The sequence below is a fragment of the Triticum urartu genome, chromosome 4 (assembly GCF_003073215.2).
Source record: "Triticum urartu cultivar G1812 chromosome 4, Tu2.1, whole genome shotgun sequence".
NCBI lineage: Eukaryota > Viridiplantae > Streptophyta > Magnoliopsida > Poales > Poaceae > Triticum > Triticum urartu.
In genome coordinates, this window is record NC_053025.1 from 555,372,273 (window position 1) to 555,444,361 (window position 72,089).

The following is a 72,089-nucleotide window of genomic DNA, read 5'->3' on the forward strand; positions in this document are numbered from 1 at the left end:
CCCTTGACCGCTCGGCTGCCCACCGGCATTGATCGCCGGCACCCCCGCCCCACCCACCACTACGCCCTATAAAAAGCGCCTCGCGCCCTGCGTCGGCTCGCACACCGCCCTCGCCTCGCCTCTCCTTCTCCCCTTGTCGCCGGCGTCCTCCTCTTGCGCCCTTCACCTCCTCGCGCGCCATGCCTCTCCCTCTCGCCGACGATGACCCGCCCCAACTTGACGATGGAGGAGGCGGAGGAGCTCGCCCACTTCGGCATCCCCTGTTGGGGAACGTTGCAGAAAACAAAAAAATTCCTACGGTTTCACCAAGATCCATCTATGAGTTCATCTAGCAACGAGTGATCGGATTGCATCTACATACCTTTGTAGATCACGCGCGGAAAACGTGGATGAGGAAGTCGTACTCGACATGATCCAAATCACCGGAGATCCTAGCGCCGAACGGACGGCACCTCCGTGTTCAACACACGTACGGTCAGCGTAACGTCTCCTCCTTCTTGATCCAGCAAGGGAGGAAGGAGAGGTTGATGAAGATCCAGCAGCACGACGGCGTGGTGGTGGATGCAGCAGTCACCGCAGCAGGGCTTCGCCGTTCTTCTGCGAGAGGGAGAGGTGTAGCAGGGGAGAGGGAGGCGCCAAGAGTCAAGGGTGCGGCTGCACCTCCCTCCCCCCTTTATATAGGCTCCCCAAGGGGGGGCGCCGGCCCTAGGAGATGGGATCTCCTAGGGGGGCGGCAGCCAAGGGTGGAGTGGCCCCCAAGGCAAGTGGGGCGCCCCCCCACCCTAGGGTTTCCAACCCTAGGCGCAGGGGGTGGGCCAAGGGGGGCGCACCAGCCCACTATGGGCTGGTTCCCCTCCCCACTTCAGCCCATGGGGCCCTCCGGGATGGGTGGTCCCACCCGGTGGACCCCCGGGACCCATCCGGTGGTCCCGGCACAATACCGGTGACCCCCGAAACTCTCCCGATGGCCGAAACTGCACTTCCTATATATAATTCTTCACCTCCGGACCATTCCGGAACTCCTTGTGATGTCCGGGATCTCATCCGGGACTCCGAACAACTTTCGGGTTACTGCATATTCATATCTCTACAACCCTAGCGTCACCGAACCTTAAGTGTGTAGACCCTACGGGTTCGGGAGACATGTAGACATGACCGAGATGGATCTCCGGTCAATAACCAACAGCGGGATCTGGATACCCATGTTGGCTCCCACATGCTCCTCGATGATCTCATCGAATGAACCACGATGTCGAGGATTCAAGCAACCCCGTATACAATTCCCTTTGTCAATCGGTACGTTACTTGCCCGAGATTCGATCGTCGGTATCCCAATACCTCGTTCAATCTCGTTACCGGCAAGTCACTTTACTCATACCGTAATGCATGATCCCGTGACCAGACACTTGGTCACTTTGAGCTCATTATGATGATGCATTACCGAGTGGGCCCAGAGATACCTCTCCGTCATATGGAGTGACAAATCCCAGTCTTGATCCGTGTCAACCCATCAGACACTTTCGGAGATACCCGTAGTATACCTTTATAGTCACCCAGTTACGTTGTGACGTTTGGTACACCCAAAGCACTCCTACGGTATCCGGGAGTTACACGATCTCATGGTCTAAGGAAAAGATACTTGACATTGGAAAAACTCTAGCAAACGAACTATACGATCTTGTGCTATGTTTAGGATTGGGTCTTGTCCATCACATCATTCTCCTAATGATGTGATCTCGTTATCAATGACATCCAATGTCCATAGTCAGGAAACCATGACTATCTGTTGATCAACGAGCTAGTCAACTAGAGGCTTACTAGGGACATGTTGGTGTCTATGTATTCACACATGTATTACGATTTCCGGATATCACAATTATAGCATGAATAAAAGACAATTATCATGAACAAGGAAATATAATAATAACGCTTTTATTATTGCCTCTAGGGCATATTTCCAACAGTCTCCCACTTGCACTAGAGTCAATAATCTAGTTACATTGTGATGAATCGAACACCCATGGAATTCTGGTGTTGATCATGTTTTGCTCTAGGGAGAGGTTTAGTCAATGGATCTGCTACATTCAGGTCCGTATGTACTTTACAAATATCTATGTCTCTATCTTGAACATTTTCACGAATGGAGTTGAAGCGACGCTTGATGTGCCTGGTCTTCTTGTGAAACCTGGGCTCCTTGGCAAGTGCAATAGCTCAAGTGTTGTCACAGAAGAGTTTGATCGGCCCCGACGCATTGGGTATGACTCTTAGGTCGGTGATGAACTCCTTCACCCAAATTGCTTCATGCGCTGCCTCCGAGGCTGCCATGTACTCCGCTTCACATGTAGATCCCGCCACGACGCTCTGCTTGCAACTGCACCAGCTTACTGCCCCACCATTCAAAATATACACGTATCCGGTTTGTGACTTAGAGTCATCCAGATCTGTGTCGAAGCTAGCGTCGACGTAACCCTTTACGACGAGCTCTTCGTCACCTCCATAAACGAGAAACATTTCCTTAGTCCTTTTCAGGTACTTCAGGATATTCTTGACCGTTGTCCAGTGTTCCTTGCCGGGATTACTTTGGTACCTACCTACCAAACTTACGGCAAGGTTTACATCAGGTCTGGTACACAGCATGGCATACATAATAGAACCTATGGCTGAGGCATAGGGGACGACACTCATCTCTTCTATATCTTCTGCCGTGGTCGGACATTGAGCTGAGCTCAATTTAACACCTTACAACACAGGCAAGAACCCCTTCTTAGACTGATCCATATTGAACTTCTTCAATATCTTATCAAGGTATGTGCTTTGTGAAAGACCTATGAGGCGTCTTGATCTATCTCTATAGATCTTGATGCCTAATATATAAGCAGCTTCTCCAAGGTCCTTCATTGAAAAACTCTTATTCAAGTAGGCCTTAATGCTGTCCGAAAGCTCTATATCATTTCCCATCAAAAGTATGTCATCCACATATAATATGAGAAATGATACAGAGCTCCCACTCACTTTCTTGTAAACGCAGGCTTCTCCATAAGTCTGCATAAACCAAACGCTTTGATCATCTCATCAAAGCGAATGTTCCAACTCCGAGATGCTTGCACCAGCCCATAAATCGAGCGTTGGAGCTTGCACACCTTGTCAGCATTCTTAGGATCGACAAAACCTTCCGGCTACATCATATACAATTCTTCCTTAAGGAAACCATTAAGGAATGCCGTTTTGACGTCCATTTGCCATATCTCATAATCGTAGAATGCGGCAATTGCTAACATGATTCGGACGGACTTCAGCTTCGCTACCGGTGAGAAAGTCTCATCGTAGTCAACCCCTTGAACCTGTCGATAACCCTTAGCGACAAGCCGAGCTTTATAGATGGTCACATTACCATCCGCGTCTGTCTTCTTCTTAAAGATCCATTTATTTTCTATGGCTCGCCGCTCAACAGGCAAGTCAGTCAAAGTCCATACTTCTTTTCATACATGGATCCTATCGCGGATTTCATGGCTTCCAGCCATTTGTCGGAATCCGGGCCCGCCATCGCTTCTTCATAGTTCGAAGGTTCACCGTTGTCTAACAACATGATTTCCAAGACAGGGTTGCCGTACCACTCTGGTGCGGAACGTGTCCTTGTGGACCTACGAAGTTCAGTAGCAACTTGATCTGAAGTTTCATGATCATCATCATTAACTTCCTCTCTAGTCGGTGCAGGCACCTCAGGGACATTTTCTTGAGTTGCGCCATTTTCCGGTTCAAGAGGTAATACTTCATCAAGTTCTACTTTCCTCCCACTTACTTCTTTCGAGAGAAACTCCTTCTCTAGAAAGGATCCATTCTTGGCAACAAAGATCTTGCCTTCGGATCTGAGGTAGAAGGTATACCCAATAGTTTCTTTAGGGTATCCTATGAAGACGCATTTTCCCGACTTGGGTTCGATCTTTTCAGGTTGAAGTTTCTTGACATAAGCATCGCATCCCCAAACTTTTAGAAATGACAGCTTAGGTTTCTTCCCAAACCATAATTCATACGGTGTCGTCTCAACGGATTTTGACGGATCCCTATTTAAAGTGAATGCGGCAGTCTCTAAAGCATAGCCCCAAAATGATAGTGGTAAATCGGTAAGAGACATCATAGATCGCACCATATCTAATAGAGTGCGATTACGACATTCGGACACACCATTACGCTGAGGTGTTCCAGGCGGCGTGAGTTGTGAAACTATTCCACTTTTTCTTAAGTGTGTGCCAAATTCGTGACTCAAGTATTCTCCTCCACGATCTGATCGCAAGAACTTGATTTTCCTGTCACGTTGATTCTCAACCTCACTCTGAAATTCCTTGAACCTTTCAAAGGTCTCAGACTTGTGTTTCATTAAGTAGACATACCCATATCTACTCAAGTCATCGGTGAGGGTGAGAACATAACGATAACCACCGCGAGCCTCAACACTCATTGGACCGCACACATCAGTATGTATGATTTCCAATAAGTTGGTTGCTCGCTCCATTGTTCCTTAGGACGGAGTCTTGGTCATTTTACCCATGAGGCATGGTTCGCACGTGTCAAATGATTCATAATCAAGAGACTCTAAAAGTCCATCTGCATGGAGCTTCTTCATGCGTTTGACACCTATGTGACCAAGGCGGCAGTGCCACAAGTATGTGGGACTATCATTATCAACCTTACATCTTTTGGTACTCACACTATGAATATGTGTAGCATTACGCTCGAGATTCATTAAGAATAAACCATTCACCATCGGAGCATGACCATAAAACATATCTCTCATATAAATAGAACAACCATTATTCTCGGATTTAAATGAGTAGCCATCTCGTATTAAACGAGATCCTGATACAATGTTCATGCTCAAACTTGGCACTAGATAACAATTATTGAGGTTCAAAACTAATCCCGTAGGTAAATGCAGAGGTAGCGTGCCGACGGCGATCACATCGACCTTGGAACCATTCCCGACGCGCATCGTCACCTCGTCCTTCGCGAGTCTCCGCTTATTCCGCAGCTCTTGCTTTGAGTTACAAATGTGAGCAACTGCACCGGTATCAAATACCCAGGAGCTACTACGAGTACTGGTAAGGTACACATCAATTACATGTATATCACATATACCTTTCATTTTTCTGGCCTTCTTGTCCGCTAAGTATTTGGGGCAGTTTCGCTTCCAGTGACCACTTTCCTTGCAATAGAAGCACTCAGTCTCAGGCTTGGGTCCATTCTTTGGCTTCTTCCCAGCAGCTTGCTTGCCGGGCGCGGCAACTCCCTTGCCGTCCTTCTTGAAGTTCTTCTTACCCTTGCCTTTCTTGAACTTAGTTGTTTTATTCACCATCAACACTTGATGTTCCTTTTTGACTTCTACCTCTGCTGATTTCAGCATTGCAAATACTTTAGGAATGGTCTTTTCCATCCCTTGCATATTGAAGTTCATCACAAAGCTCTTGTAGCTTGGTGGAAGCGACTGAAGGATTCTGTCAATGACCGCATCATCCGGGAGATTAACTCCCAGCTGAGTCAAGCGGTTATGTAACCCTGACATAGTGAGTATGTGCTCACTGACAGAACTATTTTCGTCCATCTTACAGTTGAAGAACTTGTCGGAGACTTCATATCTCTCGACCCGGGCATGAGCTTGAAAAACCATTTTCAGCTCTTCGAACATCTCATATGCTCCGTGTCTCTCAAAACACTTTTGGAGCCCCGGTTTTAAGCTGTAAAGCATGCCGCACTGAACGAGGGAGTAATCATCAGCACGTCTCTACCAAGCATTCATAACGTCTTGTTCCGCAGGGAGAACAGGTGCGTCACCTAGCGGTGCTTCTAGGACATAATCTTTCTTTGCAGCCATGAGGATGATCCTCAGGTTCCGGACCCAATCCATATAATTGCTGCCATCGTCTTTCAGCTTGGTTTTCTCTAGGAACGCGTTGAAGTTGAGGACAACGTTGGCCATTTGATCTACAGGACATATTGTAAATATTTTAGACTAAGTTCATAATAATTAAGTTCATCTATTTAATGAACTCCCACTCAGATAGACATCCCTCCAGTCATCTAAGTATAACATGATCCGAGTTAACTAGGCCGTGTCCGATCATCACGTGAGACGGACTAGTCAACATCGGTGAACATCTTCATGTTGATCGTATCTTCTATACGACTCATGCTCGACCTTTCGGTCTTCTGTGTTCCGAGGCCATGTCTGTACATGCTAGGCTCGTCAAGTCAACCTAAGTGTTTGCATGTGTAAATCTGTCTTACACCCGTTGTATGTGAACGTTGGAATCTATCACACCCGATCATCACGTGGTGCTTCGAAACAATGAACTGTCGCAATGGCGCACAGTTAGGGGGAACACTTTCTTGAAATTATTATGAGGGATCATCTTATTTACTACCGTTGTTCTAAGTAAACAAGATGCAAAAACATGATAAACATCACATGCAATCAAATAATAATAGTGACATGATATGGCCAATATCACATAGCTCCTTTGATCTCCATCTTGGGGCTCCATGATCATCTTGTCACCGGCATGACACCATGATCTCCATCATCGTGTCTCCATGAAGTTGCTCGCCAACTATTAATTCTACTACTATGGCTAACACGTTTAGCAATAAAGTAAAGTAATTTACATGGCGTTTCTTAATGACACGCAGGTCATACAAAAAATAAAGACAACTCCTATGGCTCCTGCCGGTTGTCATACTCATCGACATGCAAGTCGTGATTCCTATTACAATAGCATGAACATCTCATACATCACATATATATCATTCATCATTCATCACAACTTTGGCCATATCACATCACAAAACACTTGCTGCAAAAACAAGTTAGACGTCCTCTAATTGTTGTTGCAAGTTTTACGTGGCTGCAATAGGGTTCTAGCAAGAACGTTTTCTTACCTACGTGAAAGCCACAACATGATTTGTCAACTTCTACTTACCCTTCATAAGGACCCTTTTCATTGAATCCGCTCCAACTAAAGTGGGAGAGACAGACACCCGCTAGCCACCTTATGCAACTAGTGCATGTCAGTCGGTGGAACCGATCTCACATAAGCGTACGTGTAAGGTTGGTCTGGGCCGCTTCATCCCACAATACTGCTGAAGCAAAATAAGACTACTAGCGGCAAGAAAGTTGACAACATCTACGCCCACAACAAATTGTGTTCTACTCGTGCAAAGAGAACTATGCATAAACCTGGCTCTGATATCACTGTTGGGGAACGTTGCAGAAAACAAAAATTTTCCTACGGTTTCACCAAGATCCATCTATGAGTTCATCTAGCAACGAGTGATCGGATTGCATCTACATACCTTTGTAGATCACGCGCGGAAGCGTTCAAAGAACGGGGATGAGGAAGTCGTACTCGACGTGATCCAAATCACCGGAGATCCTAGCGTCGAACGGACTGCACCTCCGTGTTCAACACATGTACGGTCAGCATAACGTCTCCTCCTTCTTGATCCAGCAAGGGGGGGAGGAGAGGTTGATGAAGATCCAGCAGCACGACGGCGTGGTGGTGGATGCAGCAGTCACCGCAGCAGGGCTTCGCCGTTCTTCTGCGAGAAGGAGAGGTGTAGCAGGGGAGAGGGAGGCGCCAAGAGTCAAGGGTGCGTCTGCCCCTCCCTCCCCCCTTTATATAGGCTCCCCAACGGGGGGCGCCGTCCCTAGGAGATGGGATCTCCTAGGGGGGCGGCGGCCAAGGGTGGAGTGGCCCCCAAGGCAAGTGGTGCGCCGCCCCCACCCTAGGGTTTCCAACCCTCGGCGCAGGGGGTGGGCCAAGGGGGGCGCACCAGCCCACTATGGGCTGGTTCCCCTCCCCACTTCAGGCCATGGGGCCCTCCGGGATGGGTGGTCCCACCCGGTGGACCCCCGGGACCCATCCGGTGGTCCCGGCACAATACCGGTGACCCCCGAAACTCTCCCGATGGCCGAAATTGCACTTCCTATATATAATTCTTCACCTACGTACCATTCCGGAACTCCTCATGACGTCCGGGATCTCATCCGGGACTCCGAACAACTTTCGGGTTACTGCATATTCATATCTCTACAACCCTAGCGTCACCGAACCTTAAGTGTGTAGACCCTATGGGTTCGGGAGACATGTAGACATGACCGAGATGGCTCTCCGGTCAATAACCAATAGCGGGATCTGGATACCCATGTTGGCTCCCACATGCTCCTCGATGATATCATCGGATGAACCACGATGTCGAGGATTCAAGCAACCCCGTATACAATTCCCTTTGTCAATCAGTACGTTACTTGCCCGAGATTCGATCGTCGGTATCCCAATACCTCGTTCAATCTCGTTACCGGCAAGTCACTTTACTCGTACCGTAATGCATGATCCCGTGACCAGACACTTGGTCACTTTAAGTTCATTATGATGATGCATTACTGAGTGGGCCCAGAGATACCTCTCCGTCATACGGAGTGACAAATCCCAGTCTTGATCTGTGTCAACCCAACAGACACTTTCGGAGATACCCGTAGTATACCTTTATAGTCACCCAGTTACGTTGTGACGTTTGGTACACCCAAAGCACTCCTACGGTATCCGGGAGTTACACGATCACATGGTCTAAGGAAAAGATACTTGACATTGGAAAAACTCTAGCAAACGAACTATACGATGTCGTGCTATGTTTAGGATTGGGTCTTGTCCATCACATCATTCTCCTAATGATGTGATCTCGTTATCAATGACATCCAATGTCCATAGTCAGGAAACCATGACTATTTGTTGATCAACGAGCTAGTCAACTAGAGGCTTACTAGGGACATTTTGATGTCTATGTATTCACACATGTATTACGATTTCCGGATAACACAATTATAGCATGAATAAAAGACAATTATCATGAACAAGGAAATATAATAATAATCCTTTTATTATTGCCTCTAGGGCATATTTCCAACATCCCCGCCGTGCCCGACGTGCGCCTGCCGGCGAGGTGGCGCCTGAGCGTCGACGGCGTCCCCGTTGCGCCGGTGCCCGAGGTCGGCACCCACCTCTTCGCCCGCGCCGTCGGCCTGTACAGGGCTCGCCTGTCGCCGGAGGAGCTCGCCGACCCCCAGTACGCCCCCAACAACCCTGGCTGGGCGGACCGCCTCGCCGACGATCAGCTGCGGCGTCTCCACGCCTACGCCAGCCCGCGCCCGCCCATGAATCACAACCGCGCGCGGCGGCATCAGCTCTGGGACGGCCGCACCTTCGAGGAGGTGGTCGCGTCGTACCGCGCGCAGGCGGTCGCCGACGTCGTGCCTGCTCCGCCGGGGGACGGCTTTCAGCTGTACCGCCGCGGCGAGGCGCGCTCGACCCGCGCCTGCCACGACTTCGGCGCCATGCACCCGCCCCCGCCCTGCGGAGGCCCAGGCGGTGACCGCGGCGCTGTCCGCCTCGGCCCCGGCGATCGCAGGAACGGCGCCGAGTCCAGCCATACCACGGGCAGGGACGACGCAGGGTCCAGCCGCGCCCCTCCGCCCGAGCCGCGGCAGCCAGAGTCGGCATTGGTGGCGGAGTACTGGCGGCTGGCGACGGAGGCCGGCGACCCGGCCGACATGCCGGGCTACCTGACGGCGCTCCGGGAGTCGGAGAACATGCCGCAGCCGCCGCCGCTCGTTCAGGAGTACCTTCAGGTCGCCCCGGGCGCCGTCCACCCGGAGGACCCGGAGGACTTTCCCGGGTACCACGCCGCGCTCGAGGACTCGATGGCTGCGCCAGCCGTGCCCGTGGTGCCCCTCGACGACAGCAGCAGCAGCAGCGACGACAGCGATAACGGCGACGGCCTATATGACAAGGCAGACTTCGGCGGTGTGGAGGACGAGTAGTTTAGGGTTTATTTGAAAATGTCGTTTAGTAATGTTTAATTATTTTCGTAATGTTCTTTAGTTAAGTTTTATTTCTAGTACTATGTAAAATATCTATGAAAACTCTAATGAAATATCGAGTGTTTGAATGGATGGTTTTTAAATGTTGTTGAACAATCAAGTGTTGAAATCGATACTGTTATTTTTAGTTTTAAAAATAGTTGTATTGTAAAAAAAATGAGAAAAGAATTAAACTAGAAAATTAAATATAAAACCAAACAATAAAAAATTGACATAATATTTGCAAAACAAGTTAGAAGATTTTTTAAAAAAACTATTGTATTGTAAAAAAATAAAATTCAGAAAAAATTAAACTTGAATTGAAAAAAACCTATGTAAACTAGAAAAGTAAATATAAAACCATAAAATAAAAAATTGACATAATATTTGCAAAACAAGTTAGAAGATGTTTTTAAAAAAACTATTGTATTGTAAAAAATAAAATTCAGAAAAAAAGTAAACTTCAATTGAAAAAATCTGTGTAAACTAGAAAAGTAAATATAAAACCAAAAATAAAAAATTGACATAATACTCGGAAAACAAATTAGAAGATATATTTTTTAAAAAAATTGTATTGTAAAGATAAAATATAAAATAAAAATTAAACTTGAATTGAAAAAAACCTATTTAAACTGGTGCGGGCGAGCTCCGGCAGGCGAGGTGCGAGCGGCCTGCCGCGGCGCTGCGCGTTGACTAGCGAGGTGGGCCGATTAAGGCGCGCGTGCGAGCGGCCTGCCGCGGCGCTGCGCGTTGACTGGTGAGGTGGGCCGATTTCAGTAGGCCTAGTGGGCCGCTGGAAGGCGCGCCTGCGAGCGGTCGAGGGCGCAGGGGCGGGTGGATGGTTTCGTTTAGTCCCACCTCGCCCGCCGAAGGACGCCTAGACCGGCTTATATAGGCGGATTCATGCACCCTATCAGATAAGATAGATAGTAATAATGTGATTTGAGTTTGCATTGCCCGGGCAGCTCTGTCGCAGCTGCCCGGACAGTGTTACACTGTTCGGGCAGCTGCGGTAGTGCTGCTAGTGCATTGTAATTCAGATCACATCATTATTATGTATCTTATTTTTGATAGTTTAGCATTTTATGCAAAGTCTACGGAGAAGAAGGTTAATTTTTTGACATCTTCAGAATGGCCTGAAATTTTGCATGTGAGTTAGTATGCCCACTCCCACACATAATCTAAAAAGTTATGGTATTTCGATACGAAGAGCATGTTGCGTCACGTCCGGTCAGCATTTAAAGTGGTTCGACCGAAAAAATTACAGAAAATTCATAAAATGGCAAAAAGCCACGAAACTTGCCATGCATCCTATTCATGATGGTACAAGACTGTGGAAAAAAAATTGGGTTCATTTGAAGGATGTCGAAAAATAACTCGTTTACGGACAGGGCCTTTGCTCCTACCCGAACGGTCTACGGAAAAGAAGGTCAATTTTTTGACATCTTCAGAATGGCCTGAAATTTTGCATGTGAGTTAGTATGCCCACTCCCACACATAATCCAAAAATTTATGGTATTTCAATACGAAGAGCACGTTGCGTCACGTCCGGTCAGCATTTAAAGTGGTTCGACCAAAAAAATTATAGAAAAATCATAAAATGGCAAAAAGCCACGAAACTTGCCATGCATCCTATTAATGATGGTACAAGACTGTGGAAAAAATTTTGGTTCATTTGAAGGATGTCAAAAAATAACTCGTTTTCGGACAGGGCCTTTGCTCCTTCCCAAACGGTCTACGGAGAAGAAGGTCAATTTTTTGACATCTTCAGAATGGCCGGAAATTTTGCATGTGAGTTAGTATGCCCACTCCCACACATAATCTAAAAAGTTATGGTATTTCGATACGAAGAGCATGTTGCGTCACGTCCGGTCAGCATTTAAAGTGGTTCGACCGAAAAAATTACAGAAAATTCATAAAATGGCAAAAAGCCACGAAACTTGCCATGCATCCTATTCATGATGGTACAAGACTGTGGAAAAAAATTGGGTTCATTTGAAGGATGTCGAAAAATAACTCGTTTACGGACAGGGCCTTTGCTCCTACCCGAACGTTCTACGGAAAAGAAGGTCAATTTTTTGACATCTTCAGAATGGCCTGAAATTTTGCATGTGAGTTAGTATGCCCACTCCCACACATAATCCAAAAATTTATGGTATTTCAATACGAAGAGCACGTTGCGTCACGTCCGGTCAGCATTTAAAGTGTTTCGACCGAAAAATTATAGAAAATTCATAAAATGGCAAAAAGCCACGAAACTTACCATGCATCCTATTCATGATGGTACAAGACTGTGGAAAAAAATTGGGTTCATTTGAAGGACGTCGAAAAATAAATCGTTTTCGGACAGGGCCTTTGCTCCTACCCGAACGGTCTACGGAGAAGAAGGTCAATTTTTTGACATCTTCAGAATGGCCTGAAATTTTGCATGTGAATTAGTATGCCCACTCCCACACATAATCCAAAAATTTATGGTATTTCAATACGAAGAGCACGTTGCGTCACGTCCGGTCAGCATTTATAGTGTTTCGACCGAAAAAATTATAGAAAATTCATAAAATGGCAAAAAGCCACGAAACTTGCCATGCATCCTATTCATGATGGTACAAGACTGTGGAAAAAAATTGGGTTCATTTGAAGGATGTCGAAAAATAACTCGTCTTCGGACAGGGCCTTTGCTCCTACCCGAACGGTCTACGGAGAAGAAGGTCAATTTTTTGACATCTTTAGAATGGCCTGAAATTTTGCATGTGAGTTAGTATGCCCACTCCCACACATAATCCAAAAATTTATGGTATTTCAATACGAAGAGCACGTTGCGCCATGTCCGGTCAGCATTTAAAGTGTTTCGACCGAAAAAATTGTAGAAAATTCATAAAATGGCAAAAAGCCACGAAACTTGCCATGCATCCTATTCATGATGGTACAAGACTGTGGAAAAAATTGGGTTCATTTGAAGGATGTCGAAAAATAACTCGTTTTCGGACAGGGCCTTTGCTCCTACCCAAACGGTCTACGGAGAAGGTCAATTTTTGACATCTTCAGAATGGCCTGAAATTTTGCATGTGAGTTAGTATGCCCACTCCCACACATAATCTAAAAATTTATGGTATTTCGATACGAAGAGCACGTTGCGTCACATCCGGTCAGCATTTAAAGTGGTTCGACCGAAAAAATTATAGAAAATTCATAAAATGGCAAAAAGCCACGAAACTTGCCATGCATCCTATTCATGATGGTACAAGACTGTGGAAAAAAATTGGGTTCATTTGAAGGACGTCGAAAAATAACTCGTTTTCGGACACGGCCTTTACTCCTACCCGAACAGTCTACGGAGAAGAAGGTCAATTTTTTGACATCTTCAGAATGGCCTGAAATTTTGCATGTGAGTTAGTATGCCCACTCCCACACATAATCCAAAAATTTATGGTATTTCAATACGAAGAGCACGTTGCGTCACGTCCGGTCAGCATTTAAAGTGTTTCGACCGAAAAAATTGTAGAAAATTCATAAAATGGCAAAAAGCCACGAAACTTGCCATGCATCCTATTCATGATGGTCAAGACTGTGGAAAAAAATTGGGTTCATTTGAAGGATGTCGAAAAATAACTCGTTTTCGGACAGGGCCTTTGCTCCTACCCAAACGGTCTACGGAGAAGAAGGTCAATTTTTTGACATCCTCAGAATGGCCTGAAATTTTGCATGTGAGTTAGTATGCCCACTCCCACACATAATCCAAAAAGTTATGGTATTTCGATACGAAGAGCACGTTGCGTCACGTCCGGTCAGCATTTAAAGTGGTTCGACCGAAAAAATTATAGAAAATTCATAAAATGGCAAAAGGCCACGAAACTTGCCATGCATCCTATTAATGATGGTACAAGACTGTGGAAAAAAATTTGGTTCATTTGAAGGATGTCGAAAAATAACTCGTCTTCGGACAGGGCCTTTGCTCCTACCCGAACGGTCTATGGAGAAAAAGGTCAATTTTTTGACATCTTCAGAATAGCCTGAAATTTTGCATGTGAGTTAGTATGCCCACTCCCACACATAATCCAAAAATTTATGGTATTTCAATACGAAGAGCACGTTGTGTCACGTCCGGTCAGCATTTAAAGTGTTTCGACCGAAAAAATTATAGAAAATTCATAAAATGGCAAAAAGCCATGAAACTTGCCATGCATCCTATTCATGATGGTACAAGACTGTGGAAAAAAATTGGGTTCATTTGAAGGATGTTGAAAAATACCTGTAGTGTTGACGTATTTACCATATAAGATTAAGTAATTATATTGAAAAGAGCACTTAATACAGAATTTATTTCGTATTTAAATTATATATAAGAAAACTTTAGTATTGTTATTTCTGCGCGAATTGACTAAGTCATATTAAAAAATAAGATAGTAATAATGTCGGTTGACTTTAGTTGAAGTCATATGACATTATTACTATCTTATCTAGTAAATAGCTCAAAGGTGGCTATATAAGCCGGTCATGGCGTCCCTCAACGCGCGAGGTGGGACTAAAAAGTGCCGCTTCCACCTCTCCCGCGCCGTGAATCATAGAAGCCAAACAAATGATTAAAACAATAAGCCCGCCTGTGCTGACAGGACTCAAAGTGCGCCTAATCGGTCCGGCCCGATCAAGCCGGGTGGCGAAAGGGCCGGCCTTTCGGCCCAGCAATGGCGGCCAGCACAGGCCAACAGGGCAGCGGCGGGACGGGGCGGGGATCAGAGGAGTTCTGAAAGGGCGGTGCGAGCTAGGCATATAAGGCGATCGCGGCGTGGTTCGACGGGCGAGGTGGGACTAAACTTTAGTCCTCACCGCCGACCCTGCCCCCGCACCGTGCGCACACTCTGGGCCGGCCATCGCGCGGCGTCTTTCGGCGGGCCAGGTGGGATTATTTGTTTTATTTATTTATTGTTTAAAAATGTTCATTTTTATTTCTTATAAATGTTTTATAATTTATTTAATGTTCATTATTTATTTGTTGTTTGTTTTGCATTAATGGCTATAGTTGTTTTCATAATAGTAAAGTGTTATTTGTTATAATTTATAATTAATAATAATTTGGAAAATACTCATACATAAAAAAAGTACTTGATATGAAATTTATTAATTAGTTATGTTAAGAACAAAACTTAATGTAGAATTTAGTATGTAAATACATTTAAAAACTAGTTAATATAGAAAATGGCACCTCAATTTTATTATTTACTTTATAAGTAAGAATAATAAGTTGTTTATTATAAATTATAAGTACTAATAATCAATTTGTTGAAAATAATTGATTATGACTTTCTGGTTACTGCCTAACATTTTTGAGTTTATTAAAAAAATTATAATCAGCTAGTTGCTATGAGTACATGCGCGTGTGAGTGACCCCCACGGTCTCGCACGTCAGATTACGACGGAATCGGAGTACGAAAGGAAGTCGCGTCATGTCGGGAGACGTTTTCTGGGTATTTTCATGGAGAAATCATAGTAAATGCATCGAGTGTCGAAACACACCCAAATTTTGCAGGCGTGCTTGTGTGCCACACTGTAGCGTGTCAAAAAAATTCCTGACATTTCATGGCTTTGCGAAAGAGAACACATACTGAATGCATGTCACACCCCAGATCGACACCTCAGGTTTGTACTGTGAGTACATGTCAACATGGACGAAACACATCCAACTTTTGCATGCGCGTGTGAGTGACCCCCACGGTCTCGCACGTCAGATTACGATGGAATCGGAGTACGAACGGAAGTTGCGTCACGTCGGGAGACGTTTTCTGGGTATTTTCACAGAGAAAATCGTAGTAAATGCATCGAGTGTCGAAACACACCCAAATTTTGCAGGCGTGCTTGTGTGCCACACTGTAGCGTGTCAAAAAAAATCCCGACGTTTCATGGCTTTGCGAAAGAGAACACATACTGAATGCATGTCACACCCCATACCGACACCTCAGGTTTGTACTGTGAGTACATGTCAACATGGATGAAACACACCCAACTTTTGCATGCGCGTGTGAGTGACCCCCACGGTCTCGCACGTCAGATTACGACGGAATCGGAGTACGAACGGAAGTCGCATCACGTCGGGAGACGTTTTCTAGGTATTTTCACGGAGAAAATCATAGTAAATGCATCGAGTGTCGAAACACACCCAAATTTTGCAGGCGTGCTTGTGTGCCACACTGTAGCGTGTCAAAAAAAATTGCGGCGTGTGGAAAAAATAATACAAAATAAACAAAAAAAGTCCCATATTGCGGACGGACTCACTTAAGAAGATTAAAGTGAATTATTGCTCTGACACTCCATGATTATGGAGTGCCAGAGCATAATTTACGTTAACCTCCTTAAATGATACCGCCACACTAGAGGACTTGACATTGCAAGCAGACTACGGTATTTAAACAGGTGAATTAGCATGACGAGAAGCAATGTGGGACTAAACATTAGCATGTTCGGCGGTGGCCGCCGTCGCTATAGGTTGGGCGCTATAGGTTCGGCGGTATCGGGCCTGGGCCCAGACGGCGAACAAATATTTTTTTACCTTTACAGCGCCGTATACCGCCACGCACGGCGGAACCCTATCCACACCATTCGCCCCCCCCCCCCCCCCCCCCCCCCGTACGCCGCCCCGTGCCCCAGTCGCCCCTACCACGATCGCCCTACCACGATCGCCCTCAGGCGTGCAACAATCTCACCGCACGTGCGGCGCCGTCCATCGTCGTCCATAGTTAACGGCGCTCGTTGGCATAGACTGCCCCACGCCCGCAGGCGCAGATCGCCGACGCTGGGCAGTCTGCTTTCGGCTCCGCCACAGCCGTTGTTCGGCGGCTGTCGCCTGGATTAAGGTCACGTTTCCCACCTCGAACAATTTCTGTCGATGCTATTGTGTAATCATATGTATTAATAGGAAAAAATTAACATGCAGTATGGACATCGATGGTGTGATTCCATGTTCCATAGACAAGTGGATAAGTCTCGTTGAAAGATTTACCACCGCTCAGCGATTTAGGTTCTACGAAACAGGCTTGGAAGAGATGTTGATCATTCCGTCAGTACAAATGAGAGATTTTTTGCTGCATTTTATGTTGTTAGGTTATAACCCAAACAGCAAAAAATTCATGATACAAGAAAATAGTGGAAGTAAAGGCCTAATTTCACATAGACCGGACGATGTGTTTTCAATATTTGGGTTTAAGAATGAAGGTGAGGATGTTTTTGGCATTCTTGCGACGGAAGGGAAAGAGTTAATAAAGAAAATTCCTATTCAGTACGTTCACAAAAAAATGGTCACATAATGATAGATGACTTGATTCAAAAAATTGTGAGGAATACCGCCGACGATGAATTTCTTCGGATGGCTGTTCTTGTTTTGCTAGGGACCATTATTGCACCCATGTCGGCTGTCTCCATACCAAAGGAGTACTACGCGTTGGTGCATGACGTGAAGCGGATAAGCACGTTGAATTTTAACGTGTTCACTTTGCGAACTTGTTTGACGGAGATTGGTAAACTCAAGCAGGACGGCCGTGTGAGGCAATGGCCATGTGGCAACCTAGCCCTACTCCAGGTATGCTATTAATTAATGTTACTTCATATTCCTTTAATTTATGTGTTCGTAACTTATTTTGTCTTTTGTTTTGTAGTACTTATATTGGGAGAAGGTGCAGCCAACCACCGGCCCGAAAAATGACCCGTTGTCGTTGCAAGTTCCCCTAATGAAAAATTGGACTGAATCTAAAGCGGAGAAACGAGACAAGTACGACCTGGAAAATGGTCGTGGCCATGGATTGGTAATATTACAATGCTTATTTATTTGTACATTGATTATGCATTGAGAATGTTATGTACTCATGTTGTCATTGCATACTCACTTTGCAGATTGATGACTGCATTACGAAGGAGTATAGAATGAAAAAACTTGCAGATGAACAAGCTGAAAGCAGTAAGAAACATAGTAGCCGAAAGTCATCCGTTACAGGAAAGAAAAAAGTGGACAACGTGTCCGAGGTCCCTGCTAATCTAATGCCTTTTATGGACCGGGTTATGAATGATATGAAGGAAATTTGTAAGAAATTGTTTCGTATGCCGGAGTTATGCGCACAGGTAAAAATGTAACAACTCTGCTATGCACTTTATTAAACTCGATAAATTAATAAAAAGATATAACATGTGAATGAGCTTACTTTTGCAGAGAGTGTTAGAGAAAATGAATAAAACAGGTGTACGGTACAAACCGGGCACAATGGCAGAGGAGAAAGAAAATCTGTATGGACAGAATAGTGAGTCCAGGTATGAAAACAAGTATCCTCAAAAAGAATTTCAGTATGATGACAAACACACACCTAATGGCCGAAATGGCAGTGGGCATTATGATTTGGATTCTAAAGAAGGGGATTCGTTCAAATTCAGTACTGGTCACTTGAATAGCTTTAAAGATGAGAAGGAGGATCCTATAGAGGTCCCGGAGCAGTCAGAAAAAAAGGAAGCATCACCTCTAAAAACCGATGAAATAGAAGCTACAGATGGCAAGTCCCTCAAAATGAGCAAGAAGTGTCACAGGCCTTGTCAGATGGTAATAGCGAGGTAGAAGAGAAGAAGGTGGTGATTCCAGCGAAGCGAAAGCGGTGTGGGTCAAAGTACACGAAATCTCCTTATGTTAAAAAGACTCCGAGAAAACGTGCGAAACGTTCCGCGAAAACGAGTAAGTTAAACATGCTATGAATATATTATTAGAAATTTGTAGTATAAATTTGTACTTTAACTTTATTGACTTGTGTTGTCGAACTGTTTAATGAAACAACCCCTCAATTTGATCATTCTGTGGATGATATGGTGCGTGCCGCTGTGCAGTAAGTGAAAGCGTACGAGCACTCACAAAAACATAAGAATCATGAAATATTCAACAACGGTAAAGATGAAGGACTTTCTGCGGACCAAGTTTGCCAGATACTTAACCATGCATGGATATCCGGTGATGTATGTATTTTTATTGTCATGCTTATGTCATGCGTTAAGTATGTTGCATCCATCTAAAATTTACTCATTTATTTCAGGTAATTGACGCTTATGCGATGTACATATCGGATTCAAGTCTCGTCAAAGACAGGTATATTGTACACACATATAGATCTTACTGGTTATTGAACACTCGGTCAAAGTCAGTAAGACGAGGGAAATCAGTAGACGATCCAGAAGGTTTAGCACATGCAAATGAACCTCTCAACAGATGCATGACAGAATATTTTGCAAAACCGAAGGTACCGTTTGTATTGCAGAATTGTATTTTCATTACTATCTTATGTGAAAGCCGAGCTTACTAACAATATTTAAGTTATGAAATAGGCTTATTTTGCGTTAAATAAGGATAAAAACCATTGGATTACATGTGTTTTGCACACTAGAAAGAAAGAGTTCCAAATTCTTGATTCTTTGAGGGGGGAAGTAAATATCTCTGAAGCTACCAGCATATTCGTTGAAAATTTTGTAAGTTGCGTATTCATGTGTGTACAATTAACCATATAATTTGTTTACCGTATGTAGTCAACGTGTTCATATTTTTTTGTCAGAGAGAGCAACTTGCAGGAGATATTGAAGATGCAAATGACAGTGCTATTATGTCGTTCCCGGATGTGTCCGCATGGCCTATAGTCCCCTACGACATGCCTCAACAAGAAGATGGGTGAGTTACATGTACCATGTGCTTTTGAAATATATTAATTGGTCAAGTGCTATCTTACTTAACGTGCTTTCAAAATTGAATTTATGTTTTTTTAACACAGGAACTCGTGTGGACTGTTCATTCTTCGCTGTTTTCAATACTGGGATGGAGAAAAATTTATTACTCCTATTTCTCAGGTGGGTACATTTTAAGTAAGAAAAATTAGTACATTATATCATATATAAGTGATGAAAATAATATTATTTTTATTATTTTTCAGGAATCTATTGATAGTTCGAGAGAAAGAATGATGGCTGGAATTATTATGTCCCCCGAAAATAAGCTTACAGAAGTGAAGAACAAAGTAATTCGACTTGCGAAGAAGAAACAAGAATAAAAATATCATACGACAATTCGACGTGATTGTCGAAATATTATTTGTTCATGACTGAGAATTGTGTGTGGATGCTTTATTTCTTTATGTGAGTTTTCAAATATTTTTAGCATGTCAAGTTTATATTACCTGGCAAATTTATTAAAAATATATTTTATCATTTCTTATTTTACTATTTTATTTATAATTTATGTTCAATGAGTGTTCTCGCGAATATACGATTTGTGGTTTTAAAATACTCCGACGATATATGACGACGATATCTCAGAGGCTCGCGCCGCACGTTTGGCGCTACATGGCGCACGTGGGCCGTGTCATCTGCCAGCGGGCGCGCGCGCCGCACGTCGCCCCAGGATTGGCCGTTGCCGGCACCGAGGCTGATTCTACCTCGTCCCGCGTGCGCCCCTCTGCGCCCGAGGGCGGCGTCAGCCTCGGGATCGCCCCCGCGGCGCCTACCGGGGTTGTGCAGCGCCTCGGGATTGCCGTCCGTGGGGCGCTTGTTAACGTAATTTTTTTAGGTTAAAGTAACCGGCGGCTGTGCAGCGCCTCTGATCGCCCAACATGCATGATTTATATACAAAATTATATACTGATACGAAAAAATATATATAATACATATCATGTTAAATTTATATAACGCATATCATATTATAACATAAAATTTGTATGTCGCATATCATATTAAGAACAACGAGTATAGTGCCAACAAATATGACATAAGTAAACAGTGATTACAAATCTTCCGTGTCAATGTAACGAAACAAATATGTAAGTACTATTCTTTAAGACAACCAAATAAATCGTCAACTGTAATCAAAAGTTGTTCTTTTTATTCAAACATTTCTTTGCTATGATCATCATGCCATGTTCCTGCATAGAAAGATTGTAATATACGTCAAAAATTTGTAAAGTATTAACTAAACAAGAAAAGAACGTTAATGAAATGGTGTGCACATACTTTGGATTCTGAGGACAATTGTTTTTGAAATGATCATTTCCCCTGCATAAATCGCATAGACGTATAGGTTTCTCATCAAAACCTTTGGGTCTACCGTTTGTAGTCACGCCAGGTTCCTTACCACGGCCTTTGTTATTCTGCCCTTTCGGTGCTCCTTTTGTATTGATTTTTTCTGGATCACCAACAAAAACATGATTTTGATTCGGCACAAAAGCATCATCATGTGCAACTATATGCTGTCTCACGTAATCTTCCTCCTGAACATCCTTATTTGCTATCACATCCTCCAGAGCAGCCTTCAGTTTATCAAATAGAAATGGTTTATGACATGCCGCATGATTTGCTTCCGCAGACAAAATAGTCAACTCACTGTACTTAGTTCTCTCCTCAGTACCTGCCCATCCCCATGCGAAGAGATCGCTAGTGCGTTTCACGGGCAGTCCACCTCTAGCATTCTTGCTGAATCTTCGCGGCACTAAGCACCTAGGTAAGGCCTGCACGTTCAACCTGGCTAAAACATAAAGAACATGCTTGCATGGAAGACCTTTACGTTTCATACTATCACAACTGCACTTCACTGTTTCTTCTGAATTACTAGGTGTATAGTCCACTTTGAATCTCAGTTGCCTGTTATTTTTCCATGCCACTATGAATCTCCTACTGACGGCTCCACTTAGTCTATCTATGATCTCAAGATCCGCTGCCTTCTTCATTTCTTTCTGAAAGAGGTAAAAGTTCACCGCAGTGAAGTCACGGGCAGCGGCTTTTTCATTGCATTTGAAGTCATCGAGTACTGCTACAGGGAGTTCTGTGTGGACAGGCAGTCGTCGTGTGACTCGTTCTCACGGAGTCGAACAATGCAGTTCCCATAATGCACAACCATATCAACAATTGTCATGCCAGAGTCAAGATGCATATGAAGGCAAGAGTTCAGACTCTCGCTCCTCTGGTTACTCCGCATACGAAGGAAGAACCCACCGGTCAGATATGACGCAGCCCATAGCCTTTTCTTCCGGTACATCCTACGCAACCATGTTTTAGTTTTCTCCGACTCCCATTTAGCTCTAAAAGCTGCCCATCTCACCTCAAACTCATCATGTGTAGTGGCATAATAAATAAGAGCCCTGAACTCCTTAAGGGACTTGTGGTGGAGGTGTTTCTGCATGTTTTTCTCAATATGCCACGAACATAGTCGATGCCACACGTCAGTAAGGACCTTCCTGACGGCCCTTATCATGGCTGCGTCTCCGTCAGTAATTACAGACCTTGGCTTCTTTTGACAATGAGCTCTTAAGAAGGTATGCAACACCCAAACGTATATATCCTCTGTCTCATCTGACACAACTGCATAACCGAACACAGTGGTGCAACGATGATTGTTTAGACCAACAAAAGGTATGAATGGCATTCCATACCTATTCATCTTGTAAGTGCTGTCGAAGACGATTACATCACCAAAGTCAAGGTAATCCCGACGTGACTGAGAATCACACCAGAACATGTTCTTCAGCTTTCCTTCTGCGTCGACAGTGTGCTCAAAGAAAAAGTCTAGATCCCTTGTCTTTCTCGTCATCATGATACCAATTGCAGTGTCCGCATCACCCTTTGCTAGCAACTTCATTTTCTCCCTATAACACATGTTATAAAGCTTCCTCCTCCCGAAACCAGCTAGTGCATATGATCCATACCTACTAACGAAGTTGTCATAAATCCAATGTTTTTTGAGCCCAACACCTGCCATTGCTAAGATCTTGAGCTACTGGTATTCCTTTATCTGATTATGAGATCGAAGATATATAACTTCATCTGGTCTAGCAAGAGTGTGACTATGATCATCGCTGAAACTGCTGACATACCAAATGGAGCGCTCTCTGTCAACCTTCACAGTTAGATGGGCCTCACAATAGCACCGAGTCTCCGCTCTCAGCCTGCGCTTCTTCCCTTCCATGGTACAAAACTTGGCCTGTCGTTTCCCAGACCTTGAACAGAGAAACCTCCTCAACCGCCTATGTGCGTCGATACCCTTACTATATTTCAAGTTGTCCCTCCTAATTTTGAAGCCTCGCTTTTTCGCATAGTCGTTATAGAAATCATATGCCTCCTCGTCTGTCCTAAACATCGTGGACCTCACCGTCCAATGCCTGTCCAGTGATTCTTGCTGGTATTCATCGTACCCAGTATCAAAATTGCACTCATCACCATCAGCATCATCGTCGTTTTCGCACGCGTCACCATCCTCGTCCTGAAAAAAAATACAATGAGCGGTATATGTCAGTAAGTAGTTGTATGAGGACTATCATATGTATTCACTTTCCACTACTTACTTTGCTCGAGCTGTTATTATAAGATGCATCGATATCGTTTTCGTCATTGGCATCATCGGAAAAATTCCACTGATAATACCCTTCCACTTCCATCTGCGCAAATTGTAAATATGATATGTAAGATTGATGCGTATTTAATTTCACTTTAAAATAACCTACATAATTCTAAACCTACATGGCTTCCGCTTTCAGCATATGAATCATCTACATCCATATCCTCATTGTCATCATCCCCTCCTATCTGTTCACAGTCGAACATGTTATTGTCATCGCAGATGCTTGTATTTAATATGGTTGAGAACATGCAGACCACTTACATTGCCACTGTAAGACTCATCCAAACTCATATACTTTCGCCGTCATGTTCGTCTTCATCCAATGACAATGATCCGTCCTCGCTACCGCCATCATCACCGTCATATCCTATTTCAGCCTCAATCTATACACGTTCATATATAATCAAATATCCATTCAAACATCACGTAACATCTTTTCAACTCAAATCCGTTCTTAAATTACTATGCCAGCGCCTCGCGTACCTCGTTGCCTTCGTCACACATGAGGCGGTTGTCCCCGGATACGAGCTGCCGGCGGCGGAGGCGTTTGCCCGACCGAGGCGGTTGTCGGTGTAGCGCACAGCGCGTGCATTTTTTTTCGTCGGCCAGGTACTGCCAGAGATGGCGGCTGCGGCGGCGGCGTGAGAGGAGGCGGGTGAGGCGTCTTGAAGATAGGGTTCGCCGATCGTTTTTTTAATCACTCGGGCGTACACAGCGGACACGGGCGGGGCGTGCATGCGGGACGTGGGCGCCTACGGGCGCCCGTGCATGCGGACGTGGGCGCGTACGGGCGGCCGTACGGCGACGCGGGCGCGCCTACGGCGGGCGGGTATTTTTATACGGCGTGTGAAAATGACCGCCCCTACCCTTTATACGTTTTAGGGGGGGTTGTACCGAAGACCACCTCATACATCAGTAAGTCTGAAGCCACCTTCTTGACAATGTCTGTCGCCACTCCTGTCCACTTGATGAAGGGGTGCCGAAAGTCTAAACCGAAATACCAAACACACATTGTACTAAAGTCTAACATCTAAAGCCGGAGGCCCCAACCAAGGCGGGGCACATCTATTGGATATGGCTACATCTCCCGATGTCTCGCACAGCGTGCAGCAACCGTTGCCTGGCCCACGACATTTTTGAAGGTTGATTGCCATTGACAAGCGGTCAAGGGATGGCTGCCAAAGAAAAATCCGGACTCTAGGAGGTACACGAGCGGACCAAAGGGCTTTGGCAAACCTAATTTTTGGCCCAAGGGACAGTTTGGCGTAAGTAGATTTCACCGTAAAACGACCAGAGGATTCCAGCATTCAGGACACCTTTCCCTTCGCTGAGACCAGGGCCATTTGTTCCATTGGACTAAGGTCTCTAAAAAAGCCTATCTGCACTACGGATATTCCATTCTGAGCTCGCGCTCAGCTGAACCTGAAATCAGCACCATTCGCTACCATCTGGATCTGTGCATGTGACTGTATTTGCGTCAGGTATAGCCATTGTATTGCACTCAAATATGGCTTGTTCCTGCGTGCATTAATTGCGACGGCCACCGTCACCTTCAGCTGGAACAGATGACCCGTGCATGGCTCAGTTGATTTCCTGTACCCGGCTGAGCCGTCTTGGTTGGTTAGCTGCTGCAAGGGACACACATCCGGCTCGTCTGTATTACACATGGCAATGAGGCATGATTTGTCATTAACGAAATAATACGAATGCCATTTTCTATTTCCTGAGGCATGATTTGCATCTTTTACACGCACGCACCTCCTCACACCAGCCATGACCAAAAAACTACGACTAGAAATGTACTAACAGATGCACTCCGGCAACAAGGTCGTACATTACAACAGTAATGGTTTCGACAATCAAAAAAGCTGGCTCACGCATACCAGACTACTGCCTTCAACAAGTGCTCCCAAAATGCAAACCCCAGTAACTACGCTAGTAGTCAAAGCTCTACATGCGAGACCGAAAAAACACAGCGACATAGACAGTCAACAAAACCAACTCTTTGTTTGCCTACGCTTACAGGAGATGCTACTGACCCCCTCTTCGTGTGAGCAAGTGTCACTAAAGTCAATCGGCACATACACGGTCGGATCCATTTTCCACATCAGTTATAGCAACACTTTATTCGACCTGCATGCCGGAGGTTGGGAAACCGCCGAAACCTTCTTCCAAAAGAACCGCAACCTGAGTCCACGCCCACTTCCTGCTTGTAGCTCGTTCCGCCTTTGCCATCCATGAGGACGACTTCACCCTGGAACACTTATCACCGTGGAGCAATCGCATAAAACCAAAGGCGAACGTTGCCTGCTCTGAGTTTGCAGTGCTCACCTCGCCATCATCCTGCGCCACTTCATCTAGCTGTATCAGATCATTCGTGTACACATCTATGTGCTTGGCTGTGATTCTCATGATGCTCTATTATATACCAACTATTGTCAGCCGCCCACAGTAGCCGTATTAATGCAGGTCAATCGCATCTACACGACCTTCTATTCTCTGCATCTGACTTACCCTGCTTTGCAAAACCGAGTCATTGTCAATTACATTTCCAACTATTTTATATTCTCTAACAAACGAAAAAAAACAGATTTAAGTACACACCGGGCAGCCACAAACGATCTCCTGCATTGACTTTGTCCTCTCGGCATTCAATCTGCTTCCACACCAACAGTCCATGGGAACAACTAGAATCATGCATTGATGTCTCAAAACATTTTTTGCATTTGAAAGTACTTCCTCCATCCCATAATGTAAGATGTTTTTTGACTCTAGTGTAGTGTCAAAAAACGTCTTACATTATGGGACGGAGGGAGTAGTATGGGAGCATGTAACCAGTTCCTTCAGTTAAAAGATACACTGACTTTGTTGGCATTTAACAAATCAAAGAAGATATACACCAGGTCCTCCAGGTTAATTTTCTGCGGTCATAAATATCAAGCTGTTCCATTCGAAAAGCAAATCTTTTTCTGAAAGGATGGCATGTCGTGAACAACAACCTTTTGTATCTACAACAAAAATTTGCTGCCTGCAATCACTTTGCAACAGCTGGATTTATTTTCTCTCATTTTCCTTGCGGTGGATCTATTTTTTTTGTCAATGCGCAGCAGCAGCGACTACCGCTTCGGCGATGACTGTCGTTTCCTCCATCACTTTACAAGCAGCCACAATGGACATGATCAGGCTATTACGAAAAAAGATGAACAGCTGGGTCAAGGCGGTGATGGGAAGCTCAGGAAGCCAATGAGTCATGCGAGCAGCTTCAAGACCAGACTATGCCTAAGCTTTGTCGCCAGCGGATGCCAGTTGGCCTATGGAAAAGTTGAGCTGCGCAGGCCAGACGCATCTTCAGAAGTCCAAGATCAAGTGGTTCTCATGCTGTTTGTGATGATCGTGGCCTATGGCAAAGTTGAGCTGAGCTGGCAAAGTTGTGTCTTCTGTTTTGCAGAAATGCCTAAATATAAACTTGTCTATTCTTGTCGTAGTCCATTTTTTCGGTTCAATGAAGGCATGATAGGCAAGGCAACAAAAATGGATTGAACAGGAACTCACCGTATCTCTTATTCTCTTCCTCGAATTTTAACTGAACAGTACAATTTTTCATGTATCTGGACAGCACCTCTTCCACTCCTATTTTACATGTAATACATGCATTATCAGCTTCGGTTGTTACCTTCTCTTGGATAATGAGCAGGGTAAGTGTCAGTTGGAGAGAGATAGTGCTGACAGACATCAAGGTCCTCAAGTTCTGGGCTGAGGATGTATACAAGGTTTTTGGGATCCCTTGCAGCCATCGCAAAATCAAAGGCACGGATGCCAACATAAACCCTGAAGCAATTTAGTTCTTATAGGTATCACTTGAAATGAATAAGATAGGGGTTCACAGCTTGCGTGCAGTAGAAGAGTTCCTTTTGCGCGACATCAACAAGAATTCCAGCAAGCTTGAAAAAGATTGTCTCCAGATAGCCTTTGTTATATTTGTCATGGGCCATGTCCTTGCTCTATTATGTACCAGCTGTTGTGGGTCGTGCGCAACAGCCTTATAAATGCAGGACACTCATAGTGGCATGACCTACTATTCTCTGCCTCTCGTTTCCCCTGTATAATTTGATAAAAACACAAATGCCATCATTTAAACACACTTGCAGCACCGAAACCCATGGCTGCCACTTATTTTCCAAAACGATAATTACATGAATCAGTTTTTACCGAGCAGCCGCAGACAATTTCTTGCATTAACTTTGTCCTTTCGGCGTTTAGCCGGCTCTTATAGAAGTTGCCTCTCACAATGAACTGAAACTTAGGCCTAGTGTGGGATGTACTAAACTTTTCATAGGTTCCACATACTTCCGAATAGATTGTTCCAATGCACTCATCCGTGATGGGCATGGAGTCCTGTCTGGTGGTGCACTACCGAGTCGTAACCTAAATTTACAAACCGGCCTTCAATAGTAAAATACTTCCAGCTGAATTTGCATAAAAGTAGTTACAGCAGCTATACTGTTACGATCGCCTACCATGGTTTACATTTCTACTGCTGCATAGATCAGTTCCTGCATTTTTCATTCATGCTACTGTGAGCTCAGATATTCTTTTTTTTGTTTGGCTACATGAACGTGGGGCAAACACTCTGAACAAATGCAATTCTACAATGACAGTGTTTGGGGTTCAGACCTTTTCGTCCAGCGGGGGCTTGCCGGTTGATTCTGTCAGTTGACTGCGCCGACTAAGTAGGAGAAGCATCCGGACGACGGCACACCACCCCGCGTGCTCTCTCCGGGACAGCGCTGCCGATCTGCTGCCCGCAACCAGACCCATTGTTTGAGTCTCCCGGGACTCCACCGTTGGCCAAGCTCTCCAGCAGAAAGGCCAGAGGCACCGGATCTGTGTGATCCAAGCTATCGACGAACTCCTCCCGGAGCGGGAACCTGATTTCAAGTGGCAACCAACGCCGGTCATGGCCCGCGTTAGCTTATTTCTCCCGGCGTGCCCACTGACACTGCTTACCCCAAGAAACATATTAGATCCCCCGGGAACTAACCTGTCCACGGCATCAAGCAAGGACTCAAGCACACAATCTTCCATCTTCTAGTTTCTGGTAAGATCAAGCGCCGCCGCCTGTCCTCCCGTAATCCATGAAGGCGGAACAGAGGTGATTTCTGCGGGTAGAGGGGGGGGGGAGACGACTCCAAACGTCGCCGTTTTATCCAAACGGGCTCCACACTTTTCTGATCCGTGGCTCGGTGCAAACCAAACGTCCTGGTCCACGGACCACATAACTGTCAAGCGAAACGGGCCTTTCCCCGCATACGATCTGGGCCCACAAAAGCTCCATTGTTTCCTGCTGTATATCGAATACAACCCTTTTTTCCCGTTCCGCAGCAGATGCGCCAGCAGGATTTGTTCGCATCCCGAGTAACGAGCGGACGACGAAGATTTCGGGAGCATCTGGGCTCGAGCACCGAATCGCCGCTTCCATCTGCACTATTCCTTTAGAGAAAACATCACTGATCATTTCCCGGCGGCGCTCTTCCTTGTGCACGTTCTGGTGGCCCCCGAACGCCTGCGAGTTGTAGAAGCTGCGGCTGCAGTACACGCAGAGGAACAAGCCAGGGGGCTACCGCACCCATGACGGCGTGTAGTGGAGGGTGAGCTCGCACTGCTCCTCGCTCACCTCCATTATTGCGCCTAGCATAGTTTGTCGATCTATGTGAGTAGTGTGCTACGAGTGGAGCAACAAGTAAATGAATACATCTAGCACCTATAAATCCGAGCACTCCGCATGATTGATCCTACAAGTGGATCTGGTGCACCCAAACATTACTGGCGTATTTTGGTGTCTATTGAAAGGTACTACTTATCCAAAAGCGGAAGGGTTAAATAAATTGATAGATGAGTAGTGATTTGTCTATATAAATCTAAAACGAGTAATTAGGGACGGAGGTTGTACTACCCTTTTCTAGCACAGGTAAACTCTTCACAACATCAAACACATGTAAGGGCATCCACCAGCGCAACCGGATGTTCATTTTTCCGCAAACCAGAGACAAAGGGGACATTTGCGGGAGTCCGGACATCGCCAATCCAAAGCCACCACGTATCCTTCTTATGTCCAGAGAAAGCCACTGCTTTTTTTTGCTCTTTGGCAGAAGGTTGCTAGCATTAGGCATAATCACTACTGTTTTCACTTGTTCTCTTCAAGTGCTACACTCTTTTTTCTGTTTAAAGTGCTCACAATGCCGGAAGGCACTAAAATTTCAAGTCAAAATGCGGAAGGCCATTAGCTAATGATGGAAGGCACTAAATTTTCAAGTCGCGGAAGGCACTAAATTGTTTCAGTTTTTTCAATTCAAGTGATATACTTTTTTTTCTTTTTTCAAGTGCTCACACTAGTCTAAGTGATAAATTTTTTGTTCACATTTGTGTGCTGGCACGGTTGGATGGCCAGTTTCCGTATCAGTGTCCAAACCAATTTTCGGACAGATATCGTGTCGGTTTGCAGGTCGGTGTTGGACGCGCCTTAAGCCTACTTTAATATTTTTCATCCCATGCAAATCACACACATAATTGAATAGATGGCTCCTAGCCAAATGGCGTCTCTCGGCCAACCCAATAAGTTTGAATCGCGTGCGCACTATGTGTTCCATGCTTTCGTCTTATTTAATATACCACGGGGCTCCTTCACCTCTGGTTTTTTAATCTATAAAGCGAACTTGTTGTTTTATCCCAAAATCTTAATGAATCAACATGCAAAGCTCTTGCATGTTCCAGAAAATTATGGAACAGAGGGAGTATTTTTCTAGTACATAGAAGATCTTCACATCATCAAGTACATGCAAGATCTCCATATCCTATTTTTCAACTCATGCAAACCTTCCATATATTTGAACACGTGCATGCCCCCTGTATCACTATTTTTCTTTATTTTCCAGCAATAGATCATTCCACCTAAACCAGAAGGCCAGAGCCACATAACGTGCAACCAGCCTCCATTTACTATTAGGTCTGCTTTTGTAGTCGTCAATTGCTTTTTCTGACATCATACTGTTAATATATGACAAGAATAATCTAATCCCGTACTGATGTGTGCGGTATTAACAACCCCCCTCCACACACACACACACCTGTGGATTTCACAGGGTGGCCCTGGGCATTTTTTTCCCTTCCAACCAAATCAGCCTAGGTTACGTAGAAATCTTTACGTATGTGTACCAAAGCTTCTCTCTCTCTCTCTCACTCTCTCTCTCACACACACGTACATCAATCGAGAGGTGATAATATGTTTGCCGAGCAGCAATTATTACCTCGATCACTATTCTTTGTATCTTGTCTAGACTCTAGACCGCCATGGATGGCATGCAATGTTACCTTTATTGAATTTAATCATGCTCCAGCTAACTCATTCAAAAGTCTGAACTGATGGAGGGAGATGAGCAATATATTTCAACACACCCCTCATGTTTAGGCTTATTTAGTCCTTAAACGTGGGATCTATGTAGGCCGCATAATCGTTTTTTTATTTAATACTATGTTCGCAGGGTCTTGAACTCAAGACCTCTTGGCTCTAATATCATATTGAATTCATGTTTCAGTCAACTCATTCAAAAGTCTGAACTCATGAAGGGAGATGGGCAATATCACTACAAGAAATCTGTTAATCCATGACGGATTTCCGGTGACATCTTCAAAATCTGTCATGGATGGCCTGGTAGAGCCCCGCAAGCCCGCTCAAAGCCCACTCAAGCCCGCATAACCAGCTCCCCGTATAAAAACCTAACCCTAAAACCACCTCCTCGACCCCTCCTCTCTTCCTCCTCCGTAGCGGCGCAGCCAACTCTCTCTCTCGCCCCTCTCTTTCTCTCCCCCACGCGGCTCCTCGCCGCCGCCGCCCCAATTCCAGCGACTTTCGACGGCTATGGCCAGTGCGCGGCACACCCTCTTCTTCCCCTCACTCTGCTCCTTCCTCCCCTCGCCACCAGCGCTTGCCCACAAGCCCTCCCCGTGGCTAGGGTTTCGGCGCCGGCGAGGCTTCAATGGATCTGGCGGCTCATCTCTGGCCACCGCGTGTTCCTCCACCACCGTCGGGCAGCTCGACCTGTGGTTGTCCTCCCCGACCGTCGGGCAGCTCGATCTGTTGCTTCCTCCGTGATAGCGCCACAACAAGGCCCACTGCTGCCCTTTCAGATGCAGAGCAGCTCGACCTCAACTTCCCTCCCTGACTGCTGGAACTCGCGTTAGTGCACTACCCTGATGCCGGAGCTCGCGTCGCTGTCCTGCCGCCACCACTGAAGGTAACTTTTGAATTTTCAGTCAAATCTAATATGTTGAACGCTCGTTAGGCTGTGCATATTTCAATAGATTCTGAATTTAAAGGGAATGTGAATGTTCTGCCTATGTGATTTTTTCCATTGTAGTTGAGTGTCAAAGTTTGTGAAATTTGCTTGAGGGCCATCCGGTCAAGTACATCATGAAGAAAGGGAAGGTAATACACGGCAACCCACTGTACCTTAGTCCTTATTTCAGTTAGTATGCATTTGAATCAGTTCTGTAAGTATTCAGTTAGGAAATAAACACTTTTGGGAAGGCATAATTCTAATTGGGTTCAGTTGAGACAACATTTTGTGTTATGGGCTGTTTGGTTCTTGCCTATAGCTGCCCTGCCAATATTGGCTTGCCAATTATTTGGCGTGGGATTCCACCGCCCAAGGTTGGCCAAAAATTTGGCAAAAATCTGTGAAGAAAGGACTAGAGGACTCGTTGGCAGCCAAATATTTGGCAACAAAGCAAACATCATATAAGGGATTTGGCGTGACCAATATTTTGGTAGGGTGAGTTTGTTCATAAACCAAACAGCCCCTTAGTAATAATGAAATGAAACTGCACATCAGACTATCAGACTAATTTCTTCATTCTGGAAAATATAAATGGTACATCTCTAGCCTGATCGACGCCGACAATATAGCAGTAGCAGTACCTTTTCAGTTTTGGTTTTGTTAAGATTTAATCTTGGCCTTTCAGCTTCGGCGAATTTTTTTTGCTTGCTTTAACATTAGCTTGATGGGTGTACATTTACCCTGTACTTATTTCTGTGCTTACAACCTACTAGCAGCACCATTTTAACTGCTTAAAACCATTCGCTCTTACTATTCATGATGTTGTAAATTTCTGTAAGGTATTCGAAAGTAGTTCAAGTATTTATACATTTGCATTACAATATCTTTTCTAAGTTATGCCTTTGGTGATTAGTTTGAGGCAGCAACCAAGGAGCTTGAGGCGTTGCATGTTGAACAAAATCTGATTGCTACTTGACCTGACTTCAAATCTGACTATTTACTTGGTGTAATGGGCTCAACACTTGTAACTAACACAATATACTATTTATCATCATTCATTCTCATAGTTCATGATACTAAATTTTTTGTAGGGCATTAGAAATTACCACCCGTTTGCATTACAATATCTTTCCTGGAAATTACTATATATTGGTTTCAACAAGTTTGTTATTTCTACTGATTCAGGTATGAGTGACCCGCCTAAGTGCACAATATGGTTGTGGTTTAATCTGGAACCAACGAACCTGACGTGTTGCATGTCAAACAAAATCGTGAAACAAATGTAAGTACTATGCAGCATTGTTTGGTCTGTTCTGTTGTTTACTAGATCTATACTCCTTTTGTTGTCACCTTGTTTACAAATAAGCTGTTTCATTTCATTATTGTTTCCTGCTATAAATAAATCTCAATGCTGGTCAAGTGGGCAACCCCTAGATCTGAGCATATATAATTGATATGCATAGTAGTAACATGGATAATTAAATCAACTTAGGTTTGTTAATTTTTTCGACGGATTTATATGGCCTGAACTGCTGCTGCTATGGTACTTCGAGTTATGTGGTGTACATTCTATTACGTTTTCACTTAGGTCATCTTGATTAGACTTTCATTTTACACACTTTTCTTCAAATTAATATTAAGCAACCTCATGTTTATTCTTTTTTTATAGTAGATTCTTTGTTATTCCCATTTGTAGGCATTGTACGATTTAAAACTTTTGGACATGTAATTCACTTTTTAAGTTGGTTCTAATTCTCTTATTTCTACTATGTATTCATATATTTACAAATGTTCAACGCTGTTGTGAATATTGTAGGTATGATTGTGTAGCAGGCTACTTGCTGTCTATTGCAATCCGTCTCGACATGATAATTGCCATCAGGAGTGCCGACGGCAAGAACCTGAATAACAACCTCGATATTTTTTATGTTGTGTTGATGTAAACTGGAAAGTGCTGGTTCCTAACCATGATATGTGATGTATTTCGTCAATTGGTGTTGTAAATCATCATTTCATGGCGTATTTTGTAAACTGTGATCTTGTAGATACTGATGTATGGCTGAATAATTACTAGGCGATTATGTGTATTGTACTGCGATATGTGATGTACTTTGGAATAAGTACAGCAATATGTGATGTACTCTGGAAATATGTTGTCTTGGGCCAAAATTGGCATTGTGATTTGCGTAATGTATTATGATAAAGAAACTGTACTGTGTTAGAATTGGAATGGCTAATTGGCCGGGCTAAATTAAACTTGTGCCTAAATTTGTGATGGTTTCTGTGACGAAAAATAGAGTCCACCTAGGCACCCAGGTCATCCCAATCGGTCAATCAAATATCCTACGTGGCGTCAAGTCTATGACGGTCTTTTCTGTCACAAAGTCATGGGCCTAGTCTGGGTTGGGCGGGCCTTAGGGCAGATCTATGACGGCCAAGGACCGTCAAGGATGGTACCATGTCAAATTATGACGCGATATACATGACGGATTTGAAATCCGTCATAGACGTGCATCCATGATGGTTTTTGATTGACCCGTGACAGGCTGAGTCCGTCATGGATTAGCAGGTTTCTTGTAGTGTATATTTCAATAACCTTCTCATCCAAACGTATGTTGTGACCATCTTGTTTCTTTTGTTTTACTTGCAATATGGTTGATATACTATGTTTAATATGTTAGTTAAGTTATGTTTAGTACCAAGGTGACCACCTCATTTCCAAAACCTGGACAGAACCAAGGAGATCTACGGCTTGTGACCTGAACCTGAATAGAACACGGAGTAGAAAAGATGGCAGGTGCTAAATGTGGAGCGACAATGAAATAAATAGACAAAGATAATGAAGGAGACGCCCACCGCGGTTGGCAGCGTGCAATTAAAACCACTGGCTGATACAACTTTTGCTGGAAAAAAAGAGAAGGTATCGATGAGGCGGCCCATGCGGCGTACGGACGTAAATGGACGTGATGCTCGATCGATCATCACCACACCAGAGACCAGACCAGAGAAGTGAGATAGCTGATCTAGCTATCTCGCTCTCTGCCAAGTGTATCGATCGATCGTAAAATAGATGATGCTACGTGTATATATAGGACTGGCTGGCCGGGCTGGATCGCATGATGCATGCAGTCTGATGTACGTACTCTAGATCAAATGATCAATAATGCATGGGGTTATTCTTAAGTATGCATGAATCATGCATGCAGATTAAAGAATCCAAATTATGCAATTGTACTGAGAGTAGCAATTCTCATGGACAACCGGTCAAGTGTTTCTTGTAATGAAAATATGTTTTGAATCCGTGATCTTTATCAGGTTTGTTTTGTGCACTGGTTGCTCCTACTTGGTAAACGCCCTCGTGGTCGCTCCAGGTGCTGTTTATCCATCGTGCGACATTACGATCAGGCAAATATTAAATACTCGTTCTCATCCTTTCCTGCAAATTAATGGCACCATAGTGACAGGGCTTTAATGTCGGGTGGGGATCGGGAGCATCATATATTTGCTACTCCACTAGGCGGACGAGACTTGCCTGCTTTCCCGGCGTGTGCCCATTTATGCTCCCGCGTACGTGGCTTGATTTGATTGGAATAAAATAAAGCCCGGCCCCACCCCCTTAAAATCAGAGGGGGAGATGATTAGATTAGAAAGAAAAGAGAAAAAAAGACAACCGTAGGATGAAGTGGGAGCACGGATGGGAGCATGGGGAGGGAGCAGGCAAGCCGGATCCCCAGCAGGCTGCCCGTAGTGTGTATTATCATAAGTATCATGGCATTAGGCCTTTCCCGGTGCTTCACCGTGGATAGGTGCTAAGCATGTCACATAAGCGAAAAAATGACATGACACAATATTTAAGAAGGGGAAAGAGCCTTTTGGTAACCCCAGAAAGAACCAATGCCAAGCACAGGCAAATCACTTAAATGAAACAATTTGACCAATGCATAAAAGACGTTAGGTGCTAACTCATTAAATAAAATATGCTTAGCAACAACAAGTTGAGCACCTATGCATTGGAGAGTTGAGTTGCTAAGGTATTTAATGTACTTAGCACCTTATCTAAGCACCTTTGCATTGGAAGAGGTCTCATGCATATGTACTAGTATATGATATTATCACCGTAATGCAGAGTATCATGTATTAGGGAAAATACCCGTTGGAACATGGCGGTAATTATACCTGATAACTGATTTTATTTAAAAAAATAAAAATAAAAAATGTTCCAAAACTTGTTCCCAGCAAACTTGAGCTCTCGTTTCTGTCGTACAAAAATATTCTGTAACGAAATATTCTTCGATAAATTTTTGACAAAAATGACAAACTGTCAGAGAATATAGCATGAACAGTACCTCGTATCTAGTGACAACATGAAAGTCATTTCTTCGTGAAAGATTTTATACGAATGCAACAATAAATCTACTTTGTTCGCAAAAAGTTTCAGACATCTATAACTTTCTTACAAATTACTATTTTTCTTTTGAAAGTTGGGTGTAATTACACCCGAGAGCCATAAGTTCCCGTCCATGTATTAGCATCTTAGGTGACCTTTTGTATTGTCATGTATGACATATAGTAGCATATTATTTGTTAAGATACGGTATCATGATATTCAATCCTCTCTTTCTTCATTTAATTTTATGCCAACTCATCAAAATTTTCTAGTTGGCATGTAAGATACTAACTATGATACTCTCGTTACGGCCAGCCTTATACGTCGACCTTCTCCTGCATTGCTCATCTACGCTCCTTTGAGGATCTATAGGATTGTTATAGATAATACTTAGTTCAATACATATAGAGGTGGATAAAACATTCCCAATGTCGACATTGTACCTCACTAATTTTAAAAATGTAACCAGCCTCCATTTACTATTAGGTCTGCTACTGTTAATATATGGCGACCTCACGAGAATATTCTAATTTCATAGCGATGCGTGCGGTATTAACATATTAATTAGTGGTTCATCAATGGTTCATCACGAGGGGCAGTGCAGCAGAGTTTTGCTCTCTCTCTCTCTCTCACGCACGCGCGCGCGCGCACACACACACACACCAGTTGAGATGCGATAATATGTTTGCCGAGCATCAATTAGTACCTCATCACTATTCTGTCCATCTTGGAGTAGACTTTAGATCGCCATGGATGGCATGCAATAATAATGAGCTTCTCTGCTACTCTCTCAACCAAACGTTTGCTGTGACCATCTAGTTTCTTTTGTTTTACTTGTAATATGTTGCTATAGTGAGACTATGTTTATTATGTTAGATAAGCTATATGTTTAGTACTATGAAGGTGACCACCTCGTTTCCTAAACCTGGACTGAACCAAGGAGATCCACCGCTTGTGACCTGAACCTCAATAGAACACGAATGTGTGACTCAAATGTACTCCCTCCGTCTAGGTGTGTAAGTCACCTTACGAAAATCAAATAGTCTCAAAATACATATGCGTGGTGCAATAACTCTCACGTTGTCTCTTGTTTTTTGACATAACTAAAGGAATCAACCAATAAGAGATGTGGGGCGTGTATGCTTTTAATGATTTAAGACTACCAAACATGACATGCAGTGGTCAGTTCGTTGCATGCAATGGTATTAATTAGCAAATAAACATTAAGTTCTCTCGTTTTCCTCTCCATCTTGGTTGCGATGCACAACCTAAGATGACTTAGGCTAGTCATAGTGGGAGTAACTTAGCTAGTAACATAGCGCACTCCAAAATGTTTTGCTTATGTGGCAAGTAGTTAATGAGAAGTAGTAACATAATATGTTACTGTAACATAACGCTTCCCAATACAAGATGAGTCTACAAGCTAATAAATGAAGCCATCTATGACACTAGTACTATGTTACTTTGCACTATGAAGATTGTCGGGGGTTGGGTGCGACATATGCCAAAGGATGTCTTATCATAGTGGGGGCGAGTAGAACGTCGCTGGTGCCTGGAAACGTGATAAGGCGAAGGCATGCACGCCGGCGAATCTTACCCAGCTTCGGGGCTCTCCGGGGAGATAATACCCCTACTGCTGCTCTGTGGGGTCTCCGCATGATCACTATGGCAAAGTGTTTACACGGTTGCTCCTCGAGCTGTTTCCTGGAGGTAGGAGAAGGCAAGGCTAGCTCTCTCCTTCCTATATAATCTGGTCTAGTGCTAATGGATTCCAACCCTTTGCATGGATGCCCTGGGGGGGTTTATATAGGCCTATCCCCAGGGGTACAATAGTAATCCGGCTGGGCACGGGCCCAGCCGTCAGTCTCTCTAGCCGCCGTCTTATCCGCCGACTCCTGGGGCCCGCTGACTGGCTCGGTACGGAGCCGACAGGCCACGTCCGCCGCGGGCGGGTCTTGCCGGTCGCAGATTACTGTAGCCGTGCCTCTAATGACGCAGGCTCGGTCATGAGGTCGTGGCGACAGCTCCGCCGTCTGGCGGGCGATCACTGTGGCCACTACCTGTCGTGTCTGATTAATGGTGCGTGGGGCCCGTGGGAGGGGCCGACCGACTCCTGGTGGCCGACTCCCATCCGGGCCGACTGGTGGCGCTCTCGCCGTCTTTCGTACGCCCGCCGACTGGTGGGACCCATCATCCCTGGGTTGTACCGGCAGGCTGTCGTGGGCACAGGACTCCGCCCTCTGGGGCTGACGTCAGGGCCGGCATGGCAATAGTGTCGCGCCGCGCGGAGATCTCTGCGGGTACGGCGTACTGTAGTCACGCCTGCCCTTGGAAAAGGGGTGGGAGTGGACCTTACTATGGCCACTCCCCGTCCCGTCCCTCTTTATGAGGGCATGGGGGTTGTTGGCGTCGCGGGCCGACTCCCCAAGGCCGGCTTCTCTGGAAGTCGCCAGTCAGGAGTCAGCTCATCCTGAAGTCGTCCCTGGGACTCGGCCGCGAGTTGGCAGTCGGCCGCCTCGCCACCGACTCTCAGAAGGCAGCTCTTCATCCTGGGGTCTCGAGGGGCGCAGTTTGCCTCAATATCTTGAAAGGTTCTGGGCCTGGGTTAGCCTACCCGTGGCCCATTACTCCGACAGTAGTCCCCGAAGCTGGTGAGGCTCTGAGGGCGACATGTCGAGGAGCCTCAACAGTTTCTTCTCTCCGGTGGTTGGATCTGGGCCTCGCTAGCCGTCCTCTGTTAAGCCGACTAGTTGGAGTCGGACTTGCTCAAGGCCGACTTGCCCCTAGAAAAGTTTGAACGTCGTGAAGGAGTTCAGGCGGCGTGCCTGATAAGCTTCCGGGTTGCCGCCCGTGGTGGACCCGTCGCGAGGCGCCACGTGGCTGAGCTAGTTTGCTCACCCACGCGCGTGACGGGACAGGCCTACAGGCGGGGCCCGCCACTACCGCACCTCGGCATGCGAACGGATCCGTTGTGGCCGCGCGGACGGTTGGGGTTCCCGCGCGGTTATTGCACGTGGTAACTTCGTGTGGTAAATCGTGGGGGTTGTGGGGTCCCGAGCGCAGTTAATCCCACGACCGCCCCCTTGGCTTCTCAGCCCACGAGCCTACAAGTAGGCGGGGGGAGGGGGGCGGCGAAGTACGCGCGCCCATTCTCCCCACTCCCTTTCGCTCCTTCTTGCTTCTTCTTCCTCTCGCCGCTGCTGCTCTGAACCACGCCGCGCCCGCTGCGATGAGCTCTTCCTCCGCCGCCGCGCCTCCTGCTGTACGCTCCGGAGTGTGGGATGGCTTCGAGGTTGACGATGACGACATCGAGATCCTCCGCCAGACACGGCTGCCCGGCAGCGACTTAGTGCGGGCCCGCCTCGCGCCGGAGGGAGAAATATCGCCGGCGCCGGAGGAGGGCGAGCGGGTCATATTCCGCTCACACCTTATGCGTGGCCTGGGGCTGCTGGTGAGCGGCTTCTTCCGCTCCTTCTTGGAGTTCCACGGGCTCCAGCCGCACCACCTTACTCCGAACACGGTGGTCCTGCTGGCTGCCTTCGCCGCCCTGTGCGAAGGCTTCCTCGGCATTCTCACCACCATCGAGCTCTGGGGTGAGTTCTTCCAGTCCAAGCTCGGCACACACGTCGCCGGCGTGCCGGCCCAGTGCGGTGCATTCATCGCGATGCGGAGATCAGTGGCCGACAATCCTTTTCCCACCATCGCATTGATTAAGTCGGTGAAGATGTGGCAGCGGTCCTATTTTTATGTGAAGAACATCGCCCCAGAAGGCGACTGGGTTAACTTGCCGGCTTACGAAGCCGGCGCGCCAATTGGAAGGCTCCCCAGCTGGTCACACCGAGCCAAGACGCTGTCTCCCGCTGGTGCCGCCGCCGTCGCACGACTCCGAGTGCTGACGCAGTCGGAGGGCTTGACCGGGGCCGACTTGCTGGCCGCCTTCGTGGCACGCCGAGTCCTCCCACTCCAAGGCCAACCTCACCTGATCTGCCAGATGAGCGGTCATCGGGACCCGAGTCGGATGTGCTCCAAGGACATGCCTCATGCGGAGGTGGCGAACACGGTGAACTACATCGCGAACTGCGGTCTCTCGGTGGACTGGCGGTTCGGCAAGGAGCCGTATTCACGCGCCAACCCCCCGCCTATTGTAAGTCGTCTTTCTTCTTCTTCTGTTTCTTTTGTTGCCGAGTCCGACTTGTCAAGTATGACCGTTTTTGTTTTGAATCAGAACCCTCTCGTCCCTCCTTTGGCCGGCACCGCGGGGCCGACTCGTCAGTTTGTCCCCGATCGGGCGGAGAGCGACGTCGACGATCCTGACTTGGGGGCGGCGGCCATGGAAGCCGACGCCGAGGGAGGAGGAGAAGTAGGCGGCTCCAGGCCTTGGGCCACTTTCGCCGACTGGCCTGACAACGAGGCCGAGGGTGAAGTCGCCCCGCGTCGCCAGCCAAAGGCCGGCCAGCCAAGCGCGAGTTCCTCCGCCGGCTTGGACGCTCAAGGCGGTGCGAAGAAGCGCCGGGCCGGGCCGAGTACGCTTGGTGGCCGGTCGAAGAAGTTCAAGGGAGCGGCCGCCGCGACCAAGCGGGAAGAGGCCGCCGCGAAAGCCAACCGCTTCTGCAAGGAAGTGAAGAAGGCGCCGCTGGTCTCTGCGTAAGCGCCTCCGTCCCTTATCTTTATTTTCTCTTTGTTGATCTTGTCTGAGTTTTTCATATGCTTTTCTTGGCTCAGGGCTCCCCTCACTCTTGAGAGGGTTGCCGCCACCTCCGTTATGGGGTCGGTGGAGACGTCTGCCACCACTCGGCAGATTGACCCTGCCGCCAACCTTTGGGAGGCGAGAAGCGGAACGCGCAGGAGAAGCGCGAGGAGGACGAGGCCGCCCGCCGGGAGAAAGCGGAGGCCGAGAAGGCGGAGGCCTCCACCCTGAAGAAGCTCGAGGCGGCCGAGGCCACCGCTGCGGCAAAGCGGCCAGCTAAGGAAGTCGCGCCCCGGCGGTCGGCGGTGTTCGTCACCCCTCTGAACTCTGCGCCGCCGCCCCCGGAGTTCACGGGGCAGTCAGGGGAAGCCGGCGGCGAGTTCCCGATCATGGAGAGAGGCGGCGGCGACGCCCCCATGCCGGACGCGGTCGCGCTGCCATAGCCGCCCCCGCCGCCGTCTGGGAGCGCGCAAGGCAAACAACCGGCGGATCCGCCCTTGCCGCCGACTGAAGACGAGGCCGTGGCAAGGCTACTCCTTCAAGTCGGCTCACCAACGCGCCGCCGTCTTGAGAAGGCGACTTCGGTGCCACACCCCTTGGAGACCGGCACCGCCAGCTCGACGATTCCAGACGCCGAAGCGACGAGCGCCGCGCCCATTGGGTGGGTGCGAGGAGGCGGCGCGGGCCCGCTAAATCAGGCACTTCTGGATGTCCAAACGAAGCTGCGAGCTGAGAGCGATGCCATCCAAAACTGCACCAAGGCGCACCTGGCGTCGCGGGCAGCCATTCGGGTATGCTTTCTCCTTTGTCCCTGTTTTCTTGTTCCTCTCTGTGGGGGGGCGCCAGCGCACCCACTGGGTGTAGTCCCTTAGTTTTGGGCCGGCTGCTGAGCAGGCGGCCCGGAACTCCAATTGGTGAGTTTCGGGTACTAACCTTTGTTCTGAAATACTTGCTACAGGACTATCACAACATCCGCGTCACCGCCTTCAACCGCAACGTTGAAGAGCTGGGCAAGCGGACCGCCGACTTGTTGGAGAGCCAGAGTGAGTCCTTTTTCTTATTTGCGGGGGCGCGCTGGCGCACCCGCGTGCTGTAGTCCCCGAGATTCGGGCCGACTGCTGAGCAGTCGGGCCGGATCTCCCCGGCGACCTTCTTCGCTGATGACTTAACGCCCTCTTTCTTCTTTCTCTTCAAAGGCCAACGCCACTCTTCAACAGCAGCTGAGCGAAGCCAACTCCGCGTTGCGCGCCAAGGGGGAGGAGTGCAGCAAGCTCGCCGCAGAGCGTGATCTTCTAGCCACAAAATTGGCAGAGCAGAAAGAGCTGCTTAAGAAGACGCAGAAGGAGGCGGAAGAGGCGGAGGCCCCCCTCCTGGCCGAGTTCGCGAGCGAGCACTCCTCCTGGACTGACAAGGAGGCAATGCTGGCCTCCGGCTTCCATGAGATCGAGGACCTCGTCGACGGTGAGCTTCTTTGCTTTCCTTCTTCGAGCCGCCGACTATAGGTCGAGCCGACTCCTGGTTTTTTTTAACTTGTTCTTCATTCTTTCTGTCTTGGCAGACTTCTTCCCCGGCCACTCGCAGGCCGCCATTCAAGCTATCAAGGCCGACCACGAGGAGCAGAGGGTGGATGGCGCGGAGATCGCCGCTGATGCCCCTCGGACCCTTGACGAGCATATTCTGAGCATTGGGGCTCGCCTGTGGCCGGCCCACCAGATGCTGCGACGGCTCCAACGTGTCGACGCCCAAGCGATTGCCGCCCTGTGGCCAGACGTGCAGGCTCCGCGTGTTGGAAATATGCCCTAGAGGCAATAATAAATTGATTATTATTATATTTCCTTGTTCATGATAATCGTTTATTATCCATGCTATAATTGTATTGATAGGAAACTCAGATACATGTGTGGATACATAGACAACACCATGTCCCTGGTAAGCCTCTAGTTGACTAGCTCGTTGATCAATAGATGGTTACGGTTTCCTGACCATGGACATTGGATGTCATTGATAACGGGATCACATCATTAGGAGAATGATGTGACGGACAAGACCCAATCCTAAGCATAGCACTAGATCGTGTAGTTCGTATGCTATAGCTTTTCTAATGTCAAGTATCATTTCCTTAGACCATGAGATTGTGCAACTCCCGGATACCGTAGGAATGCTTTGGGTGTATCAAACGTCACAACGTAACTGGGTGACTATAAAGGTGCATTACAGGTATCTCCGAAAGTGTCTGTTGGGTTGGCACGAATCGAGACTGGGATTTGTCACTCCGTGTAAGCGGAGAGGTATCTCTGGGCCCACTCGGTAGGACATCATCATATGCGCAATATGTGACCAAAGAGTTGATCACGGGATGATGTGTTACGGAACGAGTAAAGAGACTTGCCGGTAACGAGATTGAACAAGGTATTGGATACCGACGATCGAATCTCGGGCAAGTAACATACCGATAGACAAAGAGAATTGAATACGGGATTGATTAAGTCCTTGACATCGTGGTTCATCCGATGAGATCATCGTGGAACATGTGGGAGCCATCATGGGTATCCAGATCCCGCTGTTGGTTATTGACTGGAGAACGTCTCGGTCATGTCTGCATGTCTCCCGAAACCATAGGGTCTACACACTTAAGGTTCGGTAACGCTAGGGTTATAGAGATATTAGTATGCGGTAACCCGAATGTTGTTCGGAGTCCCGGATGAGATCCCGGACGTCACGAGGAGTTCCGAAATGGTCCGGAGGTAAAGAATTATATATAGGAAGTCCTGTTTCGGCCATCGGGACAAGTTTCGGGGTCATCGGTATTGTACCGGGACCACCGGAAGGGTCCCGGGGGTCCACCGGGTGGGGCCACCTGCCCCGGGGGGCCACATGGGCTGTAGGGGGTGTGCCTTGGCCTATATGGGCCAAGGGCACCAGCCCCAAGAGGCCCATGCGCCAAGAGATGGGAAAAAGAGGAGAGTCCTAAAAGGGGAAGGCACCTCCGAGGTGCCTTGGGGAGGATGGACTCCTCCCCACCCTTGGCCGCACCCTTCCTTGGAGGAAGGGGCAAGGGCTGCGCCTCCCCCTCTCCCTTGGCCCTATATATAGTGGGGAAAAAGGAGGAGCAAACCAATCTAAGGCCTGGCGCCTCCCTCTCCCTCCCGTGACACATCTACCTCCTCCGCAGCGCTTAGCGAAGCCCTGTTGGAATCCCGCTACTTCCACCACGCCGTCGTGCTGCTGGATCTCCATCAACCTCTCCCTCCTCCTTGCTGGATCAAGGCATGGGAGACGTCTCCGTTCCGTACGTGTGTTGAACGCGGAGGTGCCGTCCGTTCGGCGCTAGGATCATCGGTGATTTGAATCACGACGAGTACGACTCCATCAGCCCCGTTCTCTTGAACGCTTCCGCTTAGCGATCTACAAGGGTATGTAGATGCACTCTCCTTTCCCTCGTTGCTGGTTTCTCCATAGATAGATCTTGGTGACACGTAGGAAAATTTTGAATTTCTGCTATGTTCCCCAACAGTGGTATCAGAGCTAGGTCTATTGCGTAGATTCTATGCACGAGTAGAACACAAAGAAGTTGTGGGCGTTGATTTTGTTCAATATGCTTGCCGTTACTAGTCTTATCTTGATTCGGCGGCATCGTGGGATGAAGCGGCCCGGACCAACCTTACACGTACTCTTACGTGAGACCGGTTCCACCGACAAACATGCACTAGTTGCATAAGGTGGCTAGCGGGTGTCTGTCTCTCCTACTTTAGTCGGATCGGATTTGATGAAAAGGGTCCTTATGAAGGGTAAATAGCAATTGGCATATCACGTTGTGGTTTTGCGTAGGTAAGAAATGTTCTTGCTAGAAACCCATAGCAGCCACGTAAAACATGCAAACAACAATTAGATGACGTCTAACTTGTTTTTGCAGGGTATGCTATGTGATGTGATATGGCCAAAAGGATGTGATGAATGATATATGTAATGTATGAGATTGATCATGTTCTTGTAATAGATGATCATGGAGCCCCAAGATGAAGATCAAAGGAGCTACATGATATTGGCCATATCATGTCACTATTTGATTGCATATGATGTTTATCATGTTATGCATCTTGTTTACTTAGTACGACGGTAGTAAATAAGATGATCCCTCATTAAAATTTCAAGAAGTGTTCTCCCCTAACTGTGCACCGTTGCTACAGTTCGTCGCTTCGAAGCATCACGTGTTAATCGGGTGTGATAGATCCTTTCGTTCACATACAACGGGTGTAAGCAAGATTTACACATGCAAAAACACTTAGGGTTAACTTGACGAGCCTAGCATGTGAAGACATGGCCTCGGAACACAGAGACCGAAAGGTCGAGCATGAGTCGTATAGAAGATACGATCAACATGAAGATGTTCACCGACGTTGACTAGTCCGTCTCACGTGTTAATCGGACACAGCCTAGCTCACTCGGATCATGTAATCACTTAGATGACTAGAGGGATGTCTATCTGAGTGGGAGTTCATAAGATGAACTTAATTATCCTGAACATAGTCAAAAGGATTTTGCAAATTATGTCGTAGCTCACGCTTTAGTTCTACTGTTTAATTATGTTCCTAGAGAAAATTTAGTTGGAAGTTGATAGTAGCAATTATGCGGACTAGGTCCGTAAACTGAGGATTGTCCTCATTGCTTCATAGAAGGCTTATGTCCTTAATGCAACGCTCAGTGTGCTGAACCTCGAACGTTGTCTGTGGATGTTGCGAACATCTGACATACACATTTTGATAACTACATGATAGTTCAGTTAAACGGTTTAGAGTTGAGGCACCAAAAACGTTTTGAAACGTCGCGAAACATATGAGATGTTTCGAGGGCTGAAATTGGGATTTCAGGCTCGTGCCCACGTCAAGAGGTATAAGACCTCCGACGATTTTCTTAGCCTACGAACTAAGGGAGAAAAGCTCAATTGTTGAGCTTGTGCTCAGATTGTCTGAGTACAACAATCACTTGAATCAAGTGGGAGTTAATCTTCCAGATGAGATAGTGATGTTTCTCCGAAGTCATTACCACCAAGCTGCGTGAGCTTCGTGATGAACTATAATATATCAGGGACATATATGATGGTCCTTGAGATATCCGCGATGTTTGACACCGCGAAAGTAGAAATCAAGAAGGAGCATCAATTGTTGATGGTTGGTGAAACCACTAGTTTCAAGAAGGGCAAGGGCAAGAAGGGATACTTCATGAAACGACAATTCAGCTGCTGCTCTAGTGAAGAAACCCAAGGTTGAACCCAAACCCGAGACTAAGTGCTTCTGTAATAAGGGGAACAGCCACTGGAGCATAATTACCCTAGATACTTGGTAGATAAGAAGGCTAGCAAGGTCGATAGAAGTATATTGGATATACATTGTGTTGATGTGTACTTTACTAGTACTCCTAGTAGCACCAGGGTATTAGATACCGGTTCGGTTGCTAAGTGTTAGTAACTCGAAATAAAAGCTACGGAATAAACGGGGACTAGCTAAAGGTGAGCTGACGATATGTGTTGGAAGTGTTTCCAATGTTGATATGATCAAGCATCACATGCTCCCTCTACCATCGATATTGGTGTTAAACCTAAATATTTGTTATTTGGTGTTTGCGTTGAGCATAGACATGATTGGATTACGTCTATCGCAATACGGTTATTCATTTAAGGAGAATAATGGTTACTCTGTTTATTTGAATAATACCTTCAATGGTCTTACACCTGAAATGAATGGTTTATCGAATCTCGATCGTAGTGATACACATGTTCATGCCAAAAGATAGTAATGATAGTACCACCTACTTGTGGCACTGCCACGTAAGTCATATCGGTATAAAACGCATGAAGAAGCTCCATGTTGATGGATCTTTGGACTCACTCATTTTTGAAAAGTTTGAGACATGCGAACCATGTCTATTGGTGTATATGCATGAAGAAACTCCATGCGAATGGACCGTTTGAACTCACTTGATTTTGAATCACTTGAGACATGCAAATCATACCACATGGGCAAGATGACTGAAAGCCTCGTTTTCAGTAAAATGGAACTAGAAGGCAACTTGCTGGAAGTAATACATTTTGATGTGTGCAGTCCAATGAGTGCTGAGGCATGTAGTGGATATCGTTATGTTCTTCACAGATGATTTGAGTAAATGTTGAGTATATTTACTTGATGAATCACGAGTCTGAATTATTGAAAGGTTCAAGTAATTTCAGGGTGAAGTTGAAAGATCGTCGTGACAAGAGGATAAAATATCTATGATATGATCATAGAGATGAATATCTGAATTACGAGTTTGGCACAGAATTAAGACATTGTGGAAATTGTTTCACAACTGATACAGCCTGGAACACCATAGTGTGATGGTGTGTCCGAACATCATAACTGCACCCTATTGGATATGATGCATACCATGATGTCTCTTATCAAATTACCACGATAGTTTATGGGTTAGGCATTAGAGACAACCACATTCACTTTAAATAGGGCACCACGTAATTCCGATGATATGACACCGTATGAACTATGGCTTAGAGAACCTAAGCTGTCATTTCTTGAAAGTTTGGGGCTGCGACGCTTATGTGAAAAAGGTTTCAGGAAGATAAGCTCGAACCCAAAGCGGATAAATGCATCTTCATAGGACACCCAAAACAGTTGGGTATACCTCCTGTCTCAGATCCGAAAGCAATAAAGGATTGTTTCTAGAATCGGGTCCTTTCTCGAGGAAAAGTTTCTCTCGAAAGAATTGAGTGGGAGGATGGTGGAGACTCGATGAGGTTATTGAACCGTCTCTTCAACTAGTGTATGGCAGGGCACAGGAAGTTGTTCCTGTGGCACCTACACCAATTGAAGTGGAAGCTTATGATAGTGATCATGAAACTTCAGATCAAGTCACTACCAAACCTCGTGGGATGACAAGGATGCATACTACTTCAGAGTGGTACGTAATCCTGTCTTGGAAGTCATGTTGCTAGACAACAATGAACCTACGAGCTATGGAGAAGCGATGGTGGGCCCGGATTCCGATAAATGGCTCAAGACCATAAAATCCGAGAGAGGATCCATGTATGAAAACAAAGTGTAGACTTTGGCAGAATGGCTCGATGGTCGTAAGGCTGTTGAGTATAGATGGATTTTAAAAGGAAGACGGACAATGATGGTAAATGTCACCATTAAGAAAGCTCGACTTGTCGTTAAGATGTTTTCCGACAAGTTCAAAGAGTTGACTACGATGAGACTTTCTCACTCGTAGCGATGCTAAGAGTCTGTTGGAATTATATTAGCGATTACTGCATTATTTATGAAATCTTGCAGATAGGATGTCAAAAAAACATTGTTTCCTCGACGATTTTCTTGAGGAAAGGTTGTATGTGATACAACCGGAAGGTTTTGTCAATCCTGAAGGATGCTAATAAGTATGCAAAGCTCCAGCAATCCTTCTGAGGACTGGAGTGAGCATCTCAGAGTTGGAATGTACACTTTGATGAGATGATCAAAGATTTTGGGTGTATACAAAGTTTATGAGAAACTGGTATTTCCAAAGAAGTGAGTGGGAGCACTATAGAATTTCTGATGAGTATATGTTGTTGATCAGAAATGACGTAGAATTTCTGGAAAGCATATAGGGTTATTTGGAAAGTGTTTTTCAATGGAAAACCTGGATTAAGCTACTTGAACATTGAGCATCAAGATCTATAAGGATAGATCAAAACGCTTAATGGTACTTTCAAAATGAGCACATGCCATGACATGATGTTGAAGGTGTTCAAGATGGATCAGTCAAAGAAGGAGTTCTTGCCTGAGTTATAAGGTATGAAGTTAAGACTTAAAGCTCGACCACGGCAGAATAGAGAGAAAAGACGAAGGTCGTCCCCTATGCTTAAGACGTAGGCTCTACAGTATGCTATGCTGTGTACCGCACCTGAAGTGTGCCTTGCCATGAGTCAGTCAAGGGGTACCAGAGTGATTCAAGAATGGATCACAGGACAGCGGTCAAAGTTATCCTTAGTGACTAGTGGACTAAGGAAGTTTCTCGGTTATGGAGGTGGTAAAAAGAGTTCGTCGTAAAGAGTTACGTCGATGCAAGCTTAACACCTATCCGGATAGCTCTGAGTAGAGATACCGGATACGTATAATGGAGCAACAATTCAGAATAGCTCCAAGTAGAACAGTTATTTGGATTAGCTCCAAATAGAGCGTGATAGCTGCATCTAGGAGATGACATAGAGATTTGTAAAGCACACACGGATCTGAAAGGTTCAGACCCGTTGAATAAAACCTCTCTCACAAGCAACATGATCAAACCTAAAACTCATTGAGTGTTAATCACATAGTGATGTGAACTAGACTACTGACTCTAGTAAACTCTTGGGTGTTAGTCACATGGCGATGTGACCTGTGAATGTTAATCACATTGCGATGTGAACTAGATTATTGACTCTAGTGCAAGTGGGAGACTGTTGGAAATATTCCCTAGAGGCAATAATAAATTGATTATTATTATATTTCCTTGTTCATGATAATCGTTTATTATCCATGCTATAATTGTATTGATAGGAAACTCAGATACATGTGTGGATACATAGAAAACACCATGTCCCTGGTAAGCCTCTAGTTGACTAGCTCGTTGATCAATAGATGGTTACGGTTTCCTGACCATGGACATTGGATGTCATTGATAATGGGATCACATCATTAGGAGAATGATGTGATGGACAAGACCCAATCCTAAGCATAGCACTAGATCGTGTAGTTCGTATGCTATAGCTTTTCTAATGTCAAGTATCATTTCCTTAGACCATGAGATTGTGCAACTCCCGGATACTGTAGGAATGCTTTGGGTGTATCAAACGTCACAACGTAACTGGGTGACTATAAAGGTGCATTACAGGTATCTCCGAAAGTGTCTGTTGGGTTGGCACGAATCGAGACTGGGATTTGTCACTCCGTGTAAGCGGAGAGGTATCTCTGGGCCCACTCGGTAGGACATCATCATATGCGCAATATGTGACCAAAGAGTTGATCACGGGATGATGTGTTACGGAACGAGTAAAGAGACTTGCCGGTAACGAGATTGAACAAGGTATTGGATACCGACGATCGAATCTCGGGCAAGTAACATACTGATAGACAAAGAGAATTGGATACGGGATTGATTAAGTCCTTGACATCGTGGTTCATCCGATGAGATCATCGTGGAACATGTGGGAGCCATCATGGGTATCCAGATCCCGCTGTTGGTTATTGACCGGAGAACGTCTCGGTCATGTCTGCATGTCTCCCGAACCCGTAGGGTCTACACACTTAAGGTTCGGTAAGGCTAGGGTTATAGAGATATTAGTATGCGGTAACCCGAATGTTGTTCGGAGTCCCAGATGAGATCCCGGACGTCACGAGGAGTTCCGGAATGGTCCGGAGGTAAAGAATTATATATAGGAAGTCCTGTTTCGGCCATCGGGACAAGTTTCGGGGTCATCGGTATTGTACCGGGACCACCGGAAGGGTCCCGGGGGTCCACCGGGTGGGGCCACCTGCCCCGGGGGGCCACATGGGCTGTAGGGGGTGTGCCTTGGCCTATATGGGCCAAGGGCAACAGCCCTAAGAGGCCCATGCGCCAAGAGATGGGAAAAAGAGGAGAGTCCTAAAAGGGGAAGGCACCTCCGAGGTGCCTTGGGGAGGATGGACTCCTCCCCACCCTTGGCCGCACCCTTCCTTGGAGGAAGGGGCAAGGGCTGCGCCTCCCCCTCTCCCTTGGCCCTATATATAGTGGGGAAAAAGGAGGAGCAAACCAATCTAAGGCCTGGCGCCTCCCTCTCCCTCCCGTGACACATCTACCTCCTCCGCAGCGCTTAGCGAAGCCCTGTTGGAATCCCGCTACTTCCACCACGCCGTCGTGCTGCTGGATCTCCATCAACCTCTCCCTCCTCCTTGCTGGATCAAGGCATGGGAGACGTCTCCGTTCCGTACGTGTGTTGAACGCGGAGGTGCCGTCCGTTCGGCGCTAGGATCATCGGTGATTTGAATCACGACGAGTACGACTCCATCAGCCCCGTTCTCTTGAACGCTTCCGCTTAGCGATCTACAAGGGTATGTAGATGCACTCTCCTTCCCCTCGTTGCTGGTTTCTCCATAGATAGATCTTGGTGACACGTAGGAAAATTTTGAATTTCTGCTACGTTCCCCAACACCGCGCACCCCCAGTCGGACTGCCGACTGGCTGGAGGTCGCGGCTGGCCGTCTTGAGGCCTGGAAAGGTTCCTCGGCCCGGGACGGAGCGCGCCGAGCCTTGGAATTCGTCAAGGTGTGGTATCCGGGGCTGGACCTAGACCGGTTGGCCACACTCCAGTCAAAGGCCCAGCCGGAGCTGGCAGCCGCGGAAGACGCCCTTGTCAAGCGTGTGGCGACGATCGCCGAGTACACCGACACCAGCATCTTTGTCCCTGAGCGGGCTGAAGACGGCAGGGAGGTACCGCTGGAGTGGTTTGGGCTGAACCCCGACTACGACGAGGACTCGGCGGAGGTGATCGGCTCCAGCGTCGAGGAGGAAGACGAGGTGGAGGACGGAAGCGAGACGGAGGCACCGGAAGACGGAGCGGACGGCCAGCCTCAGCTCGACCGCGCCTCCAGCAACGAGCCGTGCCCACCCGAGCCGACTGCCGTCGGAGGTGATCAAGCCGAGACCGCCCAGCCGGTCGCCCCAACATCTAACACCACCGTCTCCTCCGATCCTCCAAACCCGTCTGCCGCCCCCTAGGCTGCCACCTTGGCTTTGTTTTACCTGTTCTAATAGTCTTTGAAGAACTTGTTAATTCGCACAATTCCACCCATGGGGTGTATTTTGAAATTCTGCTCGGAAGATTCGGCGAAGGGCCTTTGTTATGTAAATATTCATCCGACTTCTATCTTTTCTTGCTCATTGTTCTTTTGCCTTTTTCCTTTGCTGTCTTCCCTCAGTTGCCGTCTTTGTCAGTCGGACAGCCGCTCTGCGGACTGCTACTGGATCAAATTCTTGGTCACTTTGGGAAGGCAAGTACTTAGCCGTTTTTAGTGTTGTTTAACAAGTCGGATAGAAGGCGGCAAGGCGACTATTCAAGAGTCAGTTTACGAAAAAAGGCTGGAAGCCAGCCTTAAGCTATGTTTGTGCTTTGAGTCCTTAGCCATTTTTCATGTGGACGCCCATTCTTCCTTACTCCTGCCCACCAGACAGTCGCTCTGCGAGCTGCGACTTCTGGCAGGAGACGGCTTAGACGCCACACACTACTTGTGCGGCTGCAGGAAGCATTTCATAGCGCAGGATGGCAAGTCCCCGGGCCGACTAGTCGAACCCGGTGCCAAGCGGCATAACAAAGATTAATATACTCGAAGGCATATTTCTTATCATATAGATAAAATAGGGCAGTCCTCGAGTTCTTCTCGGGGGGCCCGAAGTCTTGGTACTTTTAATACAAAAGGTAGCGTGATACATACTGCGTTTAACTGTAAAATTTTCGGAGGAGATTTGCATTCCATGGCTGCTCTGTCTCTTTGCCGGAGTCGTCCCTCTTGCGTTCTCGGGGCTTCTGAGCGTCGATCAGGTAGTAGGAGTCGTTGCCGAGTACTTTGCTGATGATGAAGGGGCCTTCCCAAGGCGCCGACAGCTTGTGCTGGCCGGCTGTTCGCTGGATTAGTCGGAGCACGAGGTTGCCCTCCTGGAAAGATCTCGGCCTGACCTTCCTGTTGTAGTATCTGCGCAGGCTCTGCTGGTAGATGCTAGACCAGCTGAGTGCCAACAGCCGGCCCTCTTCCAGCAGGTCGACGCTGTCTTGTCGTGCTTCTTCTGCTTCTTCCTCGGTGTACATGGTGACTCGCGGGGAATTGAACTCTATGTCCGTTGGGATGACGGCTTCAGCACTTTAGACGAGGAAGAAAGGCGTGAAGCCGGTTGACTTGTTTGGAGTCGTGCGCAGACTCTAGAGGACGGCTGGCAACTCGTCGAGCCATCAGCCAGCCGAGCGCTCCAGAGGCTCGACCAGTCGGGGCTTGATGCCGGACAGGATGAGGCCGTTTGCTCGCTCCACCTGGCCGTTTGACTGTGGATGGGCGACGGACGCTAGGTCCAGTCGGATGCCCTGTGTCACATAGAAATGGGCCAAGGCGCCTTTGGCAAAATTCGTGCCGTTGTCGGTGATGATGCTGTGTGGTATGCCGTACCGAATTGTGATGTCGGAGATGAAAGTCACGGCAGTCGGACCATTCAGTTTCTTGATTGGCTTTGCTTCTATCCACTTGGTGAACTTGTCCACCACGACAAGTAAGTGAGTTAAGCCACCTCGTGCCATCTTGAATGGTCCCACCATGTCTAGGCCCCAAACTGCGAAAGGCCAGGCAATGGGGATGGTCTTGAGTGCAGAAGCCGGCTGATGTGGCTTGGAGCGGAACTTCTGGCACCCTTTGCATTTTTGGACCAATTCCTTGGCCTCTTCTAAGGCCGTTGGCCAAAAGAAACTGTGTCAGAAAGCTTTGGCGACGAGTGCTCTTGAAGCCGCATGGTGGCCGCACTCGCCTTGATGGATGTCTTTGAGAATTTCTTGGCCTTGCTCTGGCTCTACGCAGCGCTGGTAGACACCAGTGACACTGCGCCTGACCAGCTCTCTGTTGACTATGGTGTAGGCTGCCGCTTGGCGTTGTACTTGCCGAGCTAAGGTCTCATCAGTCGGCAGCTCTTTGCTCACCAGGAATTTGAGGATGGGCTGGGCCCATGAGGGTGCTGCTATTTCTTCGACCGCCAGAACTACGACTTGGACGAGGGCGGCTGGGCTGGGAGGCGGCGGGCTGGAGTCAGCAACCGCTTGCTGGATTAATGAAGTCCCCAGGCCGACTGGCGCAGCTCTTGGGCCGAGTTCTGGAGTCTTCGGGCCGGCCGCTGCAGTCCCCGGGCCGGGTTCTGCAGTCCCTGGGCCGGCCTCGACTGTGGCGGCTTTGGAGCCATCTGCCAAAATCCCCGTACCATCTGCCGGGGCTCTGGAGTCGGATCCGACTTCTTCGGGAGGATCCGGCACAAAGATGGAGTCTGATTCTAGTGAAGGCTTGACAGACGGCTTGAGGAGGCGTTGAAGGGCGACGCCGGATGGTATTGCTTGGCGGGTAGAACCGATTCGTGCTAAGGCGTCTACTTGGTCGTTGTCGTTTCTTGGCACGTGGAGGAACTCGCACCCCTCGAAATATCCACTGAGTTGCTGCACGAGGAAATGGTAACTCGCCATGTTTGCATCTTTGGCATCCCAGTCGCCAGACGACTGCTGGACCACTAAGTCTGAGTCTCCATAACACAGGATCCGGCGAATGCCAAGTTCTTTGGCAAGCCGGAGCCCGTGAATGAGCGCCTCGTACTCGGCGACGTTGTTGGAGGCGGCAAAGTGGATTTGCAGTGCATATTTGAGCTTGCCGCCTTTAGGAGAGTGAGGACAACGTCGGCTCCTAAGCCGGTGCGCATCTTGGAGCCGTCGAAATGCATCCGCCAATGGGTGGAGTCGGGCGCTGGAGGTAGGTACTGGGTCTCGACCCAGTCGACGAGGAAGTCGGCCAGTGCTTGTGACTTGATGGCGGTGCGGGGCTGGTAGTGGATGGTGTAGGGAGCCAGCTCTATGGCCCATTTGGCCACTCGGCCAGAAGCATCTCGGCTTCCGATGATCTCGGCAAGTGGGGCCGTGCAGACCACAGTGATTGGATGCTCTTGAAAGTAAGGCTTCAATTTCTTGGCGGCAAAGTGCACGCCATAGCACATCTTCTGGTAGTGGGGGTAGTTCTGCTTGGAGGTCGACAGCACTTCGCTCAGGTAATATACCGGTCTCTAGATAGGTAGTGCCTTGCCTTCCTCCTTGCGTTCCACTATAATGACTGTGCTGACTACCCGGCTGGTGGCGGCGATGTACAGGAGCATAGGCTCCTTAGGAGTCGGAGCCGCCAGAACGGGTGGAGTAGTCAACATCTTCTTCAACTGGAGAAAAGCTTCATCCGCCTTGTGGTTCCACTCGAAAAAAGTGGTCTTCTTCATGAGCTGGTATAAGGGGAGAGCTTTCTCGCCCAGCCGACTGATGAATCGGCTGATGGAAGCCAAGCAGCAGGTGAACTTTTGTATGCCCAGCAGTCGGCTGGGTACCTCCATCCTCTCAATGGCCTTGATCTTTACAGGGTTGCACTCTATGCCGCGTTCAGAGACCAGGAAGCCAAGAAGTTGACCGGATGGTACTCCGAAGACGCACTTCTCAAGGTTAAGCTTGATCTGGAATCGGCGCAGGTTCTCAAAGGTCTCCTTGAGGTCTTCCAGCAGTGTTCCACGCTTCTCCGTCATCACCACCACATCGTCCACGTAGACGTGGGCGTTTCTGCCAAGTTGCTTGAGGAGGCACTTCTGCATGCAACGCTGAAAGGTGGCGCCAGCATTCCTCAAGCCGAACGTCATGGTGAGGTAGCAGAAGGCTCCAAACGGTGTGACGAAGGCGTTCTTCAGTCTGTCAGCTGGGTTCAGCTTGATCTGGTGATATCCTGAATATGCATCCAAAAAGCTCAACAGCTCGCATCCGGCTGTGGAGTCTATCACCTGATCAATTCTTGGTAAAGCAAACGGGTCTTTGGGGCAAGCCTTGTTGAGGCTTGTGTAGTCAATACACATTCGCCACTGCTTGTTCTTCTTCAGTACTAGGACCGGGTTGGCTAGCCACTCTGGAAAGAATACTTCCATAATGAAGCTGGCTGCTAGGAGTCGGGCTATCTCTTCTCCGGCAACTGTTCTCTTTTCTTCTGATAGGCGGCGCAAGGGCTGCCTGACCGGTTGTGCATCAGATCGGACATGTAACTTATGCTCAGTGAATTCCGTCGGTACACCTGGCATGTCTTTGGGGGACCATACGAAGATGTCCCGATTCTCACGGAGGAAATCGACGAGCTCGCCTTCCTATTTGCTGTCGAGGTTTGCGCCTACGACAGCGTACCTCTCTAGGTGCTCCGGATCCAAGGGTATCTTCTTTGTCTCTTTGGCCGGCCTGAATGAACCCTCAGCCTCCGACTCCTTGGGGTTAGGCGACACCTCTAGCTGCTTGCCAGCCATCGCCACAACCCGGTCAAGGAGCCGCTTCTCGGCCGCGATCACTAGGGACTCGGCCAGCCGACTACTCTCAGCCGCACAGGCAGACGACTTCCGGTAGTCGCCGGCTACGGTCAGAATCCCCTTGGAACTGGGCATCTTCATTTTGAGGTAGGCGTAGTGGGGGACCGCCATGAACTTGGCCAGGGCAGGTCGGCCAAGTAATGCATGGTATGGGCTCTCGAGATCCACCACCTCAAACCAAACTGACTCTCGGCGGAAGTGATCTTTGTCTCCAAAGAGGACGTCCATCAGGATCTTGCCGATTGGTGAGCAGGAAAGACCAGGAACAATGCCGTGGAACACAGTCCGGCTGTTCTGAAGCTGTCTTTGGTTGATTCCTAACTTCTCCATGGTGTCCTTGTACAGGATGTTGATGCTGCTGCCTCCGTCCATCAGAACTCGCGAGAAATGAGCAGCTCGTCTATCCGTGGCAAAGGTGGCATCCAAGACCAATGCATAAGAGCCCGGACTCGGCATCACCTCTGGGTGATCAGCTTCGCTCCAGTTGATAGGCTTCTCAGACCAGTGCATGAACTCTAGCGTCTCTGATGCTACTGCATTCACCTCTTGTTGCTGCAGCCGCCTGCTGCGTTGATCATCAGCCACGCTGGTAAATATCACGTAGGCTCCGTGCTCTTCGGGGTACTCGTCTTGTACTACGCCAACTGGCCTGACAGCCGGCTGCTGGGGCGGAGGTGGAGGCTGCTGCCCAGCAGGCGGGGGAGGTAGGAGGCTGTCTCCTTTGGCGATCCTGGTGAGCCAGTGGCACTTCCAGGTGGTGTGATTCGACGGCTTCGCGCCGCTATGGAACTTGCAAGGACCATCCAGAGTCTGCTCATATGAGAAAGCCGACAACCAGTTGGGCTTGCCACCTTTCTGCCGCTTGGGTGGAGGCTGCCCATCCGGCTGCTGGTCTTCAACTGTCGCCACCTGCCGGCTGCTGGAAGCCGGCTGCGGGGCCTTGCGCTTGTGGTCGTTTTGCTGTTGCCGCCGACTGACGTCTCCTGCCGGAGTTCTAGGAGCCTGAGGGGCCACTTTGCCAGTCGCGCTAACTAGAATCTCCGCCTTCATGGAGGAGTCGGCCGTGGCATACTTGTCTCCTATGATCAACAACTCGTCGAGGGTTTCTGGCTCGTCGCAGAGGAGCTTGTGCTTGAGGAGGGTGCCTTCTCTGCACCCGGCAGTGAAGTACTCGATAGCCTGCACCTCGTGCACACCCTCGAAGGAGTTCCGAAGCTCGGCCCAACGCGTGAGGTAGTCGCGAGTCGACTCGTTGGGGCCTTGCATGCATAAGGAAAGCTGACGAGGCTTGGGAGGACGCTTGTACGTGCTTGTGAAGTTGCGGACGAATGCATCGGTGAAGTCGACCCAACTGTTGATGCTGCGGGGCTTCAGGCTGTTCAGCCATGTCCGGGACGTGCCCTGGAGCATGAGCGGAACGTATTTTACGGCGACACACTTGTTGCCGTTCGCTATGTTGACGGCCGTGGAGTAGTCAACCAGCCAGTCCTCCGGCTTCACGGAGCCGGTGTACTTGGGCGTGTCTCTTGGGAGCGTGAACCCTTTGGGAAAGGGCTCGTCTCGAATGCGGGCCCGAAACAAGGCGGACCCAACTCGTCTTCTTCTTCCAGCGCCAGGGATCGGTGATGTCAGTCGATCCGGTGGCGGGCGTCATTTTCTCTGACTCCCTCTCGGCGGCCAAGGCGGTCGCCGAGAGTCAGATGGTCAACAGGCGGCGGGGAGACTCGCCTTTCCTTGCGAGGAGGAGGAGGCGGACAGTCGTCCCGTCCTTCCACTCCTCTCGGGCGGCCGTCTTGGTCGCGCTCTATGGTTGACAGCCGGATCCTTGTCTTTCCTTCCTCGGGCGCCGCAAGTCGGTGTCCGAGATGTCGCGCCTTGATCCCGGCGTGGTGGCGGGTCATCTTTTGTCGCTGCGGTGCCTTCGTGTGGTAGTCGGCCTCGTTCTGCGCGGCAGCCGCGTTGAGGAGCCGCTGGACTCGCTCCGTCATCAGGCAGCGCTCTTCGCCCTCGAAGTTGTCCAGCTCGTCCGCCGCCTCCTGGGCGGCTCGAATGTTCTCCGCAGGCATGGCGTACACAGGGCGATTTGCCCCGAACAAGTTGTCGATGGCCATGCCGCGCTGCTGGACCGCGCCAAGGTGGCTGGGCCCAGCTGGGGCTGGCGAGCCACCCACAGCGCGATCCATCTCACCCTGGTAGGCTTCTGACAAGCGTCTCATGCTAGCCAGCTTCTTCGTGCCTTCGACGAGCTGAAGGCGGCGCGCCTCCAACGTCTCCGCGTCAGCGTCTTCCGGAATGGGCGCAGTCAGGTCTTGCAGTGCCGTGCCAAGTGGGTCATGCGCTCCTCCGCCGAGAGGCTCGTCATGACCGATGATGAGCACCTCGGTCATGGTGCTTCCGTCGCTCTCCGCGCGAGGGAGAGGCTCGTCGTAGACCACCACGTTGGTGGGGAACGCGTCGAGCGATGCGGTGTCGGAGTCGACCAGCATCGGGTCGGTGGAGCCTACAGACTCCAAGTCCACGGCAGGCTCGCCGGCGACGTGGAGTTGGTCGAGGAGGCCCGCGAGGAGGCTCTCGGGGCCGCCCGTGCCTGCGTTGGATGCAGGTTCGTCGGAGAGGCAAACCTCGCCGACAAGATCGGCGAGGCAGCAGGCTGCGCAGGCGATCTCAGCGCTGTGCAGCGCGTCAGCGCAAACTCCGTCTGGCGTGCCGGGCTGGCTGCGCTTGCCAGGGAGAAAAAGGGTTCCCGTCCAGAGTAGGTCTCCGGACGACGATGCACCAGGCCCCACGGTGGGCGCCAACTGTCGGGGGTTGGGTGCGACATATGCCAAAAGATGGCTTATCATGGTGGGGGCGAGTAGAACGTCGCCGGTGCCTGGAAACGGGATAAGGCGAAGGCATGCACGCCAGTGAATCTTACCCAGCTTCGGGGCTCTCCGGGGAGATAATACCCCTACTACTGCTCTGCGGGGTCTACGCATGATCACTATGGCAAAGTGTTTACACGGTTGCTCCTCAAGCTGTTTCCTGGAGGTAGGAGAAGGCAAGGCTAGCTCTCTCCTTCCTATATAATCTGGTCTAGTGCTAATGGATTCCAACCCTTTGCATGGATGCCCTGAGGGGTTTATATAGGCCTACCCCCAGGGGTACAATGGTAATCCGGCTGGGTGCGGGCCCAGCCGTCAGTCTCTCTGGCCGCCGTCTTATCCGCCGACTCCTGGGGCCCGCCGACTGGCTCGGTACGGAGCCGACAGATTACTGTAGCCGTGCCTCTAATGACGCAGGCTCGGTCATGAGGTCGTGGCGACAGCTCCGTCGTCTGGCGGGCGATCACTGTGGCCACTACCTGTCGTGTTTGATTATTGGTGCGTGGGGCCCGTGGGAGGGGCCGGCCGACTCCTGGTGGCCGAGTCCCATCCGGGCCGACTGGTGGCGCTCTCGCCGTCTTTTGTACGCCCGCCGACTGGTGGGACCCATCATCCCTGGGTTGTACCAGCAGGCTGTCGTGGGCACAGGACTCCGCCCTCTAGGGCTGACGTCAGGGCCGACATGGCAATAGTGTCGCGCCACGCGGAGATCTCTGCGGGTACGGCGTACTGTAGCCACGCCTGCCCTTGAAAAAGGGGTGGGAGTGGAACTTACTATGGCCACTCCCTATCCCGTCCCTCTTTATGAGGGCATGGGGGTTGTTGGCGTCGCGGGCCGACTCCCCAAGGCCGGCTTCTCTGGAAGTCGCCAGTGAGGAGTAGGCTCATCTTGAAGTCATCCCTGGGACTCGGCCGGGAGTGGGCAGTCGGCCACCTCGCCGCCGACTCTTAGAAGGCAACTCTTCGTCCTGGGGTCTCGATGGGCGCAGTCTGCCTCAATGTCTTGAAAGGTTCTGGGCCTGGGTTAGCCTACCCGTGGCCCATTACTCCGACAAAGATAGTAACTTATACTAGTGTCATATGCATGACACTAGTATAAGTTACTCCCCACTATGACCAGCCTTAGGTGGTGTTTGGTTCTCTAGTCCTAGGACTTTTTTAGTCGCTAGGACTTTTTGAAAAAGACTCTCAAAGTGATGCTTCTAAGGACTTTTAGCAAAAAGTTTCAAAAAAGCCCCCCTGTTTGGTTTGCTAGGGACCTTTTCTAATCCCAACATAAAAAAGTCTCTGAAACCAAACACTCCCTTATTCACCTAGACAGAGTGAGTAGAAAAGATGGCAGGTGCTAAATGTGGAGCGACAATGAAATAAATAGACAGAGGCAATGAAGGATATGCCCATTGCGGTGGGCAGCGTGCAATCAAAAGCACTGGCTGATATAATTTCTGCTGCAGAAAAAGAAAAGAAAAAGGCAAGGGTATCGCAGCAGGTGTTGTTTATCCATCGCGCGACAGTACAATAAGACAAATATTAAATACTCGTTCTCGTTCTTTCCTGCAAATTAATGGCACTATAGTGACAGGGTTTTAATGTCTGGTGGGGATCAGGAGCATCATATAATTGCTAGGCCAGTAGGCTGCCTTTAGTGGGTAGTAGCATCATAAGTTAGTCTGATGTATATGATAGGAAAATACACAGGAGCTTCTGGGTGCTTCACCCCTTATAAAAAATTTAATCAAATAATATTTAATTTTTTTTAAAAAACTAAAATTTGGGGATATCAAACCTAGGTCCCCAAATCTACTCCCGAGTGAGGTTTTGTGAAAACATACCAAGTAACGTATTCGTGGCGAAGAAAATACTGTCCGAACAAAAATCCGTCCAAATAATTTCTTTCTATACATAGGAATTTTTTGTCTTTTTTGCCACGGATACGTCTCTTGGTATTTTTTTTCACACAAAAGTATATTTGACACCCAGGTTTCTTATCCCAAAACCCCAGATTTATATTTTGAAATTTCCCGGTATGTTTTTGAACATTATGTTCATATAGGTGTGTGGAGCACCTAGGGTACTACAGATCCTCTTCCGCATATGATACTAGTATATGATATTATCTCCGTAATACATAGTATCATGTATTAGGGAAAATACCCTTTGGAACATGGTGGTAATTACACTTGGTAACGGATTTTATTTATAAAAATCAAAAAGTCAAAACATCCCAAAACTTTTTCCCCCAAAAATTGAACTATTACAAGTTATTGTTTAGCCACAGAATGAAACTTGATTCAAACTTATTCTTGATTCTATGTCGAAGTAGTCTCAAATCATGTTTGAGATGAAATCTCCACGATTGAATGGTGTGAGGGAGAGACCTGAATATTTTCCCATTTCTCTGAATCTAGATGTTCCAACAACCCAAAATAACTATTTTAGCAGCAAAAAGGTTTTGGCAAGCATCTCATTGCAAGAATGGTGTCCTCATATACTGATGTTCCTCTCTGTCTGTCAGGAATTAGAGAATTCCAACATTCATGGGCAAAATTGCAGTCCCAAAGCAGATGCATTGTTGTCTCCTCTGCCTGTTGGTTGCAATTTGGGCAGAAAGGGTCATCTAGGTGCATTCCTTTTCTACCAAGAAGTGCTCTGGTGTTGATTCTACAATGTGCCACCAGCCAGAAGACAATTTTGTGCTTTAGCCTGCTAGAACTGCTCCAGATGATATGAAATCGTCCAAGGTGATGATAATACACAATTCTTCCACATGATTGCTAATGGGAAACATAGAAAGAAAAAGATAATCCAGTTAGAACAAGATGAGGGTACAATTGTAGGTCATGAGAATCTAAAATTGTACATCTTCGAGTATTATAAGAAACTTTTCGGAGCGCCCAAAGAAAGTTTCGTATCTCTAGACGAGAGTGCGATCAGAGACATACCTCAACTCAATTCAGATGAGAATGAGGTGTTGGCTGCCCCTTTTTCTGAGAAAGAGGTGTTTGAGGCAATAATGCAAATGAAGCATAATAAGGCGCCAGGGCCGGATGGGTTCTCGGTAGAGTTTTATCAAAAATGTTGGCACATCATCAAGCGAGATCTTATGCCTATGTTCCATGATTTATTCAATGGTCACTTGGATCTGTTTGACCTTAATTCTGAAACAATAACGTTGTTGCCTAAGAAGGTGGAAGCTGTTCGCATTGAGCAGTCCAGGCCGATTTGTCTTCTCAATGTTAGCTTTAAGATTTTTACAAAGGTTGGCATGAATAGGCTGACTCGGATAGCTCATTCGGTTGTACAACCAACTCAAACTGCCTTCATGCCAGGAAGACAAATCCTAGAAGGGGTTGTAGTCCTACATGAAACATTGCACGAAATCCATACGAAGAAACTAGATGGTGTTATCTTCAAAGTGGACTTCGAAAAAGCGTATGATAAGGTCAAATGGCCCTTCCTCCAACAAGCCTTATGTATGAAGGGATTCAATGAATCTTGGAGATCTCAGGTGGATTCCTTCATACAGAAAGGCAGTGCCAGAATAAAAGTCAATGATGATACAGGTCATTATTTCCAGACACGTAAGGGGTTACGACAGGGGGACTCTATGTCTCCTGTGCTGCTTAACATTGTAGCAGATATGTTGGCAGTCCTTATTGGTCGGGCTGAAGAGAGTAGCCAAGTAGGAGGACTCGCCCCACATCTTGTAGACGGGGGTGTATCCGTTCTACAATATGCGGATGATACTATTATATTCATGGAACACGATCTCGCAAAAGCTAGGAATATGAAGCTTGTTCTATGCCTTTTTGAGAAACTGTCTGGGCTCAAAATCAACTTTAATAAGAGCGAATTGTTTTGCTTTTGGAGAGCTAAAGAAGAACAGATGATTATAAAAACTTGTTCGGTTGTGAAATGAGATCTTTACCATTTAGTTATCTAGGGATCCCAATTCATCATCGTCGGCTAATGAACCAGGAATGGAAATGTATTGAAGATAGATTTGAAAAAAGCTAAACTGCTGGAAGGGCAAGCTAATGTCTTATGGAGGTCGGCTGGTTTTAATAAATTCGGTTTTGACTAATCTGCCGATGTTCCTCTTATCTTTCTTCAAAATACCGGTAAGGGTACGCAAAAGACTCGACTTCCATAGATCCCATTTCTTTTGGCAAACTGATGAGGCCAATAAGAAATACAAACTGGCTAGATGGGATATACTGTGTAGACCAAAAGACTAGGGTGGGCTAGGGATCAAAAATTTAGAGGTCAAGAATAGATGTCTGCTTAATTAGAAAATGGATATACACACTATCTACCGAGACTGAGGGCATGTGAATACAAATCTTGTGGAATAAATACCTACACTCTAAGACCTTGGCCCAAGTTAGTGCAAGGCCAACGGACTCACCCTTTTGGAAGGGATTAATGAGGAAAAACTTATGTTTTTTCCAAGGGTTTAACTTCTCCGTTGGTAATGGTACCACAACTAGATTCTGGGAGGATACCTGGCTAGGGGAGACGCCCTTGGCTCTACGATACCCTTCCTTATATAATATTGTGCAATGTCAGGAGGATTATGTCGCTACAATATTAAGCTCGGTACCACTTAATATCCAGTTTAGGAGATCCCTCGTAGGGGATCGCTGGAATGCTTGGCTTCACCTGGTCCGTAGGTTGATGGATGTTCAACTTTCAGACCAGGAAGATACTATCAGTTCGAAGTTAACCTCAAATGGAATTTTCTCTGTGAAATCCATGCATTTAGACTTAATTGATTCCGGTCCATTGTCGAGGTCTTTACACATATGGAAGATTAAAGTTCCGCTTCGCATCAAAATCTTTATGTGGTTCGTGCACAAGGGAGTTATTTTGACCAAAGATAATTTGCTAAAAAGGAATTGGATTGGTAACTCCAGATGTTGTTTTTGTGACCAAAATGAATCGATCAAACACCTCTTTCACCGATGTCCGCTTGCACAATTGTTATGGCGATCAATACATATAGCTTTTAACATTCATCCCCCAACGAGCATAAACACGTTATTTGGGACGTGGCTTACTGGAGTGGACAAATATATAGCTAAACGTATTCGGATAGGGATATGTGCACTATTATGGGCTATATGGAACACGAGAAATGATATGATTTTTAACAGGACAAACTTCACTAACTTTTTGCAGGTCATCTACAGAGCTACAGCTTGGATCCGTATGTGGTCATTACTCACTCATGCAGATTTCAGGGAGCCTTTGGATATTGGGTGCAACCGCTGGGAGACGGTAGCACGGGCTATCTTCAGCCGATTTCGATGGCGACTTAATAATAGGCTAGGTGTGTAGGCATCATAGTCTATTCTTGATTGCCAGATGTGGAGCGTTTTCGCCGAGTGTGGCACGTTGCAGACTTATTTTTTCTATTTGCTCAGACTATGAGCAGCATTGGAACTTAAGACCTTCTTGTGCTTTTAAATAATATGATCGTATGCATCTATCGGTGCAGAGGCCGGAGGTTTTCCTCCTTTTCAAAAAAAAGATGATACGAAAAATTGGGTGCTCTTCTTTATGCTCCAGCATTTGGTTGTAGATATGAATAGCAGAAGTTTTTCCAACAGATCCCTTGATGGTCCAACTATCATTTCTATGGAGATGCAACTGTGGAACTAGTTCTGCCAGTTGATTAAATTGATCAAAATCTTCTACTGACAAAGGGAGGTGGAAATGATTTGTCCAATCTTGGCTTTCCAAAAAGACATGAACAGTTTGATCCTCATTGATGGCAAAGGAAGATAGATGTGGCAGAGCTTGTTGCAAAGTTGGATCTTGCCATTTGTCTTTCCAGAACCGAACAGAATGCCCTGATCCAATGGTGCAGCTGCTCAAAAGCTTAAATCTCTCCATGAGTGAGAGGTGAGTCTTCCACCAGAAGGAGCCCTCTGACTTACCCCTTGATGCCTCTGATTGATAATATTTCTCCCAAATGAGATTCACCCAAGGGATAAGTTGAACATCCTGTGAGTCTTCTTTCTATTCTTTGCATCATAGGGTTAAAATCCTCAATCTTTGGCTAATTAGTTCCCAGAGGTAGGCCAAGGTAAGTGAAAGGGAAATGACCCTGCTTGCATCCCATGATATTAAGAAGGATATCCATATGTGGACCTGTCACATTTATGGGCACCATGAAGGATTTTCATAATTGACTTTGAGCCTAGTAAACTCAGAGTAGTGCAAGATTAAGTTTTTGACATGAGTCAATTGTCTGGCATCAGCAGGAAGCACTAGAATTGTGTCATCAGCAAACTGAATGACAGGAAAATCTGGGCAAGCTTGGATGTGTACAGGTGGACTGATTAAGTTTTGATGCATTGCCTCATTTAGCACAGACTGTAGAAGATCATATGCAAGGAAAAATAGTAAAGGGGAGATAGGGTCTCTTGTCTAACTCCTTGTCTGCAATTGAAGACTTTTACCGGGACTCCATTAAGTAAAACCGAGGATGTACCTAAAGAGAGAAACATTTTGATCCACATGATCCATTTTTCTCCAAACCCCCTAGCCCTCAAGATGGCTAGAATTGTATTGCGTCTTAGCAAATCAAAGGCCTTTTCAAAATCCAATTTGAGCAGCACAATTGGCAATTTTGACTTCTGGCATTGATGAAGGTATTCAAATGCCCACCCAACGCAATCATTTATGATTCTGCTTTTGATAAACCCATATTTATTGGTGTGAACCACTGATAACCCACAAGTATAGGGGATCGCAACAGCTTTCGAGGGTAGAGTATTCAACCCAAATTTATTGATTCGACACAAGGGGAGCCAAAGAATATTCTCAAGTATTAGCAGCTGAGTTGTCAATTCAACCACACCTAGAAACTTAGTATCTGCAACAAAGTGTTTAGTAGCACAGTAATATGATAGTGGTGGTAGCGGCAACAAAAGTAAAGACAGCAAAAGTAATGTTTTTGGTATTTTGTAGTGATTGTAACAGTAGCGGCGGGGAAGTAAATAAGCGAGAACTAGTATATGGAAAACTCGTAGGCACCGGATCAGTCATGGATAATTATGCCAGATGTGGTTCATCATGTAACAGTCATAACATAGGGTGACACAGAACTAGGTCCAATTCATCAATGTAATGTAGGCATGTATTCCGTATATAGTCATACGTGCTTATGGAAAAGAACTTGCATGACATCTTTTGTCCTACCCTCCCATGGCAGCAGGGTCCTATTGGAAACTAAGGGATACTAAGGCCTCCTTTTAATAGAGAACCGGAACAAAGCATTAGCACATAGTGAATACATGAACTCCTCAAACTATTGTCATCACCGGGAGTGGTCCCGATTATTGTCACTTCGGGGTTGCCGGATCATAACACATAGTAGGTGACTATAGACTTGCAAGATAGGATCAAAAACTCACATATATTCATGAAAACATAATAGGTTCAGATCTGAAATCATGGCACTCGGGCCCTAGTGACAAGCATTAAGCATACCAAAGTCATAGCAACATCAATCTCAGAACATAGTGGATACTAGGGATCAAACCCTAACAAAACTAACTCGATTACATGATAAATCTCATCCAATCCATCACCATCCAGCAAGCCTACGATGGAATTACTCACGCACGGTGATGAGCATCATGAAATTGGTGATGGAGGATGGTTGATGATGACGACGGCGACGAATCCCCCTCTCCGGAGCCCCGAACGGACTCCAGATCAGCCCTCCCGAGAGGTTTTAGGGCTTGGCAGCGGCTCCGTATCGTAAAACGCGATGATTTCTTCTTCCTTATTTTTTTCTCTCCGAAAGCAAATATATAGAGTTGGAGTTGGCGTCGGAGGGTTTCCAGGGGGCCCACGAGGGGGGCGCCCCCCACCCTCGTGAGAAGGGTGTGGGCACCTTGGTGTTCATCTTTGGCGAGGATTTTTTATTGTTTTTTCTAAGATGTTCTGTGGAGTTTCAGGTCATTCCGAGAATATTTGTTTTCTGCACATAAAACAACACCATGGCAATTCTGCTGAAAACAACGTTAGTCCGGGTTAGTTCCATTCAAATCATACAAGTTAGAGTCCAAAACAAGGGGAAAAGTGTTTGAAAAAGTAGATACGACGGAGACGTATCAACTCCCCCAAGTTTAAACCCTTGCTTGTCCTCAAGCAATTCAGTTGACAAACTGAAAGAAAGAAAGAAAAACTTTTACAAACTCTGTTTGCTCTTGTTGTTGTAACTATGTCAAGCCAGCATTCAAGTTTTCAGCATAGATCATAACTAATCACATTTGCAATAATTCTCAGGTCTCATAATTACTCATATCAATAACATAATCAACTAGCAAGCCATAATAATAAATCTCGGATGACAACACTTCCTCAAAACAATCATAATATGATATAACAAGATGGTATTTCGCTAGCCCTTTGTGAGACCGCAAAACATAAATGTAGAGCACCTTCAAAGATCAAGGACTGACTAGACATTGTAATTCATGGTAAAAGAGATCCAATCATAGTCATACCCAATATAGATTAATAGTGATGAATGCAAATGACAGCTATGCTCTCCAGCTAGTGCTTTTTAATAAGAGGGTGATGACTCAACATAAAAGTAAATGGATAGGCCCTTTGCAGAGGGAAGCAGGGATTTGTAGAGGTGCCTGAGCTCGGTTTTGAAATAGAGATAAATTGTATTTTGAGCGATATACTTTCATTGTCAACGTAACAACTAAGAGATGGCGATATCTTCCATGCTAAACACATTATAGGCGGTTCCCAAATAGAATGGCAAAGTTTATACTCCCCCTCCACTACAAACATCAATCCATGGCTTGCTCGAAACAACGAGTGCCTCCAACATACATCAGGTCTCAGGGGGAGTTTTGTTTGCAATTAATTTTGATTTAGTTTGCATAAAGCATGGGACTGGGCATCCCGGTGACCAGCCATTTTCTCGTGAGTGAGGAGCGGAGTCCACTCCTCTTGAGAATAACCCGCCTAACACGGAAGATAAGGACAGCCTTGGTTGATACATGAGCTATTAGAGCATACAAAACAGAATGTTTATTTGAAGGTTTAGAGTTTGGCACATACAAATTTACTTGGAACGGCAGGTAGATACCGTATATAGGAAGGTATAGTGTACTCATCTGGAATAACTTTGGGGTTTAGGGGATTGGATGCACAAGCAGTATTCCGCTTAGTACAAGTGAAGGCTAGCAAAAGACTGGGAAGCGACCAACTAGAGAGCGACAACAGCCATGTACATGCATTAAAATTAATAAACATTGGATGCAAGCATGAGTAGGATATAATCCACCATGAACATAAATATCGTGAAGGCTATGTTGATTTGTTTCAACTACATGCGTGAACATGTGCCAAGTCAAGTCACTTAAATCATTCAAAAGATGATACCACCCCATCATACCACATCATAATCATCTCAATAGAATGTTGGCACACAAGGTAAACCATTATAACTCATAGCTAATCAAGCATGGCACAAGCAACTATGATCTCTAATTGTCATTGCAAACATGTTTATTCATAATAAGCTGAATCAAGAACGAGGGACTCATCATATTTACAAAAACAAAAGAGGTCGAGTTCATACCAGCTTTTCTCATCTCAGTCAGTCCATCATATATCATCATAATTGTCTTTCACTTGCACGACCGAACGGTGTGAATAATAATAAGAGTGTACGTGCATTGGACTAAGCTGGAATCGGCGAGCATTCAATAAACAGGAGAAGACAAGGCAATATGGGCTCTGGGTTAATTCAACAATAATGCATATAAGAGCCACTTCAACAATTTAATTATGGTCTTCTCCTACTGACCCCCAAAGAAAAGAAAATAAATAAAACTATTTACACGGGAAAGCTCCCAACAAGCAAAAGAAGAACGGGAAATATTTTTGGGTTTTCTTTTTAATTATTACTACTACAGCAGAAAAATAAACTACTACTAATTTTTTCTTAAGGTTTAACAAACACGCAAGAAGAAAGCAGGAAAAAGAAAATAACCTAGCATGGATATTACAGTGAAAAAGTATGAGCACCGACATCTAGCAATGAGTGCGTGTGAACATAAATGTAATGTCGGTGAGAAATACGTACTCCCCCAAGCTTAGGATTTTGGCCTAAGTTGGTTTATGGCCACGACTGGCCTGGCGGATATCAATAATAATAGTTGTTGGGGTCGTACTGTGATGAGGAAGAATAGTTGGGATCATATTGTGATGAAGAAGAAGACTCTGACTGCCACTGGCTGACAGTCATCTCTGGATCCCAAGAATAAACAGATTGTCGTGGAGGTTCATCTTGTGGTTCCTGTTCCCGGGCTGGTGCAGGATTTTTGTAAGCTTGGACAGCAGCCCACGTAATGAGGTAGGGTCCTACAAAATTAAACAAAGAAGGAGCAGGCAGGATAATAGTCGCATGATGATGTTTGTTAAAGAACAATTGATATTTAAGCTATCCTGCCCTATTCTTAACAATAAAATCATGTGCCACCATACTTTTATGATCTAGATAAACATGGGGCAGCACCTTTTCTTCCTTCTCAGCAAGCCTAATAGGTATGTTAAAATATGCAGCTAGGCGTGTGGCATAAACGCCTCCAAAGATGGGACCCTTAGTACGGTTTATACTTAACCGTCTAGCAATAATACCGCCCATACTAAAAGTGTTATCACTATATAAACCGTGGTGCAGAATAATTATATCAGGGATACTAAGGTTTCCACTGTTTCCGCGTCCAATTAAACAACGACTAGCAAATAATGCAAAGTAGCATAAAACAGGAAAATGTATGCTAGTGATTCGTGCATCAGAAACCTTTCTAGTTTCTCCTACAGTGATAGTATCAATAAACCCAGCCACATCATCATGATGTGGTTCTTCTGTCTTGCCCTCAAAAGGGATTAAACAAATCCGACAGAAATCATAAAGTGACATCTCCTTATGCTCATCATATAAATGAAACTCCACCGTAGGTGGTGAGTTCCTAAAATGAAAATGAAAGTTTTGCACAAAAGTATTTGTGAGTAAGAGATACAGATCGCATTGGTCGTGGAGGAAAGCGGTGAGGCCTGCATTGTGAGCCAATTCATGAAAATCTTCATAGATACCGGCTGCTCTCAAGAAATCTTCAGAAGGCCATCCACACGCCCGAATCTCCGCGGTGCGTGGCAAATTATACTTAGGCTTCGGTGCCTTTTCCTTCGAGCTTTGGCTCGATGAGCCCCTCAAAAATCTCCTCATTATTTTTCTGAAATAATCTGAAATTTTTAGTAACTTCAAATAAAAGTAACCGAACTCAATAAAACTGATAGCAACTACTCCTACAAGTGCCTAGAGCCATATCAAGCATTAGAACTACTTAGAACCATATAAATTTGACATGCAAGCTCAAGAACATGGTTACCTATGCAACACAAATTTGCAAAGAATAAAGCACTAGAACAAAAACTAATTAGACCAATGGAGGAGTCACATACCAAGGAACAATCTCCACAAGCAGTTTTGCGAGAGGTGCTTTGAGCAAGGAGATCGAAAATCACAGCAAAAGTGGCTGGAACTCGTGCTTGAGTTGGTTTTTTGGGTTTGTGTGAGATAGAGGAAGAAGATGGGTGCTGGGATAAGTGGAGGAGGGCCACCGTGGGCCCACGAGGTAGGGGGCGCGCCCTATAAGGGGGGCGCCCACCACCCTCGTGGCCAGGTGGCAGCTCCCCCCGCGGTAATTTTTGCACAGTAAATCCTCAAATATTCCTGAAAAAATCATATTAAATTGGCATGGCATTCTGAGGACTTTTATTTTCGAGATATTTTTATATTGCACGGATAAGTCAGGAAACAGACAGAAAATACTATTTTTACTTTATTTAATATAAATAATAGAAAGTAAAAGTGGGGTACAGAAGTTTGTGCTTCTAGTTTCATCCATCTCATGCTCATCAAAAAGAATCCACTAACAAGGTTGATTAAGTCTTGTTAACAAACTCATTCCGATCATCATGAAACCGGAGAAATTTCGAATAACACTAAGTTACCTCAACGGGGATATGCACATCCCCAATAATAAGAATATCATATTTCTTTTTGACAGTAGGAAGAGGAAATTCGAAACCTCCAAATATAATCGATGGAATTTTTCCAATAGAATTGATACTATGAACTTGAGGTTGTTTCCTCGGAAAGTGTACCGTATGCTCATTACCATTAACATGAAAACTGACATTGCCTTTGTTGCAATCAATAACAGCCCCTGCAGTATTAAGAAAAGGTCTTCCAAGAATAATAGACATAGTATCATCCTCGGAAATATTAAGAATAACAAAGTCCGCTAAAATAGTAACGTTTGCAACCACAACAGGCACATCCTCACAAATACCGACAGGTATAGCAGTTGATTTATCAGCCATTTGCAAAGATATTTCAGTAGGTGTCAGCTTATTCAAGTCAAGTCCACGATATAAAGAGAGAGGCATAACACTAGCACCGGCTCCAAGATCACATAAAGCAGTTTTAATATAATTTCTTTTAATGGAGCAAGGTATAGTAGGTACTCCGGGGTCTCCAAGTTTCTTTGGTATTCCACCCTTAAAAGTATAATTAGCAACCATGGTGGAAATTTCAGCTTCCGGTATCTTTCTTTTATTAGTAATGATATCCTTCATATATTTAGCATAAGGATTTGTTTTGAGCACATTAGTTAATCGCATACGCAAAAAGATAGGCCTAATCATTTCAGCAAAGCGCTCAAAATCCTCATCATCCTTTTTCTTGGATGGTTTCGGAGGAAAAGGCATGGGTTTCTGAACCCAAGGTTCCCTTTCTTTACCAAGTTTCCTAGCAACAAAGTCTCTTTTATCATAAAGTTGATTCTTTGATTGTGGGTTATCAAGATCAACAGCAGGTTCAATTTCTACATCATTATCATTACTAGTTTGAGCATCATCATGAACATCATCATTAATATTTTTACTAGGTTCATGTTCATTATCAGATTGTGTTTCAGCATCACACATAGAAATATCATTTGGATTATCAGGTGGTTCAGCAATAGGTTCACTAGAAGTTTGCACAGTTTTATCAATTTTCTTCTTCTTCTTTTTAGAAGAACTAGGAACATCAATATTATTTCTTTGGGAATCTTGCTCGGTTCTCTTAGGGTGGCCTTCAGGATACAAAGGTTCCTGGGTCATTCTACCAGTTCTAGTAGCCACTCTAATAGCATAATCATTTTTCTTTCTATTCATTTCATCAAGCACTTCTTTTTGAGCCTTAAGTACTTGTTCTACTTGAGTGGTAACCATAGAAGCATGTTTGCTAACAAGTTTAAGTTCACCTTTAATATT

At 46.6% G+C, this 72,089-nt stretch overlaps 1 long non-coding RNA gene across 1 annotated transcript; it reads left to right on the top strand.

Moving 5' to 3' along the window:
• The first annotated feature begins 31,118 nt into the window (after positions 1-31,118).
• Positions 31,119-33,746, top strand: LOC125554124. The gene is made up of 4 exons (XR_007304324.1): positions 31,119-31,588; positions 31,712-31,779; positions 32,816-32,912; positions 33,447-33,746. It is a non-coding gene; the product is annotated as an uncharacterized LOC125554124 (long non-coding RNA).
• Positions 33,747-72,089: the final 38,343 nt, after the last annotated feature.